The 69,286-nt window shown below is 50.5% G+C and overlaps 6 protein-coding genes across 7 annotated transcripts; 2 read left to right on the top strand and 4 right to left on the bottom strand.

The window, feature by feature from the left end:
- Nucleotides 1-665: 665 nt before the first annotated feature.
- LOC122385995 (DNA-dependent metalloprotease SPRTN-like) lies at nt 666-5,209 on the bottom strand. Of its 2 annotated transcripts, none has more exons than XM_043374757.1 (5): nt 5,122-5,209; nt 3,734-4,094; nt 3,029-3,257; nt 2,400-2,631; nt 666-2,109 (listed from the first exon to the last, which is right to left on the bottom strand). In XM_043374757.1, the coding sequence occupies exons 2-5, from the start codon at nt 4,087-4,089 to the stop codon at nt 761-763; spliced, it is 2,166 nt and encodes a 721-aa protein (XP_043230692.1). In that variant the 5' UTR covers nt 4,090-4,094; nt 5,122-5,209; the 3' UTR covers nt 666-760. The 2 variants fall into 2 exon arrangements, with proteins under 2 accessions (XP_043230692.1, XP_043230690.1); XM_043374755.1 differs by lacking the exon at nt 5,122-5,209 and adding an exon at nt 4,313-4,331.
- Nucleotides 5,210-14,244: 9,035 nt separating this feature from the next.
- Nucleotides 14,245-17,760, top strand: LOC122385984 (39S ribosomal protein L22, mitochondrial-like). The gene is made up of 4 exons (XM_043374746.1): nt 14,245-14,444; nt 15,883-16,085; nt 16,285-16,498; nt 17,222-17,760. The coding sequence occupies exons 1-4, from the start codon at nt 14,402-14,404 to the stop codon at nt 17,440-17,442; spliced, it is 681 nt and encodes a 226-aa protein (XP_043230681.1). The 5' UTR covers nt 14,245-14,401; the 3' UTR covers nt 17,443-17,760.
- Nucleotides 17,694-37,244, bottom strand: LOC122385983 (tyrosine 3-monooxygenase-like). The gene is made up of 10 exons (XM_043374745.1): nt 37,050-37,244; nt 31,483-31,594; nt 29,624-29,772; nt 29,211-29,397; nt 28,820-28,976; nt 28,317-28,513; nt 26,446-26,581; nt 19,510-19,636; nt 19,017-19,246; nt 17,694-18,785 (listed from the first exon to the last, which is right to left on the bottom strand). Exons 1-10 carry the CDS (start codon nt 37,227-37,229, stop codon nt 18,620-18,622), a joined length of 1,641 nt encoding a protein of 546 aa, XP_043230680.1. The 5' UTR covers nt 37,230-37,244; the 3' UTR covers nt 17,694-18,619.
- On the top strand, nt 22,984-25,860 carry LOC122385982 (conserved oligomeric Golgi complex subunit 6-like). The gene is made up of 4 exons (XM_043374744.1): nt 22,984-23,151; nt 23,305-23,799; nt 24,154-24,275; nt 24,568-25,860. The coding sequence occupies exons 1-4, from the start codon at nt 23,008-23,010 to the stop codon at nt 25,730-25,732; spliced, it is 1,926 nt and encodes a 641-aa protein (XP_043230679.1). The 5' UTR covers nt 22,984-23,007; the 3' UTR covers nt 25,733-25,860.
- A 7,210-nt stretch (nt 37,245-44,454) lies between the features above and the next one.
- Nucleotides 44,455-53,616, bottom strand: LOC122385986 (mucin-19-like). Its single transcript, XM_043374749.1, has 7 exons — nt 53,303-53,616; nt 52,477-52,583; nt 51,272-51,463; nt 50,717-50,898; nt 49,259-49,397; nt 46,481-49,013; nt 44,455-46,230 (listed from the first exon to the last, which is right to left on the bottom strand). The coding sequence occupies exons 1-7, from the start codon at nt 53,505-53,507 to the stop codon at nt 45,527-45,529; spliced, it is 4,062 nt and encodes a 1,353-aa protein (XP_043230684.1). The 5' UTR covers nt 53,508-53,616; the 3' UTR covers nt 44,455-45,526.
- Nucleotides 53,617-55,516: 1,900 nt separating this feature from the next.
- On the bottom strand, nt 55,517-67,741 carry LOC122385977 (monocarboxylate transporter 12-like). Its single transcript, XM_043374733.1, has 10 exons — nt 67,608-67,741; nt 65,989-66,249; nt 62,868-63,011; nt 62,264-62,449; nt 59,666-59,882; nt 58,856-59,444; nt 58,230-58,473; nt 57,486-57,725; nt 57,114-57,239; nt 55,517-56,984 (listed from the first exon to the last, which is right to left on the bottom strand). Exons 1-10 carry the CDS (start codon nt 67,720-67,722, stop codon nt 56,815-56,817), a joined length of 2,292 nt encoding a protein of 763 aa, XP_043230668.1. The 5' UTR covers nt 67,723-67,741; the 3' UTR covers nt 55,517-56,814.
- Nucleotides 67,742-69,286: the final 1,545 nt, after the last annotated feature.

Genomic DNA, 69,286 nt, shown 5'->3' with positions numbered 1-69,286 from the left:
GTAAGGAGCAGTACTACTCCAATACCATGCACAAAATCGAGAATTAAGGAAGGGGGAGGGGCATTTGATAGCCTCAGAACCAGACTAGAAGTAGAGAACTGTGTTCACAAGTTTTGTCCTACGGACAGAGCTCGACAGAGTAGACCACTCCGTCCTCGCATCCACCCCTCCTAGCGCCGTTGACAAGAAAACGAGCGGCGGGCCTACGTAAACCACTAGGCAGCGGAAAATATTGATCGATAGTCAGAACGTCAAATGTCACTCCAGCATGGGTAATCAAATCTCGTTCGACGGTAAGAAGCCCTAGCGGTCACACTACAACTAATGAAACTACCTCAACGTTGAACGGCGTCCGAACTCTAACCAGAAGTGGGTGATCAGCTTCCAAGAAAAGTAATTACTGGATAGCCTCTGCTCACCCAGGTTTCATGATGTCCTCATATGCAGGCACTATGGATTTCGTTAATTAAATCCTCACCGATCAATATGGTGATACTGCATCATCCTAATGGCATCGTTTATGTAATTCAGAAGAGACCTTGCACACTTCGAAGCATGCCACTCGTTGTTAACTCTTGAGCATTTCCCACACAGACAATGCTACTTTGGCAGCAAGTCGACTCTTATAAAATGTACTTAAAACGATCGTTTATTGGATACGATAAACGCTTTTAAAATATGTAAACAAATACTGGACTATGCTAAAACGGTCTTAACAGCCTGAGCATAAATATCACTTACATCACAGCTCGACGCGTGTTCATAACTCTTCAAACAGCTCATCGTCACTCTCTTCCACCTTGATAAAATCCATGATGACATTGGACAGGTTAGCCCTCTGGCTGGCATAATCCTCATCATCGCTACTGTCGATCACAATCGGCTCGTCCAGGATTCGATCGTAGACGGTGCTCGCCTCACTCAGAGTGCGGGCCGCCGGCCCTCGCGCTCCGTCCACAGGCACATTCGGCGTGCTGGCCTCACTGAAGGTCCTGGCGGCGCCGGAGCGACCCCCGGCCGGCGCGCTGCTCGTCGATCCGCCCCGCTGGGGTGACGATGCCGTGATCTCTCCGAGATCGTCACCGCTCGTCTCCTGCTCCACCAGGGAAGTTTCCAGCTCATCGGCAGCGTCGGCGAGCAGACGATCATCGTCCCGGTCCTCCGACCAGACGGAGACTTCGAGCGATCGCTCCAGCTCGTCGGCAGCGAGCGACAGCATCTGTTCATCGTCGTCATCGTCGTCGTACCACACGGTCTCTCCCGAGTTCTCGGGCCGGGTTTCACCACCAACAGCCCCCAGCAGCTGTTCGTTCGGATCCGCCAGACACTGGTCTACGTGGTCGTTGATACCCTGCTGGGGCACCTGCTCGTTGCACACAGGACAAGTAACCAGACTCGAGCCGGCACTAAGCCCGCTACAGCTATCCGTTGTGTGAGATGTGGTTGGGGCGGGTTTCTTCCTCTCTGGACTTGAGAAGATGCCGGTCGGGGTTCGAGTCGCGGACGTTGCTGACGAGGTTCTCGAAGCTGATGGCACTGACGGAGGGGTCGGACCGACCGCGGAACCAGCACCGGACGCACTCCGAGGCGGGTCGCGTTTGTACCAGGGAACACCTGGCGTACCACCCAGCCTATTCCCTCGACCATCGAAGGTCGAGTCACCGGGCCGGCCGTCCGCTCGGTCGTCCCCGCCGCCCGCTCCGCCGCGCCGGACCGGCACCGTCACCGTACGGCTTCCTCCGGCCGTCGCCACCGCGCCGCCCCTCTTCTGGAAGCCGTGCACGTTGCCGGCGATGGCGTTGACCCTCTGGTTGCCGTCGTTGTTCACTGTGCCGATGTCGGCTCGCACGCCGGTCGGGTGGCCGGGACGTCTCTGAGGCGGCGGACCGGCGCCCTCGGGCGGCGGCCGTTTGCCGGGCCGCTCTGAGGGCGCTCCGGCGGCGGCGCCCCGCCCCCGACCCCGTCCGGGCCGACCGCGGCCGACCGGGGGCGCTGCTCCGCCCACAGCAGTGGCCCGCCCCGCCGGCCTCCAGGGCGGCTTCTGGGAGACGGGCACGGCCTTACCAGTGACGCCGAAGTTGCGGATGTCTTGCAGCTTTGTTCCAGATGCTGAAACAGATAAAATATGCCCCAATTAAAACGATAAGCACACAACTTCTAAAACAAATCACATCATTGGTGGCATAGGTCATGAAAACCCAGCCAGCACCCTAGCGTTTATTATCCCCAGAAATCACAGGCACTGTAAAGACTGAGGCCTGTGGATACTGTCTAGACCCGGAAACATTTCTGCAAATTTAGACTGGAACTCCCATGCCTTAATTACTGCATAGGTCAATGCAGTGAAACCACTACCCACTCTGACCCCATTTATTATAATCCCCATCCACCTAACTCACCTGTGTCCTTCTTGGTCTTCTTCTTGCCGTACCCTTCCGGTTCCTTGATCTTCTCGAAGAGGCCACCGCAGGAGGCCTGATGGTCGCGCCACCAGAAGTCGTTCTTGCTTGGCGCACGGTTCATGGAGCGTTTGACGTAGCCGAAGTGGGGCGGTCGGGAGCGGCACGGCCCCGTGCAGCGCCACCAGTGCGTCAGCATGTGCTTCACCTCGGCGTGGAACGTATGGTACACCTGGCGGAGGACAGGTGGCGCCAACGGGACCGGCAGACAGGTCAGACAGAGGCGACGGGATCGACGGGATAAACCCTGCAGGAACCGTCGTAAGAATGATTCGGTGTATGAATAGATAAATGAATGAACCAATGAGTTAACTGATGAATGAATAATTCAGTGAATGAATGAATGAATGAATGAATGAATGAATGAATGAATGAATTAACGAACGAACAAATGAATGAATGCAGAAATGAATGAACGAACGAATGAACTGCATTTACGAAGGACTAGCATGAAAATAAAGCAACCGTTATGCAAATGAGATTTAGTACCTACTTGGGTGTCCGCGAAAAAAGAAAACTAAAAGTAAATAAAGTGTCCCATTTCATTATCGCGCCGTCCCGTGCCGTACCGTGATGTTGGTGCCGGCGATCTTGTTGATGCGGTGCATGTGCCGGTGGAATTCTGGACCGTGCTCCTCCCGGTTGTCGTTGTGGTGAGTGACAAACAGCAGTGCGTGAATCATCTCGTGCAGGAGGGTCTCGACCAGGTCACTGCGCGGCCGCAGCATCAGCAGCGGCCGGCTGAGGCGCACCGAACATAGGCCTGAGGCCGGCTGGTAGGAGCACACGCCGGCGCACCTGGACACAGTAGAACACCTCAGACACGGAGCACACGCCGGCGCACCTGGACACAGCGGAACACCTTAGACACGGGGCTCACACCGGAGGAGGGCTGGCGAGTGACGAGCGAGCTTCGGGCTATGGATCGTACATATTGCTGAAAATTTTATTATTTTTAAGTGTCAGACTTCAGAGGCCAACCAGAGCATCCACCTGCTCCTAGATAATTTTACAGATCCACCAGATGATCAAGGGGATAAAATTTAGCAAATGTGACAGAATTTGTCGCGAGATCCCCGTCCTGTCACGTTAGATCGGGAAATTCCGGGAGCACAAATACCTTTAACCGGATATTTTGCTTTATCGTAGCAGCAATTTGAAACCGAAGTGTTTACCGTGACAAATATCCCGACAAAACCTGATGTGGTTATCGAAATTTCGACAATTCCGATTATTTTGACGATATTCGTCACGCCCCAATCAGTTGTTCTCACCGTGTCATCCGGGGACTCCATTTGAGCTCGACGCCACCGAGTTTTCCCCAGAAGAAGTGCTTGTCAAAGTCGCGGAACAGCTGGTAGATGTCTGGAGTCGGGTCGATCAGCTCATAGGCCTCGTCTACCAGGGATGTCCCAGGTGGAGGCAAAGACTGGGGTGAAGAGGCACTTTTACAGTGTCGCTGAGACTCCTGGCTATTTGAGCCTCCTACAGCTCCGCCGACTCCTCCACCAGTCGGAGTTAATTCAACGCCTGGCCGATCAGCTGCATCATATGGGATGTTGGCCAGCAGATTCTCTTCTTCTTGGAGTCGTAGGGCCAGGGCAAAGTCAAGATCCTCGGTGTGGCTCATGCTTCCTGTAAACCAGAAAATATCAGCTTGGCTGAGAAGTGAAAGAATACTTACACCTGCAAGATCAAAAAGTAACTTTATTACCTACTATGTTACTAGCTTTATTACTATTTCAAATTCATCAATGCTGTTTTTCTTGTACCTAGTACCTACCTACCAATCTGGTGATGTAGGTAATCAAGGAAGATCTTCATATACTTTTGTTATTGTATTGCTAGGGTACCTGTGTTATCTTGTGCCAGAGCTTTGTGGAAGCATTCAGTGCTAATTTTACTTTGTTAATGCATTTCCTTGGAGTGATGCCCTTTTTAATGCATTAGCTAGATGACAGTTCAGTGATCAGTCCTCAATGGGCTTATTCAATGGGCTGCCAGTACGACAACCCTTGCTGAAGGTCTGACCAGGTCATAGGTTTATGCGATCTGAGCAGGTTCAAGGCCATGTTGGCTGACTAAATGGGTGATGCCTTGTTCTCTTATCATATGTGATGGCTACTGCGTTGACTCTGTTCCCCTAATTCGTGTTTCTAATATTGTATACAATCTGTTATTGTATGTATCGTGAAACTAGAGAAAAATTTGTGTTTGTCACAGTGCAGGCTCTTGTTCCCAGCTCGGCAGCACCCCTTGTGGTGTCTCCACCAGGCGAGCCCTACATTCGCACGTTCCTTCAGACTTCAGTTCCTCATTACTATACCCATCCTCTATCACTATGCTGTTCTCTGGAAGGCTCCCCCAACAGATGAGTTGAACAGGTGAGTATTCAACGAAATGGTCGTGCTAGACATGCTTGAGCATTTGAATACCAACACAACATGTTGGCTCTGGAGTAAAATTTGTATTTTTCACGAAGTTACCCACCTCTCCTTGCCCTATCATGCCTAGGCATTATGCAGAGATCTAAAAATGACCTCTGATGGGCTGCAGGCATTCAAATTGACTATCCCAATTCTGGTAATCGTAAGCACTACCTTACTGAAAACTTCAAATTCAGCAAGCCAGTGAGAGTGCTAAAAAAATAATTTTGACTTACCTACTGGGACTTCAGTCTCTGGCAAGTAGCAATCAGATCTTCAATAAGACTTTGAATAAGACTTCAACTTACGACCTCCCAGGACCAGGACCATGATGCGAAAGCGGGAACGAATGATAGGAAAACGCAACAAGGGCCCTGTTCGCTCGCTGTTTTTATATCAGCGTGCTGTCGGTTTTCTCCATATAAGGAAGTTATTGCTGGCGCGGCTTGGCCTCTCATTGGTCTAACGAATAGACCACTTGAATTCGACCAATGAGGAGCCAAGAAGCAGCAGCATGGTCGCAGCCTGCTGATAAATAAACGGGGTGCGAACAGAGCTCAGGCTTCGACCGCTTTGCCAACTTTGAGAAAACTCGGGGCAAACTCGGGTTGAACTCGGGGAAACCCAAGGAAACCCCACGGAAAACCAGCGGAAACCCCACGAACCGCGTATATTCGAATGCAGTATGAGTAGAGCATGGGTCCCGAAAAATTCTTCAGAAACTAGAGAAATTCTCACGGGGCAGGACGTCTGTCAAACTAGCAGCGAGCTGCGAGCAGCGAGTCCAGCAGCGAGAAACGGGCCATCCCGATTTAGCTGAAAATTTGCTCACAGAGCTTTCTCAGCACGCTGATTCCGAAAATCATGGTCTCTAGGGTGGGAATCTTTACCGTTCTCGAGATAGAACCCTCTAAAGTTTTCGACACCCATGACCGGGCCATCCCGATTTGGCTGAAAATTGGCTCACAGAGCCTTCTCAGCACGCTGACTCCGAAAATCATGGTCTCAAGAGTGGGAATCTTTACCGTTCTCGAGATAGAACCCTCTATAGTTCTTACCACCCATGACCGGGCCATCCCAATTTGGCTGAAAATTTGCTCACAGAGCCTTCTTAGCACGCTGATTCCGAAAATCATGGTCTCTAGGGTGAGAATCTCTACCGTTCTCGAGATAGAACCCTCTAAAGCTCTTACCACCCATGAACGGGCCATCCCGATTTGCCTAAAAATTGGCTCACAGAGCCTTCTCAGCACGCTGATTCCGAAAATCATGGTCTCTAGGGTGGGAATTTTTACCGTTCTCGAGATAGAACCCTCTAAAGTTTTCGGCACCAAAGACCGGGCCATCCCGATTTGACTGAAAATTGGCTCACAGAGCCTTCTCAGCAAGCTGATTCCGAAAATCATGGTCTCTAGGGTGAGAACTTTACCGTTCTCGAGATAGAACCCTCTAGATTTCTTACCATCCATGACCGGGCCATCCCGATTTGGCTGAAAATTTGCTCACAGATCCTTCTCAGTTCTCAGCACGCTGATTCCGAAAATCATGGTCTCTAGGGTGGGAATCTTAGCCGTTCTCGAGATAGAAACCTCTAAAATTTTCGACACCCATGACCTGGCCATCCCGATTTGGCTGAAAATTGGCTCACAGAGCCTTCTCAGCACGCTGATTCCGAAAATCATGGTCTCTAGGGTGGGAATCTTTACCGTTCTCGAGATAGAACCCTCTAAAATTCTTACCACCCATGACCGGGCCATCCCGATGTGGCTGAAAATTTGCTCACAGAGCCTTCTCAGCACGCTGATTCCGAAAATCATGGTCTCTAGGGTGGGAATCTTCACCGTTCTCGAGAAAGAACGCTCTAAAGTTTTCGACACCAAAGACCGGGCCATCCTGATTTGGCTGAAATATTGCTCACAGAGCCTTCTAAGCACGCTGATTCGAAAATAATAGTCTCTAGGGTGGGAATCTTCCCAGTAAACATGACGACGTCGGCCCGACGTCGGGCCGAGGCTCGGCCCGACGTCGGCCCAACGTCGGTTCAACCTCGGCCCGACATCGGCTGGACGTCGGATATGCCCGCATGTTCCGACGTCCAGCCGAAGTCCAGCCGACGTCGAGCCGACGTCGGGCCGAGATCGTTTGCCGAGGTTGACGAGATCGTTTGTCGTTGGACCGACGGGGCCGACGTCGGCATGTTTATTGGGATAACGCGCCAAAAATATCAACCGGCGGCGGGATTCGAGCCCCCCAGTCGCCGACGTCGGCATGTTTATTGGGACAACACGCCAAAAGCATCAGCTGGCGATGGGATTCGAACCCCGTGTCAATCGAACGCGAGGTTAGTGCGCTAACCACTACACCACGCAGCCAGCTAACGAGATTGGTTTGTTTTGTTGCGTTATGCCCTTTCGGTCTGACAAGACCATTTCAGAGCCGGAAGGATGATAGGATGGAGACATTGGTCTTCTTGGCGAGCACCCTGCAAGGGCGGCGCCACCGTGGGGGCAGTGGGGGCAGACTGCCCCCACTGGCAGGAGGCCGTGGGGGCAAGACTATGTTTTTGCCCCCACAAAATTTGGCTGATGTTGAAATGGAAATAGCGGGCCGGTGCAACATTCATGATAGGCGGTTATAATAGTACGCCTGTTTTTGACGGTCCCCGTATCAAGTGCATCAGCAGAACGTTCGTTCTCGGACCGTCTGTCGCATATCTCCTACTCCCACTCATTCTGCTACTCATTTTCATTCACCAGAAGGCTGCCCTCGAGCTTGACCTCGAGGAGGTTGAGAGGCAGTTTGTCAAAATCGGCCAGAGAAGAGATCACCCTCTTTTGGGAACCCTTAGACTGAGAATGAGCTCAGGGAGGTATGACAAAATGTGATAGGTATGTATATTGTATACCCGGGTTATATGGAAATGTAGGGTAGGTGTTGATCGCCAACCCGCCCGGGCCCCGAGGGTAATCACAACCACCGCAGCCCGGGGAAGCCGCCCCCCTGTCTAAATCCGTAAATAAGGTAGCTACGGAAACAAAAATGGTACCAAACGAAAGGTATCTACGAGAAGATTCTAAAGCACCTCAACTTTTGGACCTCAGGTAAATTTTCATTCAAGGTCAAAAGTCAAGGCCAAAGGCAAAAACCGGCACTTTTGTAGTGGTCTCAAAGGTGTTCCAGAGGACGGCTTGGTGCATAAAACCGGCTAAAGTGGATGTTAAACGAAAGAAGAGTCTGGGGATTCCGATGATGTGCATAACATTCAAATTCAAGGTCACAGTCATGATAAAAAATGACCACAAACTTTGCACTTTTTCTTCTATCTTGTATACTAAATTCCGAGATGTTTTGAAATGTTTTAAAGCTTAGCGGGCCCCTATTTGTGCTTTAGCTTACGATACAAGGCTGCTACAAGATCAAAGTCACAAGAGAGTATCCTTGCTAGAGGCTATTTCACTTATTCAAGTCAGGTATAATAATTAAGGACATGTTTTGCCGTCCTGAGGCTCTAAATGAATGCTGAAAGCAAAATGGATGCCAGAATCGTGATCAGCGGCTCGAAATCATCACTAACGACTTTTCATGTGTCAAAGTCAACCAAAGGTCATTCGAGGTCACATGAGGTCAACATAAAACTTGACCTTTTCCAAACAATATATATGTCATTCGACGTGTCTCGACGAGACGAATGCGAAGGTACCGCGGCCGTAGCTCTAGAACCATTTTTATTGAAGTTATTTGCGAAAAAAAACAAAAGCCCCAGCTCGGGGTCGTTGACCTGACCTCAGGTCACCAAAGTTACTTAAGTATTTTTTCTAAGTCAAATGCTACACAACCGTGCTCGTAATTCATCTTAAAGGGATCCTCCAACCTTAACCCTCGCCCGTATAGGGGGGTCGAACGGACCCCCCCCCCATGGTTTTTCGCGAATAACTCGCGTAAAAAGCGGCCGATCCCGACGAAACTTTCAGCACCCTCGCGTTAATCAATTTTACACATACCCTGAAAATTTCATGACCCTGACCCCAATGACCTTTGACCTGTGACCTACTTTTCGAGACCATGTTTGGCCGGAATCGCGATTCGGCGTATGTCGGCTCGCATTAGCCGCGCGTTTGCAGTCTTTTCGTGGTTTCAAGCGTTCAAACATGTGATATGATGTTGCCCCCATGCATTAGGGTGGGTGTCAAGGTCACCTGAAGGTCAGGTCAGGTCATTGACCTTTGGTGACCTCGGTTCACTTTTTCGAGTTTTACATGTTCCTAGGCCAGTTTTTGGAGCTGAATTGGAATTTAGCAGGCATATGAACATTTACGAAGTAGTTTTGGTGCCTTCGTAACATGTTACGAAGCTGTCAGAGGCGGTTGACACCTACTAGGAATACCCAGCAGGACCCCTACTGGTTGACCTGACCTGACCTGACCCGACCTGGACTAAATGCATAAAGACATCATCTGTGATCAAAACTAACATGATATTCGTGATCAGCGCCCCGAAAAACCCCATAACAGCCACACTTAACGACGTTCTAACAGGTCCCGATTTTCCCGACTTTTGAGCCATTGACCTGACCTGCAAGGTCAACCAATGACCTAGGACCTTAAAATTAGGTATCATCTGCTTCCTCTCGTCACGGGCAGCACGCTCGTTTTTCCGCGAAGCTCTAGCTCGATCAGGGGCGAAACGGCAAGGGGGTCCAACGGACCCCCCCCCCTTATACGCTCGCGGCTGGAAAAACACCAATACGGGCGAGAGTTAACATTAAATTTGAGTTGAGATAGCCAAAGTGGGGTCCCTGGCTCACAACTACCGGTTTCGGCACTCACAACATCGAGAAATGCCTTAAATCGGAAATATTGAGTTTCAAAATTGCAGCATTTTGATCCAGAGGGGCTAATGCATTTGAATACCCCTCTGAATGTGTGACGTCAGCGCAGATCTAACGATTTTTAAATGTTTGACTAAAACGTTTTGTAGCACGCGCTGATATATGCTGCTTTGCGCGCAACGAGTGCCGCACTTTCAGCTGCCAAACTATTGCTTCCAAATAAAGTCGCTAGGAACAGCGGAGATCCCAAAAAGTAAACAAAAGTAAAAGCCTAATATCTTGAAAACCGGTGAATATTTTTCGGTGAAATTTGGTAGATATTCGTTTTCGGTCTTTCTGAACCGAGCGACATCACTTTCATGCCAATTCATAAACTTTTTGGAAGGTGGGAGGGTCCCTTTAATCTCTAACACTCTACTTTTGGCAGCTGGTTGAAGCTCACGTCTGTGACGCCGCAGTTTGCCGTGCAGGAGTCTAGAAATATCGGCCCTGAGAGCTGAAACGTTATCAAGAAGGCTAGGTCCTTTTTTTGCTTCAAAAGATGTCAAATTAATGGGGGATAAGGTAGCTACAGCAAGTGTCGTCTTTCTATCCCTAAGCGTTCATGAGGTATTGCAAATATTCGCCAGGAGGAGGCGAAAAACACGGGCCTCCTTCCGGGCCCGCGAGGGTTAATGGTTAAGCTCAATACGTATGCATGAAACCTGAAACCATAATGATTTTGAATGACAACGTCTAGGGGCAAGGTGCTCATGGATTTTGCAGATCGGGGTATCAGACAATAGTCTGGTCAACTCAAGCTTGCCCCCACTGGCGAAAATTCGTGGCGCCGCCACTGGCACCCTGGGTCCAGTTCATATAGAGTCCCTGGTCCCATTGCTGTTACGTGATACTTATTGGAAAGGGCGACCCCACAATGGACTCATATAGCCACTCTTACACACCTGCACCAACGTTTCCCAAAGTGTCCCTTTGATAAGTGGCACTTTGGCAAAGTGACACTTGCCGACTGGCCTTTCTATATGAACTGGGCCCGGCCCTGGTGAGTTGCCGGGGCTGAGCCTGACCAAAGGATAGGCCGAGCAGCCCCCAAGCACTCACCGCACGGCGCACGCGGCTACGGGCGAGCTCGGCTTACGGGCAATCCCAAATGGGATAAAGTTTCCCGTCCAGTCCGGATCAGGGGGTTGCGGCGTGGTGGAAGATTTCAGTTTCCTGAGAATATTTTGAGTACAGAAGCTCTTTATGAAACATGAAACACGCATTTTATATTATTTTAACGGTCAAAACAGCGGCCGATGTCGGTCCGACATCGCCCCAACGTCGGCCCAACGTCGGCTGGACCTCAGCAATTGATCTCGGTCCGACGTCGGCCCGACGTCGGCTGGACCTCGGCTGGACGTCGGAACATGCGGGCATATCCGACATCCAGCCGACGTCGTGCCGAGGTTGGACCGACGTCGGGCCGACGTCGGCATGCCGATGCCGAGTTGCCGACGTCACCCCGACGTCGGCCGACGTCGGGCCGACGTCGGCATGTTTACTGGGTTTATACCTTCTCGAGATAGAACCCTCTAAAGTTTTCGACACCCATGACCAGGCCATCCTGATTTGGTTGAAAATTTTCTCACAGAGCCTTCTCAGCACGCTGCGGCTGATTCCGAAAATCATGGTCTGTCAAATCGACCGGGCCATCCCAGTCAAATCGGGATGGCCCGGTCATGGGTGGTAAGAGCTTTAGAGGGTTCTATCTCGAGAACGGTAAAGATTCCCACCCTAGAGACCATGATTTTCGGAATCAGCGTGCTGAGAAGGCTCTGTGAGCAAATTTTCAGCCAAATCGGGATGGCCCGGTCATGGGTGGTAAGAACTTTAGAGGGTTCTATCTCGAGAACGGTTAAGATTCCCACCTTAGAGACCATGATTTTCGGAATCAGCGTGCTGAGAAGGCTCTGTGAGCAAATTTTCAGCCAAATCGGGATGGCCCGGTCATGGGAAGTAAGAATTTTAGAGGGTTCTATCTCGAGAACAGTAAAAATTCCCACCCTATAGAGACCATGATTTTCGGAATCAGCATGCTGAGAAGGCTTTGTGAGCCAATTTTCAGCCAAATCGGGATGGCCCGGTCATTGGTGTCGAAAATTTTAGAGGTTTCTATTTTGAGAACGGTTAAGATTCCTACCCTAGAGACCATGATTTTCGGAATCAGCGTGCTGACTGCTGAGAACTGAGAAGGATCTGTGAGCAAATTTTCAGTCAAATCGGGATGACCCGGTCATGGGTGGTAAGAAATTTAGAGGTTCTATCTCGAGAACGGTAAAGATTCTCACCCTAGAGACCATGATTTTCGGAATCAGCTTGCTGAGAAGGCTCTCCCAGTAAACATGACGACGTCGGCCCGACGTCGGGCCGAGGCTCGGCCCGACGTCGGCCCAACGTCGGTTCAACCTCGGCCCGACATCGGCTGGACGTCGGATATGCCCGCATGTTCCGATGTCCAGCCGAAGTCCAGCCGACGTCGAGCCGACGTCGGGCCGAGATCGTTTGCCAAGGTTGACGAGATCGTTTGTCGTTGGACCGACGGGGCCGACGTCGGCATGTTTATTGGGACAACGCGCCAAAAATATCAACCGGCGGCGGGATTCGAGCCCCCCAGTCGCCGACGTCGGCGTGTTTACTGGGACAACACGCCAAAAGCATCAGCCGGCGATGGGATTCGAACCCCGTGTCATTCGAACGCGTGGTTAGTGCGCTAACCACTATACCACGCAGCCAACTAACGGATTTGGTTTGTTTTGTTGGGTTATGCCCTTTCGGTCTGACAAGACCATTTCAGAGCCGGAAGGATCATAGGATGGAGACATTGGTCTTCTTGGCGAGCACCCTGGGTTTAGTTCATATAGAGTCCCTGGTCCCATTGTTGTTACGTGACACTTATTTGAAAGGGCGACCCCACAATGGATTCATATAGCCACTCTTACACACCTGCACCAACGTTTCCCAAAGTGTCCCTTTGATAAGTGGCACTTTGGCAAAGTGACACTTGCCGACTGGCCTTTCTATATGAACTGGGCCCGGCCCTGGTGAGTTGCCGGGGCTGAGCCTGACCAAAGGATAGGCCGAGCAGCCCCCAAGCACTCACCGCACCCGGCTACGGGCGAGCTCGGCTTACGGGCAATCCCAAATGGGATAAAGTTTCCCGTCCAGTCCGGATCAGGGGGTTGCGGCGTGGACGAAGATTTGAGTTTCCTGAGGATATTTTGAATATAGAAGCACTTTATGAAACATGAAACATGTATTTTATATTATTTTAACGGTCAAAACAGCGGCCGATGTCGGTCCGACGTCGGCCCGACGTCAGCCGGACCTCAGCAATTGATCTCGGTCCGACGTCGGCCCGACGTCGGCTGGACCTCGGCTGGACGTCGGAACATGCGGGCATATCCGACATCCAGCCGACGTCGTGCCGAGGTTGGACCGACGTCGGGCCGACGTCGGCATACCGATGCCGAGTTGCCGACGTCACCCCGACGTCGGCCGACGTCGGGCCGACGTCGGCATGTTTACTGGGCTGTGAGCCGATTTTCAGTCACATCGGGATGGCCCAGTCTTTGGTGCCGAAAACTTTAGAGGGTTCTATCTCGAGAACGGTAAAGATTCCCACCTTACAGACCATGATTTTCGGAATCAGCGTGCTGAGAAGGCTCTGTGAGCCAATTTTTAGCCAAATCGGGATGGCCCGGTCATGGGTGGTAAGAGCTTTAGAGGGTTCTATCTCGAGAACGGTAAAGATTCCCACCCTAGAGACCATGATTTTCGGAATCAGCGTGCTAAGAAGGCTCTGTGAGCAAATTTTCAGCCAAATCGGGATGGCTCGGTCATGGGTGGTAAGAACTATAGAGGGTTCTATCTCGAGAACGGTAAAGATTCCCACCCTAGAGACCATGATTTTCGGAGTCAGCGTGCTGAGAAGGCTCTGTGAGCCAATTTTCAGCCAAATCGGGATGGCCCGGTCATGGGTGTCGAAAACTTTAGAGGGTTCTATCTCGAGAACGGTAAAGATTTCACCCTAGAGACCATGATTTTCGGAATCAGCGTGCTGAGAAAGCTCTGTGAGCAAATTTTCAGCTGAATCGAGATGGCCCGTTTCTCGCTGCTGGACTCGCTGCTCGCAGCTCGCTGCTAGTTTGACAGACGTCCTGCCCCGCGAGAATTTCTCTAGTTTCTGAAGAATTTTTCGGGACCCATGCTCTACTCATACTGCATTCGAATATACGCCCACGAACCCCCAACATTTCGAATATCTGGCGCTACTCGAAATTAATTATATGACGTATTACTTTTGAGAGTCAATACTTTGAAAAAAGTTAATTGAAATTCAACAAATTATCCTATTGCATCAAAAATTTAAAAATTTAGACTAGAATAATTACATTTGAAACAGTATTTGCAAGGATTTTGGCTTTTAAAAAAAAGTTACGTCATCAAAGTTTCAATTTTTATCTTAAGACACCATACTTGACGCAAAAGTGACAAACACGGTGTCTCGTCGGGGTTTTCACGCAATTTCATGCATTTTCACGCATTTTCATGCATTTTCACGCATTTTCATGCGTGCAGTGGTTTTGTTTGGTGTGTGTTTGTTGATTTGACTTGCTAGATCTTGTTAAAAGTTGCTGTGATATACAATGCTTTCAGCGAGAATACTTCAAAGGATTTTTGCCACTAATGGTAAGTAGTAGTCACATTGCATGTAACATTTGTCAAATGACTGTGCCATACCAATACCTACCAACCAATCACAATATCAGCATGGCCCATTTATGAAGCCTGTTACATCCAAATTCGGTCGTTTGTAGCATATGTAAACCCTACTTTAGTCTGAAAAATCCTCAGCACCATCCTCAGAGCAGAGCCCTGTTTCACTGCCCGATGCTGCAGCGTGCTGTGCTGTTGTATTGGTGCGGTGTTCGAAACAAATTTGGCTTGTCGCTCCAGTGTTGCGAGCATGGCTGCGGAGTCGATGGATTTTCGGCGACTCCGACTCCGACTGCGGCTTTCAAAAACCAGCTCCGACTCCGACTCCGACTCCGGGCAGAATTGTCGACTCCGACCGACTCCAACTCCCGACTCTGACTCCACAGACCTAGCAGGGCTGCAGAGTCGACAGATTTTCGATGACTCTGACTCCGACTCTGGCTCGGGTTTCTAAAATCGACTCCGACTTTGACTCCGACTCCGGTCACAACTGTCGACTCCGACCGACTCCGACTCCGACTCCGCAGCCCTGGTTGCGAGCATCTGAGTTAATTGACGATTCCATGGAAACCCAATTCACTGCTACCTGCAGTGTGAAGCAGGGCCATGGATGAGAGATTACCTCTATATCTCTTATTCATGTACCTTATATCTCTCATCCATGGCAGGGCCCAGGATGCTCAAATCCTCCACCAAGCCTAAAACTCTGTCCTGGGCCCTGGCAGGATAGGTGGGTACTAGGTATCTACCTTCATGATTCATTTGACATGAGGTACTGTTCTGTCTTTTCAGGTCCAGAGGTGTGCTTGAATGCAGCAGTGTTATATAATACTGAACGAGGCCGGTGTAAATAAATTTTCAAGACCGAGGTCCTTACTGGATTTTTGAACGAGGCCGAAGGCCGAGTTCAAAAATCAGTAAGGACTGAGGTCTTGAAAATTTATCACCGGCCGAGTTTGGTATGTATTTTACTGTATGCCAACGATAAATTTATTTTCTGGACCGAAGCTCTTAGCCGACTTAGGAACGAGACCATCCCAAAATGTTGGCTTAAGTGCATTCTGGTAATACATTTTTGACCGTGGTCAATTTGCTTACACCAGTTATTACCACACCCCTCTGGCTAATGTATTTGAATAGGCCAGGCATACAGTAAAACCATTAGCTAGCTGGCAGGCCTGTCCATAGTGACAGAATCAGGCCTGGTCACACACCAGAATGGCCATATTGACCAATGTTTCTGCCTGAGTTCCATAATCTTTGCAGCTTGGAAATGGTCTCATTAGACCAAGAGATCCTAACCTAACAAACCAACAACAAAACTCTGGTCGTGTGTCACTCCATTGGAGCCATGCCGACCCTGGCGCTGGCACAGGTTCTGTCTCATGTTGATGCCTTGTCTGTCCCACAGCTGCCTGGCCAGGTGGGATCACGGCCGCGGCAGCCACTCTCCTGCCCAGCCGCGGCCCGTCCAGTGTATCCGAGCTCGGCCCGGCCCGGCCGGCCGGTGTGAGGGCCATGTCGTTCCTGCCCCCGACCGGACCGCGCCGATGGCCGCTGTACAACGAGCAGGTGTTTCCGCCGACCGGAGCCGACGAGGCGCCCCGACCAGCCGTGAGTAGTCTGAGTGGGCCCGAACCAGGGTGGGTGGGATAAAAGGTGGTGCAGGGATCTCTAGAGGTGTTGATCGCATGAAGGGGAGCTGTTTCTGGAGGTGGTATCCTGGTGGTGTTGCCCTCAAAAAGGTGATACGTGGCTTACTTGTTGAATGTGTACGATGCTCAACATCCGCTTTTCCCTGTTACTGTTTCAGTTCGTCTGCCACGTCAAAACGAACGTGAAATACAGCACCAAGAAGATGTGGTACATCGCCTCGATGATCCGCGGGATGAGTATCGAGGAGGCGCTGAAGCAGCTGCAGTTTGTCAACAAGAAGGGGGCCCAGATCGTGTCCGAGGCACTGAAGGAGGCACAGGAGATGGCCGTCCGCGACCACAACGTCGAGTTCAAAAATAACCTCTGGGTCGGTGAGTACAATGAAACTGCTGTCGTGAATGTTTTATGTGCCCAGAAAACTCATTTGAGCATACTTGTGCATCCAGCTCCTTCTTCTTTGTCTATCGGTTCGCCCTTTTTCCTGACGAGTTGGAGAGGCTCCGATCCAGTACCGTCCTCGGCCTTACTGGAATATACGCCTGCTCCGACTGGTTGGATGCTTAATACTTTGTCCTATTCCAGCTGTTAAAATCGCTATATTCCGACCAAACGGACAGCGATTTCCTGCCACATTCTTTGTATCCAGTTCCAGTTGGGATTTGACCCTCGCAGGTCGTTCTATTTAGTTCCCTTTCGCTGTTTAGATCGGCCTATCCCGAACAAAGAAAAAGGAAACATATCTATTAATCGGAATAGAAACCCGTATACCCACTTGGAGCCTGGAAGCTTGGCTACATATTTTTTTTTTAATCAATCATCCATTGAGTTTTTTTTTCGGCATATTCACAGAGATTCCGCCATCCTGAGAAGGTGATTATGGTTATCCTTGCTGTTCGGTCGCATCCATAATTGTCCGTCTGCATCTCGTTGCCTGTGGGATGTTTCTACTCCACCCGGTCAGACTCGAGGCACTGGTCGGATCCTTGATTCTGTCGATAAATCAAACAGGTCGCACCTATCTATCTTCGCTAATTACGTTTTTTTTTTCTCTCAACGGATCAGAACTTTGACGGGTGATTCTCTCCTCCGCGCAGCTGAGTCGTTTGCCACCAAGGGTCGCGTGCTGAAGGGTCTGCGACGACACGCGCGGGCCCGTCCGGGTATCGTCCACTACCGGTACACACACTACTTTGTTCGCCTGGAGGAGGGCGCGCCGCCTGAGCAGTACTACGCAGATGCACCGCTGCCACCCGAGGAAATGCTCAAAAGGTGGCTGGAGCAGCGCCGGCAGAGGACCATTACCCACTCGTTGTGAGAAACCGACCCCCGAACTGATTGTGAGAGTGTTGACTTGCCGAGCGGTCGCATATTTTGTGCGAGTGAACATTTTGTGACGTGTGTGATGATGAGGAAGTTCTTCTGTCCGAACAGAGGTGACAGTTTTTTTTTTTAGTTGTCGTAAGTGAAGTGAGTCGATACGCTTTAGTCGTTGTCCGGAATGCAGGATAACACATTTTTGCTTTCCCAATATGTGTTGCGTTGGTGAAATAGCATCTAGAAAGTCAGTTGCCAACTACGAGTATATATTTGCATAGAACACGTAACAGCAATACAGCGAGCGACAAACAACACCTATCATCGTTTGGTCCCGGTTTCACCAGCTGTTCTTGGTCCCTACACACATCAATAGTTACGATAACAGTCGCGGGCGGAGCGCCGCGTGTCGAGTCGCCGCCGAGCCCGCCGGGCTGGCCCCTGTGTGCCGGCGGGCCGGGCGGCGAGCCGGAGTCGCCAGCGCGCGCCGAGGCATGGCACGGGTCGTTGACGAAATTTTCGGTCGGAAGACCGTACTACACGGGCTCGGTAATTTCGTAGATATTCTCAGCAATATGCTGGGGTAATGTTTCTTTGGTAATTGGTTTATTAAGCTTTCCGTAATATTGAGATCAGTTTGATTACTCATAAGCGCGTGTTAGTGGATGAACTTACGTGATGGTCTGTATGATAGATTGATTTCTTTTATATTCAGGTCATTTAGTCGAAAGTTAACGCCCGATCCAAGTTAACCGACGAATAATGCCCACTCGCAGTTTAGGCGAAGAAATGAATTGCTGTATGAACCTTGAAGTTTCAAAGTTCCAAAATGCATTTGAAGCATTCTTACAGATGTCATACTGGCTGCTTCAGCTCCCGCCGGCTATACGCTGACATCAGTTGTGGAGGACAGTGATGTCTCCTTGAGAGCATATTTTGCTATATAATTTCCGTCTTTTGCCGCTGAATTAAACCCTCAGCGTTGTGTTTATGCCTACCATCCCATGGCTTACAAGAAATCGCTCGCTTGCATTTCCATTCCGGGGAGGCGCCCAGCACCTACTCTGCTGAAACAACACTTCTTCCTTCATCATGTCGTTGGTCTCCAGTTGCTCTGTTGGTATCCTCTCACTGGACTAAACTGGTCCTCCTCTCCATCCCTCGCTGTGTCTCGGACCTCAGAACTTCATCTTCTGCACGGCGCTGTTGAGCCGGATGAGCTGTCCCTGCAGGCTGGAGACGATGGAGCCGACCTGGTCCACCGAGGTCACCCGCTCGATGGACTGGGTGTGCGGGTTGTACCACACCTCGTACGGCCGGCTCAGTGAGGTGGCCACCCAGCGTCTGCGGCAAACAGTCGGCGTCTCAGCACGGCACGCGATAGTACACAGCTCGGCACACGGTGGAACAGTGCACATCACGGGCCGATGGAGGTTGTTGGTCGGGCGAGATCTACTCATATTATCACCAGTCGCCGCTAAGTGCCTATGCGCTCACTAATCATTTATGAGGTAAATATTGAACCACTTACCACTGTAGCACAGTACAGAGACGCATCTGACAGTTCGGATTTACCTGAACTTTTCCTGCGCGTCGGTGAGGCTCTCGGCCACGAAGTAGGTGTCCTGGTAGTCCTGGTCCTGGTAGGGCTGGATGCACGTGGTGCTCGGCTCATAGGGCAGCAGCTGCGGCCGGTCGGAGAGCGCGTGCTCCAACTCTCCGTACGAGGAGAGCAGGCCGGCGCCGTACGCGCGCAGCTGGCCGTTCTCACGGCAGAGGCCAAACTCGACCGTGAACCAGTACATCTGTAACGTCGACCATCGTGAAACACCGTCAATTCCATCGTAAACCAGTGCATCTGTCAACACGAAACACCTGTGAACGTGGCCCACCGTGAACCAGTGCATCCGTCAGCACCTGGCCGTGAACCAGTGCTGCATCTGCTAGCACCCCACCGTGAGTCTGTAGATCTGCGGACAGCTACAATGACCTTTATTCGTAACTCCACGGTCCACATTTCACAGTTGCTCACTGTACCCACTGAGTGCATGCAGGGCTCACTGCTTACCGTGGCGAATTTTTCGATTTCCTCGTCAGTAGCCCCGAGCGACGCCAGACCCAGCTCCTGGGAAAACTCGGCAAAGAACGGGTCCGCTAGCAGAGGTGCGTGTCCCAACAGTTCGTGGATACAGTCTCTGAAACGGGAAGAGACGGATTAAATATGCCATTTGAAAATTGAATGCATCTATTCGTAATTCGATTGCCAATAACACGGGCATGATAAGTAACCTGGCTGCTATTGCTATCGTTTGCAGATCGTTCCGCACTGTTCCAAACCACATAATGTTATTTGTTTAGTTAGCAATGATTCATCATGTATGTATCGTGTCAGACATTGTGATATTTATTCACTTTCGATGATAACACAAAAGCAAATATTCTAAATAGCCAGACGTTTCGGCCTCAGGGTGCCTTCGTCAGTGACAATACTGAGATACTAATACATTAATAAATTAATCAATATTTTACACTTTCAAAATACACATGACCTGGACATTTTTCAACCATTCAACCAACGCAGAATGGTTGAAAAATGTCTAGGTCATGTGTATTTTGAAAGTGTAAAATATTGATTAATTTATTAATGTATTAGTATCTCAGTATTATCACTGACGAAGGCACCCTGAGGCCGAAACGTCTGGCTATTTAGAATATTTGCTTTTGTGTTATCATCGAAAGTGAATAAATGATTAATCAATTGGCTACTTCTCATTATGAGAAGATATTGTTGTGAAGAGTAAAGGAAAATGCGAAAGTGAGAAGAGTGAAGGGAGATGGATGCTTTCATCGATATGGTAGCAATGGAAACTTGACGCTCTTGAGACAAAATGTAGCCGTTTTTTTTTTTTTTTTTAGTGGCCTCAACTTTCGTTTTTCGCCTCGCGAGGGGCTATATAGGGCCTTGGCCGTGGCAGTCGTGTTCGGTTGGCATTGAAATTCACTGTTGGTTGGATTGTAACGTGAAAGACAAGGTAAGTGAATGCTGGTAGCCATGGAAACTACTCGACAATTATCGCTAGCAGCCGTGAGCTTGCCATCCTGAACAGCATTTCACTTATTTCTGTTTTTAGGCAAAACATAAGAGCTTGCATAAGAGTGCATAACAATAACAATTTATAGATTGCATGGTAAGTGCATGAGGAGGTGAAGGTATGCTGGATGTTCTTTTGCATTGCATTGAAGGCCAGTTGTTTTCTGGTTTAATATAGGGGAGAGTGGGGCACATTCGTGCAAAAAATGGATAAACCCATATATCTGTTCTTTTGGGGGGCAGTAATCGCCACGCCATGTGTGGATCGCCCATGATCGTAAATACAATACAATACAATACAAATACTTTGGTTAGTGCAATGGCAAAATTGTTGATTGTAGTATGGAAAGGAACTATTGCAGATAGTTTTCCTCTTTAAAAGTTATCCTCTAAAATTATTGCTTCCATTAGAAACAATGACTTTTAATAACTCTGAACATTTGCACGAAACTGCCCCACCTATGGGGCACATTCGTTCAAGAGGTGGGGCACTTTCGTTCACCCTGCAAAGTTCGAGAAATTACCGGGCATTACCAGAAATTTACCAAAGGAAATTGGCAGGGGGTCATTTCACTTGATTCCTTTCGACAAGAATGCATTGCACAACATATGTAGAAAGAATGGGCTGGCCAACAAGAATGTGCCAACTGCCGGCCTCCGTGACCTCGCCAAGTTCACGTGAATTGCTCGTCACGACGTCGCAAGCAGTCGAGACTGAGTCAGGCGAGTGTCATTAGAGAAACCTACTACAGATAAAGTCATAAATCGCAAAAACTAAAAAAAAAATATGCATGAATGTGCCCCCAGGCAGTGCGTACACGAACCTGCCCCACAACGTTATTAGTAATATATTTCAAAATTTCTTTTTGAAAAAATGCCACTTTTTCAACAAACAAGTTTGCAGCAGTTCCATGAATAGAGTGAGCTTCTTCACCCCCAATTTTGAAAAGCTGAACCACATTTCCGAGTCAGGATCACGAAAATGGATAATATGAGAAAAGTTTGGAAAGCTCACGAATATTACAAATTTGCGTTTTTATCAAGCATGACAGCAGGTACAGTGTTGTCTTCTACGGTGAACGAAGGGCGGCAATGATAGACATATTTCCATAATTTACCTTGAGCTCGTGCAGTCACTCGTGTTCCCATAAACTGCTGAAAACGAATGTGCCCCATGCACGAATGTGCCCCATGCACGAATGTGCCCCACTCTCCCCTACCTTACCTACCATTTGTCCTAGTTATCTGTGGATGAGCTGGCTTGCAGCTTCAACCACGACTTTTCAGATTTATAGATACATTTTGGGCCTTGATATTGCATTTTGGATTAGTTGGGAGAAGTTGTCCATTTTTGTAGGCTCTGTGGTGGATGGATCTTTTATAATTTGTTTATTCATGCTGATCCTTTTTATTCATCAAATTGTGATTGATAGTACCTATTAGATGTTCATGTATCAACGAGCCTCAAATAAATAACTGCTTAAAGGGACCCTCCCACCTTCAAAAAGTTAATGAATTGGCATAAAAGTGATGTCCCTTGGTTCAGAAAGAGCGGAAACGAATATCTACCAAATTTCACCGAAAAATATTCACTGGTTTTCAAGATATTAGGCTTTTACTTTTGTTTACTTTTTGGGATCTCCCCTGTTACTAGCGACTTTATTTGGAAGCAATAATTTGGCAGCCTTAAAATGCGGCAGACGTTGCGCGCAAAGCAGCGTATACCACCACGTGTTAACGATGGTTTTAGTCTTAAGATTTAAAAATAGTTAGATCTCCGCTGACGTCACAAATTCTAAGGGGGCATTCCAATGCATTAGCCCCTTAGAATCCGAAAACTGCAAAGTGCAAGTTTGAAATTCCATATCTTCGAATTAAAGCATTTTTCGATGTTGTGAGTGCCCAAACCGGTATTTGCAGGCCATGGCCACCAATTTGGCTATCTCAACTCAAAACTAATGTTAAGGTGGGAGGGTCCCTTTAAGAAGGCATTTGTCTCATTCAGATAAATCTAATAAAGCCTAAGTTATTTTTGTGTTAAAAGCTGCTCCAATAAATCTTCATGCATCAGCCTTCTGTATTTTATACTTTATTTTCTAGTTTCAATGAAGCCATCCTTTCCAATCAAGTTGTGCAATGATAATGATTGGAGTAATATTTTTGCTGTTGTAGGTATGGTTGGGTAGCTGGGAAGGGACTGCATGTGAGAGCCTGATTGGAGTAATATTTTTGCTGCTGTAGGTATGGTGGGGTAGCTGGGAAGGAACTGCTATCAGACCCATGTGAGAGCTGTATAGGGCATTTCTTTTTTTTTAGAACATGGTATAGCAAGTAGCCAAAAATTCTTCGTTTACCCATAGGTATCTATTGCTAGCAACATTAAAAATACAGCTTTAAGTGATTCAATTAAAATTATGTAAGACAAGCAGTGCTGCTGCTGTTGCTGAAATGCTTAAGGTCTTGGTGTGAACACAAATGTCTGAACTTCCTGTGACACTGTTTCAGACCTCAGTCATGGCTCCTGCACAGGGAGATGGTGATCAAAATGAAAAGGCAGTGGCCAATCCACTGTCTAATAAAATACAAAAGATTCTGGGCAAGCAGCTGGAAGATGACAAGGTATGATCAATTTCATTATATATTTTACTTGATTTTGTGCCTATGTTAGGCTAGCTTCCCCCTTGCTGATGTTTTATGCATGGATTAAATAAATATACATTAGCCATAATCCTTTGACTCTCAGCATGTGTCATTGTTTCTTCTCTCTTCCAGGAATTACTGGAGGCACTGAAGGATGTCTCTTCCTTTGTCAAGGAGAACACGCTGCTGTCGCGCCGTAACCTGCGCGGCGCCATCGAGCGTCGCTCTTTGGCCGTCAACTCGGAGTTCCTGGCGTCGTTCGGGCGCGTGCGCGACTCGCTGGCGGCCGTGCACGCCGACGTCTCTGGCATGGCCGCTGACTGCGGACGGCTGGCTGCCCGGCTGGCCGCCACCCGGCGCCAGGCGCGCAGCCTGCTGGACGAGACGGCCCAGCTGCGCGCCGAGGCGACGCGGCTCGGCGGCCAGCGCCGGCTGCTCTCGGCCTTCACGGCTGCTTTCCAGCTGACGCCGGCCGAGCTGGCGGCCCTGCGCGCGCCAGAAGTGACGCCGGCGTTCTTCCCGGCCTTGGAGCGGGCGGCGCGCATCCATGGCGACGTGCAGCTGCTGCTGCAGTCGGGCCACCAGCAGACGGCGCTCGAGGTCATGGAACAGATGTCCATCTACCAGGTGGGCACATAGCGAGTTCGGGCAATGCCTAACATAAAGCAGATATGACTGCCTTTTGGGATACAGCTCACGGGAGATCAGCGAGAAAATCTGCTCAGTAGGCGTTTGTCCCATAGAGCCATCTACTCAGTAATATCAACTACTCATATATCTTTAAAGGGGGGGGAGGGGGCTATACTAAATGAACTAGATTCTTAAGGTGGTAAGTGGTAACACTATTGTTCAATTGCCATTTTACCTAATGCTTGAGTCCTATGTGCTGAGTCTTTTGTGCTGATCCCCTTGTGCTGGCCGTTTATCTCACCATTGCCGACATGTTAGGTACTTATCCGCTCACCTGATCGTGTCTTTCAGGAGGGCGCCTACGAGCGTCTGTACAAGTGGGCGCAGTCCTGCGTCCGCTCCTCCGACGCTGACAGCAACATATGCCTCGCCAAGGCGATAGCCTGCCTCCAAGACAGACCGGTTCTCTTCCAGTGAGTGATCGGGTCTTTATTTGTTGCAAGACACTATATCGTCTATAATCGCTTATATAGTTGCTTGTGCATGCTCTCGGGCTTGGTTGTACATTGTGGAAGGTTTCAATAGTCGTTACCTAACAATGGGTCGTCTCGTGCACACGTTGTTGGTGAACTTGGAAGACGTGACTAGTGTCCTGTTTAGTGTTTGTTTTTACAGACTGACTAGGCGAGAATATGTGGCAATATGGAGGCTTGTGACTGGGGCCCTACCCGTGACTCCTCTGACAGACGAGCTACGTGCTTGCAGGTACGTCATGGACGAATACTGCGCCGTGCGTCGCCAGCTCCTGGTGCGGGCCTTCATCGACGCCCTGACGGCAGGCGGGCGCGGCGGCACCCCACGGCCCATCGAACTACACGCCCACGATCCGCTCCGCTACGTAGGCGACATGCTGGCCTGGCTGCACCAGGCGACACCTTCCGAGCGTGAGGCTCTCCAGTCTCTACTGCGTGACTGTCGTCCGGCCGAGACACCGACACGCATTGACACTGCTTTGGCGTCCGTGTGTGAGGCGGTGTGCCGACCGCTGCGAGCGCGCCTGGAACAGGTGCTGCTGGGGTCTCCCGGCGCCGTGGTGTTGCACAAAGTGAGCGGGCTGATCCAGTTCTACCGCTCCACCATCGGTCAGGTGGTACTCGACGGCCCACTGCCGGCCACGCTCGACGAATTGCAGGCGCTTAGTCAGCGGGCCGCGCTGCAGGCGCTCCAGGCGCAGGCGGCGCGCCTCTGTGAGCGGGTGACACCTCCAGCTGCCGACCTGGCGCCCGCGCCAGCCGTGCTCAGTGCACTGTCGCTACTGCGTGAGGCGCTGGATGGTGGCGGTGTGGTTGAGTCTCGCCGCGCCCAGGTGGAGCAGACAGCCGCCTGTCTGTTGGAACCGCTGATGGCTGCCGTACTGGAGTCGGCGGCAGCTCTGCCGGCGCGAGACTGCGCCGTCTACCTGCTCAACTGCCTGTACCGACTGCACTCGACGCTGTCGCTGTACGAGTACATGGAACCGCGGCTGGAGTCGCTGCAGGCGCAGCTGGACGCCCAGCTGGAGGCGCTGACCTCAGAGCAGGCCAGCAGTGTGGTCCAGTCGCTGGGACTGACACACATCTACGCCGGCCTGCAGTCGCCGCCGCCGGGCCCGCTCAGTCAGCAGCCGGGCCTGGGTGAGGCGGCCGTGGGCCAGTTTCTGCAGCGGCTGGACGTGTTCCTGGCCAGCCCGGACATGCTGACGCTGCCGCAGCTGCGCCTGCTGGCCAGCTCGGCACACAGGCTGACCGTTCAGCGCCGATCGGCGGAGGTGGTCGGCGTCATCTACGAGAAACTCTACACGGCCGTGCACGAGCCGAGCAACGGGTACGCGGAGCCCGATAAGCTGATGCCCCGTACGCCGGACCAGCTCAAGGCGCTGTTGGTTGTGTAAGGGAGACGGCAAGTGCTGAGTGGTATGTGATGGGCAATGGCTACTGACAGTGCGCTGCTAATATCCAGCTGGTTTATGTTCAGATGTGCAGCATTTATTGTTTTACTGCAATATTGCATGTCACATGGGAGGTGAGTTTGGTGGAGTATGATTGACGTGGGTTGGCATTGAAGGTCAATTATTTTTGAGAGGTCATCCTGTGCGTCTGCCGTCTTTGATTTTAATTAAGTTTAAAGCATTGTCACTAAGATATTGTTATTTTGCTGTCGCCTACAATATATTGCTGTTATTCTATATCGCAGTAGTCTATCGTAATATCCGTCACAATGACTAATGAGCCAACATTGACCAATTTCTCCGCAAATCACGAAAAAAAGTGTCGGTGGAAAGCGCAAAGCCCGAATCATCGCAATGAGGCAAAGTCTTGCAACCATTCGCTAATCGTCGGATGCTAGGCGATTTCAACATACTCCGCTATAACAAACGACAAATAACCGGCTATATAGGCACATACCTTTAGGAAGAACATCAGAGCCTGGCTGAACAGACAGACTGCTGATTTTCTTTGCTGATGTCGCTCCTCTGTCGCCCACACCTTCATTTTATTTCACATTGCATACACCAAACACCCACAACCACATGCTGTTCGACTTCTCAGCGAACAGGCGACGCTCCGGTCGCTGCCTCGTCCCTCTCCTCCCACCCCTACTCACGGCTCCGGAGAGTGATGCGGTGAGCTGTGGTGGCGCACATACTGAGTGCACTGGAACACACGGTACGCCAGCGAGGCCAGGAAGTCGCGCGCTGTCAGCAGGCCGGCCACCGGACGCAGGATGAAGCCTGTACGACCTGGGGGTCGACGAGGGATGGCTGCTGGTCGGCTCATGGTCGGGACTGGTGTGAGATAATACGCCTTCGTTCAATCCGCTCTGAACTCTAAGTCACTTTGACACTTCTTGCAGAAGCCCTACTGGATATGCCGCTCTAAGTCTTCAACAACAACAACAACCTACAGGGTGTCCCATAAGTTCGTTCTGACCTTTTATTTGCATGTAAAACATAGTACATTGCGTTTTGATATGTTTATAACCCCTCAATGTGCTCCCCATTTCATAGGCAAACACATGAATACATGCTGCAACATGCCAACCGGCATGTTTGGCAGCATAGCAGGCTGGAAGTTAGCCCAGACTGACTTGGCATGCGCCGTGAGCTCCTCAATGCTGGAACACCGCTTCGCTTCGACGAGCCTCGATTTCAATATTCCCAACACATTTTTATGAAATTTGGATCCGATGAGTTGCCTGGGATGTGATCTTGCCACACACGCCTATTACAGTCTCCTGGCACTGCTTTTATGCTTTGCTTGACCTCTGCACTGATGCACTGTCTTGCATGAAGATGGGCCTACGACCTCCCGGATGCCATTTTCTACTAAAAAAATGTGGTCATACTTGCGGTTCAAGTTAAGCTAGAAAGCTGAAACTCCTCCTAGATCTTCTTGGAGAAGCATTCTGCGTCCCAAGACTGTTTCTGGAGCATCATTCACAACGTGATCAGTGTCTGGACGCATATTACCCCACATTACCGTGACCCTGGCCTTTTGCATAGGAATAAAGCTGGATGACACAAAGGCCTTTTCCGTCGCCCATATGGGACCGTTTTGGGGTTTAGACGGGTGTTTTATCTCGAGCACGGACTAGGTAGTCCAGATGACCACATTGATGTCATCGGTCCTCCAGTTTTTTTAGCCTCAGGCATAACGAAACACATGTTTGGCCATTTTAAGACGTTTTTGACTGTTTTGAGCCCTCCGGTAAGTAGAGCTTAAGTCACCTTGGGTTAGGTACCCCGAAATGATACTCTTAGACAGCTGGTAATACATCCTGAAAAGCCTGTTTACCAACTTTCTAACGCTAAGACCTTTTTGACGGCCATTTTGGCGCCACACAGTTTTGGCCACATGGCTCACTCGTGAAAGCTGACAAAAAAGAGCATAAACTTGCAGCGATTGACTCCCGACAAATCATCGGCGTCACTTGTTTACTGTGCGTCCAGTTAGCGACAGACATTGGCTACATACTGGATGGCCTCAATCACCCGCAACCGTCGTGAATGGCCCAGTGCGGTCTAAATACCGAGACGTTCCCGTATCAGAGACCTCTATGTTGCGGCGTAAGCCGTCTCCAAAGGAAGTGAACTCTCTGGCAAAAAATATTTTGTCTAGACGAATTAGTTACCGTGGAGGACATTCACAGTTGCCATGGCAACCCCAAAAGCTCAGTTACAAAATAAATTAAGCGTGGCTTTAAATAAGAGAGCCTCTAAAAGAAAAATTTAGGTGAGAAGGAACTTATGGGACACCCTGTACTGGATATGCAAGCCATGGAATATCTACCTGCGTGATCACGGACTATTCACAAACTTCGGAAATCGCTCAGTTCTAATGAATGATCGGTTGCCCTCCTTTGCCCTATCCCTTTCCAACTTTGCCCCCTCTCTTACATTATCCAAGTATTCTTCACCTCCTTTACCCTTGTATTATTCCTGATCCTCCCTACCTCTCCATACCCCGACTACTCACGGTGCATGAAGCGGGAGACGTCCTCCAGCTGTGGGATGGAATCGGGCGAGTAGCCGCACTCGCGCTGCAGCAGCTCCATGACGCGGCGGTAGGCGGCGCACGCGCCAGTCGGCACACAGCGCATCAGCTCGGTGAAGACCTGACGCCATGTGTCCACCTCCTGCGGCGTGTACTCGACGCGCGGGATCGGCTCACCTCTGGGGACACGTGGAATTTAAGATCGTTGCAATACTCGGCCACATGGAGCCGGCGTGCAAACTGGTATGGGCCTGGAGCCGTGAGGTCGTATGTCTTGCATGTATCAGCGAAAAATAAGTGCGTAAGGTTGGAAAATGAGCTTTTATGCAGGCTGCTCAGGGGCCGAGTGCTAACTGCTAAAACAGGGCGCTATTTCCCCTGGCCTTTCCCCGACCCTACTCAGTTTCGTTCCCTTTCTTTTCATATCGTTCGAACCACCGAAGAAACGTCGCTTAGCTCTGTTGTTGGCTCTGTTGTGCTCTCACTGTTTGTAGGTGAATGCGATGTTGGCGATGGCGTGGCGTCGGGCGCGGTACTCCTTGTCGGCGAACCCCGGGTGCTCCATGTCCAGGTCTGGCTCGTATTTGGTCATCAGGTGGTTGCACAGGTCCAGCTCGCTTATGTGGCTCGGGTACCACGGCTCTGCCGGCGCAGACATCATCAGATAAACTGGACTGAGTCCGAACGACTTTGGGCGGCCGCCAGTGAATATTTCCGTTCTTTTTATGTGCCATGGCAATCGTCTACGGGACTCTCACTTGCAATGAATGGGTCACCGGTCCGTCTCTACCAAAGTGTCGCTCGGGAAGGAGGTAGCAGATTTGCAATGCCTATCCATTCACTACCCAAGACTGTACTTACGCCCTCAATTCGTACCTTTTACGGCGCTGACGGAGCCCTCTCCGAGTATCTCGAGGCCCGCCACGGCCCCGCTCTGGCGCAGTGAGCGCAGTAGCTGGCGCAGATCGTCTGAGCCCAGTGTCAGTCTCAGGAGCACCTGGTGGGAGGCGTCCGGCCGACGGGACGAGCGCGACTCCACGTGCTGCAGCAGGCCGTGGTGGCTCTGAGAACGCAGAGACCCGTCAGAGGAGTTAGTCCCTTTCTATGACCGTGTTTCATTTCAATGCCTTCTACCTGCGACAGTTCGGGAACGGCTGCAGAAGTCACTAGTTGTGTGAAAAAAAATATAGGAATCTTTTCGAAGCCCGGGAAACTGGCTGCCCCAGTTTCCCGATCGCTTATTTTTTCATTGACATCCATTCCAGTCCTCTGTCCTAATCACGACTCACCTCGATGGTTTTGATGATGCGGCCCAGGCTGTTCATGCCCGACTTCATGGATATAACGAGCGTGACCTGGAGCGGGCCGGTGGTGGCGGCGGTCTCCTCGCTGGGGGTCGAGGCCGCCAATAGCACCTCCTCCTCCGAGAGAGTATCATCTGTAGCGGTCGATAAAGGAGGTTATGTAAGGCGTGTGTGTAGTGGAAGAGAGAGAGAGAGAGAGAGAGAGAGAGAGAGAGAGAGAGAGAGAGAGAGAGAGAGAGAGAGAGAGAGAGAGAGAGAGAGAGAGAGAGAGAGAGAGACGCGAGCGAGCTCGTCAAATGTAAGAAGTGATAGTCGTCAAAATCTCGCTGTTTTTTATTCTGTTTTATTCCTGTATAAACTCCGAGGCATATGCAGCGGCTGTATTCGGATTCAGTCAGTGATCCCCATATGAAATGCGTGCGGAGACGGATGCAGGACCGGACTCAGAAGATTCTTCCGTCGGATGAGGCGGGCCCTATGTACGGATCATTACCTTCACGACCATTCTAAGAAGTGTTCCGTAATGACTACGACCGACCTAATGATCAAGATATTTATGACTTTTCGTCCCATTGGCCACCGACCTTTGTCCTTTCCAGCATGACGCGTTTTTGGAAGCGACAACATTATTGACACGGACCTTCGGGACAGACATGTCGAGTGTGGGAGGATGAGACGTCCACAAAAACATTTCATAAGAATGGCAGTCGCAGATAATGATGCTGACATATTTACACTGAATTCACGTGGAGAGACGTTGATTTTCTAATTTGAAATCTATTTTCAAATGCTCGATGAAATTTACCTAATAGTGTGGGAATTTAATTGTATCATGGATAAGTGGTAGCGTGCTTCTTTCGATACGTCGCAAGTAGTCGTCCAACTCATAGTGGGCCTAGCAATTTTTGCTTCCAGCGGCGCTCTCGCAGCCACTGCTGTAACCTCACGTTCGCCACACACTTCCCTCGGACCAATTGCTAGATGGGCGACTCAAATCATCGCTAATGGTCGCCCTGGGTAGCTCTCTGTGGGCGGCATTCAGCTCGGGTGACCAGCACTGGCCATGGACTGAGGAAGGGTAGGGTGGGTGGCCACCTGTGAACTAATGGCTGTCGGCTGGACGGCCACCTCCGGCCATTGGGGTCGTCTCTGGTCGTCTCGGGTGCGTTTGTATGGTTGTCGATTTCGATGGGTGGCTACCTGAAGACGATGTTCCTTAGTCACCTGATGGACGAATACCCGACATGGGTGTCTTTCCGTGCAGGCCACGGAGGCTCTCCCCCTGTGGCCGCTTCCCTGCGGCGGCAGCCCTCGACAGTCACAGCGCTGTTCCCGATCAATGTCAATTACACATCGGGTGTGAAGAAGTCGACGTCGTGAGCGGGACCATCCAGCCAACTGCGTCACTGGGACGTCCCCCCTCACTGTCGAGGGAGCGGAGTCGCACCCATTGTGGTGCACTCAACTGAAAGAAGGCGGTAAAATGCTGCTTCAAAGTCGTCCGTCTTGACAAAACATTCCCGGAAGGAGCGAAAAAGGAAATGAATGGGCCGCTAGGGGAGGGGTGAGAGAGTGAGTGAGAGGAGAGAAAGAGAGAGAGAGAGAGAGAGAGAGAGAGAGAGAGAGAGAGAGAGAGACATACGCGTTTTTCTCGGTACGCCTTGTCCTCGATTTGTTTTGTTGCCAGCCTTATTTCCGACTTCAGAATGACAGAATGACTATAGTAACAAGGCTCACCTCATTCACACAAGCAGAAAACAACAAACACTCAGCTCTGCGCAGAAACCAGGACACGCCTCGGTTTACGAGGCCAGTCTCTGACCATCTGGCCAGTACGAGCTTACCGTCGAGGCTCTGACGGATGTGGCTGAGCCACTCCTGGCGACTCTCCTTGTTGACGTTGGTCTCAAACTTGGCATCATCGACCAGCGAACGCCGCCGTGCCGGGTACCCGTTCTGAAACGGCGGAAAACGTACGCTTTAAACACGCTCTGGGATAGGTCGCCGGTTGGCTCGTCTGTGACACTTACCGTTAGTTTTACACTGGGCAGTGCAGACTGAAGGGGATTAGAAATGCATGTGTTATGATTAGAACCTTAGTTTAGGCATACGTTCGATCCCCCCCTTACGATCCAGATTCCCCGTCGCAAAACGCGGTGACTGAAGCTTTCAACCATTTGTAGGGGCATCTGGATGGATATCTTGAAGTTCTGACAAAATTGCCGGAGCCTTTCCGTTGTCTGTGCATACAAACCGTTTAAACACTAACATCATGAAGTGAAAAGTTTGCTGTCTACTGGTGTTATAAGGAACTGTGTTACGTCAGTTCAGTTTCGGTCGTTGCATAAGATCATTGATGTGATGAAAAATATGAAAATGGGAGTCTATTTTGCGATTAAAAATTGCGCGGGTAGAAAGGTTTATCACGAAACAGCGAAGCATGTGTTGACGAATTATGCGACGGGAGGATGCTCCGCTGAAATTTGGGAGGCTACATCTTTTACGATTTTATGAAGACGTCATTAACGATTTTCAACTTATATCGAAATCACTCCTACTTTATCTCCATCTTCGAATAATACCATCATCACTCCGTCGTCCGCCTTTTTGCACCTCACTCGAAAGACGGGCATCTTCTTAGTCGGTGGCAACAATAATGGCTCGCAGGCGACGCCTGAAAGGGACGTATTCGGAGGTCGGCGTACGAACCTCTATGGTAATCGCCGGCAATGTGTTACCGTCCGCCGCCTGCCGGTATTATCGGCCATTAGCTCCCTCGGCACGAACTATAAGTCAGGCTCGGTTATGGCGTTTCCCTGTTGGCACCGAAGGACCTTTGTTGGCGTGTGAGTCGCTCTCCGTCAGGCACCGTCAGCAAAATATGTCGCACCACTCCAGCTGGGACGTTTTCACTAAGACTGCATTAGCTGCGACCGTTTCTGGAGTAATTCTGCCATTTCGCACGACATGACCCGGGTGCAAATCATTGGAGGTGTCTACTACCGAACAGCAGCGCTAGAGCTAATGGTCATTACTATAAAAGCATTATTTTCCTTACATTAGTTTCCGTGCATTTTAACAAGCAAGAGATTGTCGAATGATCAACAAAAGGGCATAGTAAAAAAATTACGTGGCTACATGCACTTCAACAGTGTTGCATTTTACACGGGACAGGTCATTTTTCCCGTTTTATTCTACCTGTCTTACCACATAAGACAATGACGGCATTTTTGAGGGTGTAACCCTTGCAACCGATCTTATTCATATATTGTCACCAAATGATCTAGCTCATAAATTGAGTTCATATGCCTATATTTTGATGCCGCGTGTTTATTCGCAATTGTCTGGTTTACAATAGATATCTGGACGTCTCGCTATTTCTTATGTCAATTCTGCCCGAGACAATACGGCACGGCACACTAGCCGGACGTGGCCGCGGTATTAATCTCTGGCGGCGACCAAGTCAACATTGCTGGTAACTGGGTAAACAACTCCAACAGATAGCCGGTCAGAATGCCGTCGGCCCCGGTTCTGCCGCGGGAAATATATCGGCGAGGCAGTCATCTAGCAAAGCATTTACATTGTGTATTCAAGGGAATGAATTGGTGAATGGATGAGCGATATGAGGAGGGGACTCTGTTGCTGAAGACACAAGATCGGACTAGGTAGAGGAGGGCAACCATTGGATTTTGATCATCACTGGCCACTGAACTGGTCAGGTCACTGGATGCCGGATGGACATAGCGGAAGCGGAATTGATGGACATTTCACTGCTGACGGATGACCGGATGCCTAAGATAGTCACTGGCTAGGTCGGTCACTGGTCAGGCACTGGTCATGTCACTAGCAGGGTGAATGGTCAAGTCACTGGGCACTCAAGGCAGGTCAGTTCACTGACCAGCTCACTCGGTCAGGTGAGCTGGCTGACGGGGGCGGGCTCATTCCGAATCCGGTTGACTCGCTGGCCAAGGTCGGTCACTGGTCAGGTCACTGGTCAGTTCTCTGGCCAGGTCACTAGCAGGATGAATGGACAGGTCGCTGCTTTGGTCAGTTCACTGACCAGCTCACTCGGTCAGGTCATTGCTGACGGGTGTGGGCTCCTCCCGGGTGACTCGCTGGCCAAGGTCAGTCACTGGTCAGGTCACTGGTCAGTTCGCTAGCCAGGTCACTGCTGACAGGAGTGGGCTCATCCCGGTTCGGCTGTGCGCTGATGTGACACGGCTGATTATGGCCTGGCCCGACTGTCGTATATCCAATCAGCGTGCTCCCGAGATATCCCAGGATCGATTCCGTCTGCTTTGATCCTGTCTGTCAATACCGAGGTTCATACCACCTGCCGACGCGGAGTTACGCCCGTGAGCACATGCTATGCTCGTATAAGGTGCGCACTGACCAATGTTGCCAGGTGCTAGCTATTATGTGTATGGCGGTATACTATGCTAGTTCCACGCTATGTACTAGTTCGGGATGTATGGTTTCACAATTCGCATGCTCGTACTTCGTCGAAGCGTCTGACGAATTTTAGTTAGAATTGAAACAAAACGCCCGATTTTTATTAACCCGCGAGTTGCTGGGGGGGGGGGGGGCGGCGTTAAACGCCCCGACTTTTTTCGCCGCGCCATAGCATAAAAACGGCGCGCCGTGCGGCGCGCCAAAATTTGGGTACCTATAGGGAATTGATTGAGGTTTATTGTGACAAAGTTTCAAAAAAATCGGTTAGAAAATTTTTGAGATATCGAGGTTTTTGTGACGTCATGATTTCTGAGTTTTCGACCAAAAATGGCATACGTTCAAAAAATCATATAAAATCACAGAATAGACTTAAAGATATGCCGTAAACGCCATTAGACTGCCAATACCATGAACAATCCAATGGCTATCTTCGATTATTGATTATCGTTCCGCTTTTTCCAAAATCTTGAACTATATCTTGGCAATTTCTCGTGACTACTTCACGACCATGATACATGCATTTCTTAAATTGAACTTTTTGAACCAAACACGTGCACATATGATAAAATGAATGTCACCATCGTGTTCTACGCCCAAAATTACCCATAAAACATGTGTCACAGGTTGCGAATGTCAGTTTTGATTTTCGGGGATATGTGCCTACCCGGTTGACCTGACCTTGACCCTGACCTATGCTTGACTGACCCCGCTGACACTCTTGTAGGCCATATATGAAGGATTTGCACCGTTTTGACAGAGTTTATGGCGAGAGGCACCAATTGCAAAGTCCTGAAGTCCATGCTACTGAAAGCCCGATTTCAGGTGTTTGACCTGACCTTGACCCGACCTGTGACCTCAAAATTCAACTTCTAAGTACTCATCTGAAGCGTCTCGTCGCGTTCTTTTGTTTCCCGCCTCGTGCGTTTCGCTGCGCCTATTGGTTCTCGAGTTATCGGCTGGGGGCGTTTAACGCCCCCCCCCCCCAACAACGGCGGGTGGCGAAATACCCCAGCAATTGCCGGGTTTGTATAGTGGTTGTTGTGTCCAACTTTTAACATCTTCTTTCAGAGTTGGTGCCGAGAATTAATTTAGGCCAGGTAACTAGCGCTAATACCTAATCCCTATATGTCAGTCTCACCAAAATGGTTAATATTTACTTCATGAGCAACATCTGACAGCGTTCGAAAGCTTCAAGCGATTGGTACTGTGGCAAAACTCAAATGACAAGCTGAGCAAGATGAGCAAAACTAAAAAAGTAGGTTTCCCGGATTTTCGTTTTTTGATTCCTAACTCCTAGGACCTAGAACTAATGTCTGTTAAAATTACGACCTCTCGATTCGGGCATTATCAGAAAATAGAAGGAGAAAAACTGTCTTTTTGTACGCAGACAATTATAAACACTGTTGAATTGAACTGCTAATGAAGGCATTGGAAAATTGTACTTACGCAGACTCAACACTTAACTTTTGAGGCCATGTGACGTCCGGTAGGGTCAAGCATATTTTTTTTTTTTATCGGCAAGAACTTCTAACACAGACATCCTTATTGCTAAGGCATGTAACAATTAAGATGTTCCGATCTCAACAAAAGGTGCGATTCGCTCGCCTGATATGTAACAAGACGTTTCGCATTAGGAAATGTCTTGAGCTAGAGGTAAGATTTCAAAACTGATTTTATCTTAGTTCCAAGGAACATCATTCGGTCTATATAAGATGCCATAATCATTTTATCATTTACTGATATATGAGACGATAAACGATTCTTCCACAAATCATTCGGGTAAATTTGACGATTAGTGACCTGTCACAATCTTAGCTTTGATCTGACCCGCAACCAAGTGGAGTAGGTTCCCATCATTTTCTTTTAATCTTTCGACCACCGTGTTCTGCTAGTTGGCTTGGTTAGGTAGGCGAGAAATCTTCAGTCCCCCGGCGTGTAACGAAGAGTGTTTGAATATCATCCGTGTTTTTTTCCGCAGATATTTCCGCGTCGACGTTTTTGGTATGCTGACCTGTCCGTGTAAATTATTAAATATTTTCTGCACATGTAAAAAGTTTAGACGCAGGTCGCTCAGGGTCAGGTCATCAGGTCACGTCAAATAACCTTATTCAGAAAAGTTATATTGCTCATCATAGCTACACGTACAGAACGATCGCCTTGAAACTTTCAGCGATTGATAAGAGAAGCAGTGTGTATAAAATCACTCGGAAATTTGATATCGGTGACTCAAGGTCAGCTCAACTTTGCGACCTCTCCATTATAAGTCAATGGGAGAGAATTGAAAAGGTCCTCTTTGGACGAACGTCATACTTAACAATCAAATATTGGATAAAGGTAAATATAAAGCATTGAATCGAATGTTTGCGCTCGTGACCCCTCTTTATGCCCCTGAGGTCATCTCAGGTCACAAAAGGTATTCAACAGTTTCTCTCCGATAACTTTTGCTAGACGCATGTTAGAGCGATGCAAATGCCTTAGATGTGTTCAGCTTGACGATTTCAGCACGACCTTTTTCCCGTTAGGTCATTACCTTGACCTAAGGTCAAATTTTCTAGTTGACCTTTTAAGGTCAAATCATAGTTCATTCGACTCGTCTCGACGAGAGGAAGATAATGCCGGTAAGAAAAATATCGTGCAAGTTCTGAGTCAAAAGTTATCGCAGAAAGTCCGTTTCAGCTAAAAACATAAGAGTATTTTGGCAGACCTAACCATAATTGATTGCCCTTTACATGCTAAACCGTTGACTTAGGTCAAATCTGAGATGATCACTAAAAAAGAACGTTTAAAGAAGGGGGTGTTAAAACAGCAGGGCGTGGAAATCCAGGAGCCCCAGCGGGGCGCGGGTTAAAATCAAATAAGTGATTAATTTCAATGTTTGTTCTAGTGATTTTCTCCGAGCTTCGTGAAAATTTCCATTTTCTAGTATGGAACATCACAATTTTTATCAGTATGTGCTCACCTCGATGCTGTAGCTCTTTTTGATGGCGAACCTCTCTCGATTGGCGTCGGCCACGGTGGGTGTGCCGGCGGCGCTGGACCTGGCCTCCGAGCCCACCGGTGCCGCCGGCTGTGACCCGCCCATGACCGCCGCGGCACCGCCCGCCACCCACCTCAGCACCCCCAGCCGCCCAAAGTCCATCGCGCACGGACGTTATATAGCGACCGAGAGTCGGCGGACGGTCGCGGGCGTGCCGCGCGCGCGCGCCCTGACCACTCCTCCGAGCTGAGGGGGCGGCTCACGCACCGGCTCCGACACCGCCCCGGAGAGCCGGCCGATCGCGGGAGTCGCCGTCCAGAGGCTAAGGCGAGAGGAGCGATAAACGTCCCGAAGAGTAACGCACGCTCACTTCATTTGATGATTCACTAATGATTTTCCGAAACAATGTTTGAACACTCCCGTTTTTGTATAGGTAGTTCAGACCCTCACCGCGGTGTGATCGTCCAGGTGCGACCACAGCGTATCCACGAGTGACCACAGGCGACTCATATGTCTATTATATCTGGGATCGGGAGAGACCTGTCGACCTGAAGGCGCGTCACACGGGTGGGGAGCGCCATCGACCCCTGAGGTGCGCCGTGTCCGTATCGAACATGCCCGGCATGTCGGAGATGATCGGAGCGGATCGGTCGCCGCTGTCAGACCAGCCCATGGCTGTATCGGGTCGAACTGGTGCACAGGCACTGATTCTGGGCGGTTTCCTGGACTTCTGCACTTACTCTGCCCCTCACCCCGTGAATAACAGATGTTGATACCGAAGACAAACGACTTGGAAATCGTTTGGCTTGCGGGTTATTGTACGAAGTTCAATTTCATTTTCTTTCCTTTAACCAATTTATCCTTTTCACCTGAATTTTGTATATGGCCGGATTTTTTGAAGATTGGGCCGTACTAGAAAACTGGACTGTAAATGCTGTGTGAATCTTGCACACTTTATCATGATACAGAGTCTGCGTTATCAGGATTCAGCGAGTCGTTGACAAGGCAATTCGCCACATGTCAAAACCATCCACCATCCCACATGCAGCTGATGCCCAGCATGATAAGTGCCCTGGATGACCGGAAAAGCCAGTACGTGACCGTTTACAAATAGAGTTCGGGCGCGTTTACTTCGGAGGTGGCTCCTCTCAGCGTTCGTGTCCGAGCACCCTACATCTTTTTGCGTTAGCTTTTGACCATTGGACAAAACATTTGTGCACATTCGCCTTATAGATGGCGCTACAAATGGGCGGTTGGTCACAAGAATCACCATTGTGCAAAACTATTCGGCGGGCTTCCTCTACAACTCGACATTGAGCGAATGGTTCAACATTGTTGAACGACCTACTAGGCTTGGATTTCAGTGTCATAACTCCATTTGACTTACAAAACATATTTATGTCGAACATTGAGCGTATAGTCAATGAACGCATGATGAGGCGGGACCAAGGCGGGACCACCTAGATGTAATGACTTAGATGCCTGACTTAATGGGTAAAACGTAGCTGTGCTATGTCTGCATGTTCGTGTGTTGTGTTGGTGTGTATTGTTATGTGTTGAATATGTACCGTGAAATATCGGTGCGAAATAAATGGATTATTATTATTATTATTATTATTGTGCAAAATAAATCGTCCATGGTCGAAACTATTCGTTAATGCCGAGCTAGCTCGCTCAATGCCGAAGTCTGGCGAAGTGTCAAGCTGTTTTGCAGATCGCTCACTTCGGTGTTCAATCGGTTTTGCTGAATGGCTAAAATGGAACACATCACGCCGGATTAGTTGTGCCCAATGCCGATGGTCGAAATGGCTCCTGAAAGAGGTATGGCGATTGATTGAATTTAAATGAAAAAGGTGTACTTACCTGATAAGCCAATTTGTGCAGTGTGCACTTAACTAAGTACCTATTTATATTTTTACTTTGACGTGAATCGGCGAATTTGATTTTTCCACTACTTAGCCATTGGTTAGCCATTGGTTATACATGCATCCGAGGGTGGGTAAGAAATGAGAATATTGATTAGTGCATATTCAACGCTCAGATTAATTTCTTTTTATCCGGGGTACAGTGCCGGCTTTTTTCATCTATCTAATAAACCTCGCTCCGTATCCAATCGCTACCGCCGCTGTGCCGGTCGTGACTCTGCGTGCCCGACCCACTAATGTGCCCACTGCCCAGCTCTGAAGAGAAAATCCATACGATGGATGGAGCAGCACACACCAGACCGTATTTGGCGGCACATAAAACTGAGCTACGCACCGTCTACAATAAACATGTGTTGCAGAAGGATAAAAATAAAAATGCCAGCAGCGCCTCAAAGAAATGGATCAATGCTCTGATGCTCGATTTGCTTTAACATCCTGCAAGAAAATACCTAAATATTCGCATTGATATGACAGACAGTTAATGCATTTTAGTTCTAGTTGGCCTGCCATGTTGTTAGGATCTTCCTTGGATGTTGCGACCTACCTTTGTTGGATGTTACGCATTATGTATATGCACGTTAACTTGAGTCTTTGCATCCGGGAGTAGGACCAATAACAGTTATAGCGCGTGTCGTCCAATTTCAATGAATCTTTATGCTGGCTGTTTTCCTTCGCTGGTTTTCCAAAGGCCCTAAAAATACAGTTTCCTCATATTATCTACGGTTCGTGGTCTTGTTCTCATTGCTCTCCGCTACCTATGTAAAGCTAGAATATAGGTTCATAACATTATCCGATTGTTTCACTCGATTAAAGTTGCATCCTAAAGGCAAGGTGACATGGACCCGAAGTGTCGCCTTATTTGCTTGTCTGAAACTGCCTCGGGAAAGCAGTGCTGTTCGGTGCGCCACCGCCAGCCTCGCCGATCATTGCCCGGTGCTCGATATAGCAGTGGTTCTATAGTTCACCAGATCAGCATCTGAAGACCTGAATATCTGGTTCGGTCTCATGTTTAGTGCGCAGTGCGCTCACAGTATTTCAGAATCGTGTGGAGTTTTAGTATTAAATGTAACGCATTGTGTGTTCTTTATGTTGAATAGTTTCTTTCTGTGAAAAGTTACGGTCTTGTGTGTCATCAGTGGCTCTAACGGAGATATAGTTTTGTCAAGAGTGAAGATGTGTCGTGAAAACCTAATTTTACTGTATTTGATCTATCGGTCAACGAGTGATGAAGTTGCTTAGGTATGCTATGTAATGGTTTCATCAGACAGCTAGCCTCTGAGAGCACATCCAATGGGTGTATGTGAGGTAGCGCTACGCGACAGCGGACGCGCCTCTTTGGGTCGCACGCTCTGCTTCCTGAACCTGCTGATTGCCGTGCTGGCCGAGACCGTGTTGGTGTTTCTGCTCATGTCGACTCCGCGCTGGCGCCGCGACCAGGACCTGTACGGCTCGCAGGCAGTCGACTCGTGGTACCGTCTCCTGCTGGCCACATCGCTGACCGCCGGCCTGCTGCACCTGGTGGGCGCCAAGGTGTGCCACGACTGCGGCTACTGGTGGAGCCGGGCCCGCTTCCAGTCGTCGCTGTTGCGCTGGGTGCTGGCCGTGCTGGTGTCCACCGGTCTGACCGCCGCCGCTGCCGGCGTGACCTTCACGGCGCCGGCCCGGCTCGCCGCCGGACTGGAAGGCCGCCTGACCGCGGCCATGGAGGGCTACCGCGACAACCCGAGCCAGAAGGCCTTCTTTGACCGGCTGCAGCAGCGCGGCCGCTGCTGCGGCGTCTGGGGACACCAGGACTGGACGACCACGTCCTGGCTGAGACGGGAGGACATTCCGGGTCGAGGACCGTCCTACGAGCTAAACGCCGCCTACGACAACATGCTGCAGGAGGACGGCAGCCTGCTGGTGAAGTGGGCGCCCTGGAGCTGCTGTGACCCCGAGTACGGCGACCTCTGCAACTCGGTGTACGAGCTGCTCCCCCACCCGGCCTCCAACTGCGCCAGTCTGAGACAGAAGAACAGTATGCTGCAGGCCGACTTGCCATCAGACGAGCAGTTGGAAGCGATTCGACCATACATCCCTCCACCTCCTCCAACAACCACAGCGCCTGGCGAACAGGTAGGAGCTCCGTCAGAAGAGTCGCATGGTGGTGGTAAACAATCTAAAGGTAAAGGAAAACGAAAACCAGCAGGTAAATCGAAGAAAACTTCAAAACCGAAGCCTGCTTCAAAACACAAAAAAGCGCCTGGTCCCAAAAAGAAGAAGCCGGGAGCGACGCGTAAACGTAAGAAGAAACCAAAACCTACTAAGAAAAAGAAGCCAAAAGCCAAGTCCAAATCAAACAAAGCTAGGACTTCCAGGAAGAAGGTGACAAGGCGACCGCACGTGAAAACCACTCGAAAGACCCCACCCACCAAACCACCCTGGAAACCACCTCCCGACTTCCCTCCTCAGATCTTTGGTTTTGGCCCACCAAAGCCAAAACCAACGAGGAGACCAGGACAGGCCACCACAGAGTTTCGCTTGAAAAGACCTACTTTCATGTCTGGAGGAATGGGCTTTGGACCGCCTCCCTTTACCAAGAGCTGGGGACCGCCTTCTGCGGGAAGTGGAGCCAAAGCTCCCCCGCCGTTTAACGGCTTTGGTCCCCCGCCCCGAAATAATGGACGCAGATGGAAAAGACATCCAGTTCCAACAGATACAGAGATTAAAATTGTAACGCCGAGCATGGATATGCAAGTTAATGGACACTTATCTACAAATTTGAATAGAAACCCAGCTGTTGTCCTGAGAACCGAGGTTACCAGAAACGATCCTACAACTGAGTCAGTTTTTAGAGCAAATCACTTCAACCAAGACCGAAATAGGACCGCACAATACTTGGATGCGAAAAAAGAAACAAACAAAAGCGTCGAAGCGAGAAGAATGAGGAAAAACTTACCTATTTGGAGCAGCAGTGGAAAGATATCGCAACTTCTTTCTGGAATTAACCCATCAGCTACCGAGTATCAAGTGCCAAAAGAGCGGTTTTCTCAGGACTTTGCCAATGAGCTCAGTTCTGTTCAGAGTAGCTATCCCGGAACTCTCACCACTAAGTCAATAAGTGGTATTAATGGAACAGAAAGAACGAAAGTTGACAGAAATGAGCCTCATTATATTTCAAGACACGAACAAGATGTCTATGGGTATAAACAGGCCAATATGTCCAGAAAATCACTTGAAAAGAATAATGGAGAGGCGGTAAACCGAGAGAAGAAACATGGCAAGCATAAACAAGGGTACCGTCATGGCGGCGGTTTTGGTTCAGATGAAGAATATATCGCTAGCTTGCAAGCAAAAGCTACAGAGATGATCAAGCTTGGTGCAGGTCCAGCTGACAGCAGACGCAGACCACATGAGCACTTGGTGGATGATAAGGACTTGCTGTCTATTCAGTACCGCTTGCTCCTTGAAATCGCCGACATTCTGCACTTTCACGACTTGAAGTCAAAGGCTTACGTGAAGGTTGAAGGAAGGCAAGATAGTTTGAACCGACAAATAAGGGTAAATTTAAAAACGAAGACTGCAACTGTTGCCACGCTGCAACCGGTTTCTATTCCCCTTGAACTTCACATGAAAGAAGAGGAAAAACACACAGACATACCGTTCGCACAAAATCAAGACGCAGATGGCCGAGCAAAGTTTAGAAGCTACCAATTTCAAACTGTTCAACATGCATCTAGCATCGAATCAAAGGACGCTTCCGGGACCACAAGAAGTTCTTTCGCACAAACACTGGATTCCCGAAGAGTTATGCCGAAGGTCAAGCTATCAAACATGACTATTGCAACAGGATTGGATACTGCTGTCACCCCTTTAAATGGTGAATTGCTGCCGACACCAGAGCCCATCATATTCCTTTCCAAAGACATCACCACTGTCGCCCCTGAGGCCAGTCTCCGTTCGAGCGGTATATTCAAGTCGTCGCGCCAGCGCCGGCGGGCGTATTGGATCGTCGACAAGAAGCCGGACCCTCGCGCCCCTGTGCCTCCAGACCCGCGCTACAGCCTTCCGGATGGACCCAACAAGGACTTTCTCTTCACTGCGATACACGAATTTATGACCGAGTACCGCAACAAGTATCATGACTGTGACGCCCTTCTGGAAAAGGGAAAGAAGATTCTCGCGAAGATCGAGGAAGTCCCTGGTCTGCCAGAGGCTATGCAGGCCCGGGTGCGAGACAGCAGTGGCTACTGGACTCTCTACTATGTGGTCAACGGCATTACAACCACACTGGATCCGACGCCTTACGCCAAAGATATTATGAGGCTCATCGATCGATGGAGGGGTCAGGATTTCGAGAACACGTCTCCAAAAGAGGTTGCCGAGAGCGTGATCCGCTACTTCAAGCCGTGCATAGAGACCATTCGGCCTCCGCTGCGACCATCGCGGGACTGTCCGCCACCGTGGGAACCCGAGCCAGGCTGGTACCTGGCCAACTTTGACGACGATGAGTACACGACGGAAATACTCCGACCGACCTACAACGAAATGGAGGTGCTTCTCAACATGGAACGAACCGGAACCAAAGCTGTTGTCTTCACCGATTTTAAGAAGCAGCGTTTGAAGCGTGAGATTGCCAAAGTCAAAGAGGAGTTTGAGATAATGAGGGAATATGGCGTAGACGACCCGTGGAAAATGCGCTATGATATACTCTACTGTCGCCTGAAGCAGGATCCATCCGACGCGTTCTTCGAGTCGGGCTGTCTGGCGGCGGCCGGTGCGCGGACGGCGGCTGTGTTCGGTCCTCTGCCGTTCCTGCTGCTGGCCGTGGCCACGCTCCAGCTGCTGGTGGCGGTACTGGCCCGCTACCTGCAGTCGGCCAACGAGTCGGCGGCTCGTCACGGAGACCTGCGGCTGACTGCCTACGGCTGTCTGCTCGGCCAGGCCACCGTGCTGCCCCCTGAGGCCACCGACGACAGTGTGGCCGCCATCTACACTGAGGAGGACGAGCTGGCTGAGGGAGGCATCAAGCTCACCAGACCGGAGGAGAGGATAAAGGCTCAGCGGCCAGCGCCGGCGGCATCCCGGCGCGACAGACGCGATAGAAGGAAACCCAAGAGAAGGAAGAAGAAGAAGAGGCGAAAGGCTAAGCGGAAGGGAAAAAAGAAGCGTAAGAGGAGAAAACGACGATAAGATGTATGTTTTCATGTATCTGTGTGCGTTCCTCGTTGCAAAATGATATATTATAGTTTGTTCCTCACTCCCTTATTTCCTTTCTAACTGAAGCTAGTCAAGAGAAAGGGCCGCTTTTTTAGCAGTGCTTCAATAAATCTCATATTTTATGTATCTCGACAATGTCGGGAATGCTATCAAATAGCAGCAGCCTTTGCGACTTGACAACACTGGCACCCCACTGTTTTCAATAGTGAGGTAACGGTGATGCTTTATTTTGTGCAACCAGCTCTTTTCCATAAACACAGTGATAAGGTGAAACATAAAATATGTACTTCGAAGATTCAAACGACATTGACTGACGGTAGGGAGCGGTACAAACATCAGATTAATATTCAGAATGCGACATTATGGCTTGTTCTTTGCGCAACGGAGCACGCTTGGCAGTCCGCAGTATTGTTAGCACTGAGTATTGTGTCAGTCCTACGCTGATGCACCAGGTGCAATCTTAGCCCAAAGTCGTGCTTTTGGGCTCTGCCAGCACTGTATAATGCTGGTCTGGCATAGGTAACCGAACAGGTCTGATGCGCAGTAGTTGCCAACTAAACAGTGATTACGGATCAATTCTGAAAGGCGAGTCGGGCATAACAATGATGCCCGTCGTGGCGTCCCCATGGAAAGCGTCCTTCGCTCAAGAATGCGTCATCTCGAAATCGAATGAAGTGTTTGAAAGTGTGCCAGATACTGAGGTACGACTGTTGCTAAGATTGCACCTAGTAAAGATGGTCAATTCACACGCAGCCATCGGTCTTGTTGTCAAACCACACCACACGATCCGAGTATCACAGCGTGCTCGTAGTTTGTTGTCACTTGGTGGCACAGAATAAGTGAAAATGGCTATCCTCCGATGGTGTATCTTCTACATCTGCTGATCTTAAACATGAGAAAAGGAAGAGAGACGATGTTCTAGTTATGTCTACCTTAGTCGAAATAGCGTTGCTTTGGAATTGAGGTATTCGTAAAGGAATACACAGATAAACGAGCTGTGTTTATGTCGTTATGAATCACCCACAAGAGACGGGAGACGAGGCTGATTAAAATCTTTGCACGCTCACTCACACAAATACAGAGACCTTCACTCAAACGCGAGCATCGATGGAATAAGACCAGACGGTGAGCGTTCCACAGGATCGATTAAGTACATGTACACACACGTACACACATGACATGCAGAGGCGCGAGGATCACAGAGAGATGGCTCCACACCGCCGACGGTGGCGCCGCCGCGGGGGTAGCGGGAGTGATGGGTGTGAGCTGGGCGCGCTCTTAGCGCCCCCACGTGCCGGCCGTCGGCGCCGGCCCGATGGTCCACAGCGTCTCCAGCTAGATGGTCCACACCTGCACCTTCTCGGCCACCACGCACCAGTTGGCGTGGTCGTAGTAGGAGGAGATGATGTGCAGGTTGTCCACGTACTTCTCGATGAGCCGGTCGAGCTCCTTCTCCCTGAAGACGTGGTAGTAGCGATGGTGACCGAGCTCACCACCGCGGTCTGACGGGAGAGAGTCCTCTGACGAGCCCTGCCGACTCACTGGAACCTCCTCGCCTTCGGGATTCTCTCCCGCAGCCGCTGCTGCCGCCGCAGCAGCCTCCGCCCGGTCGAAGATTTGCTTCGCGGTGATGGGAGGCGAGGCGGCAGCAGCGCCCGACTCGCACTGCGTCTGAGCCAATTTCAGGGCTGACTCGAGCGGCCCGGCCGACCTGTAGCCGTCTGAGGTCGAGAGACTGGACGTTGAACTGACGCTGGAGGCCAGTGAGGTGGCAGCACTGTCCGACTCGGCGGCACGGCGACGGGCCGAGCCGCCGACACGCGCCGACTCCGGTTCAGCCTCCTCCAGCACCTGTTCCAGCGGCGGTGCGTCCAGACGAGCCAGAGTTACCTTTCGACGACCCCTCGGACTGCTCAGGCGGACTGGTGGCTCTGGCGAGCTGCTCAGGCTGTCGTCAGTTTCGCACGGCGCCGAGAGGTGACTCCCAGGTATGGACGTTCCTCCGGTTTCAGAGAGACCACCTGATGCAGATGGTTCCGCTGAGGAGAGAAGAAATCACGAGTTAGACGGTCGTCTAAAGTAGTCTCGAGTGACTATCTTTTTCTACTGACACCGTTCAGTCTACACTCGACATGATGCTGTAAAGCTACTCCTGCTTAGTTTCTTACTTAATTGAAGACTAAATTAGTTCGAGGAAATATAATTGCAGGTGTGCATAACATTACCAGTTATGTGTAACTGTGTATGCGTCTGTCCAAGTTCCACGAGAAAGGCTATCTCCCGACTGACCTGATGATCTGTGTACGGTGCGTTCCCGCTCCTGCTGTTCGATCTGGCGGTCCAGCTCCTGGATCTCCTGCGCTGACGGCCAGTCGGAGGCCAGGCTGATGACGCTGCACGCGCTGCTCGGACTGCTGGCGCTGCTGCTGCTGGTGCTGCTCGCGCACGAGCTCTCCGAGTCCAGATCGTCCGTCTCCGGGTTGAACACCTCGAACGTCAGGTAGTGAGGCGCGACCCGCCGAACGCCCTGCACGTTACGGAAGCCCTGCACGCCAGCGCGCCGGATGATCTCGATGTTTTCACCCATGATGAGGGAGGAGACTTGGCTGCTGACTCCAGACGGCCTCAGCCCGCCGGTGGTGGTGCCACTGGTGCCGCTGGTGCTCCCAGTGGTGCCACCACTGCTACCACTGCTACCACTGCTGTAGGGTGCGCTGGTCCCTCCGCTTCCACCGCTGCTGCCACCAACTGCGCCACTGCCACTGTCGCTGCTGCTGGCCTCCGAGAGGAACTTGAAGCTGGAAGAATCCGCACGTGGCTGCATGGGTGATGGTGAGGGCGGTTGCACAGAGCCAGCCATGAGCGCAGAGACACGATCCCGTACCGCTGGACCAGAGGGCGGTCGTTGGAGGGCGCCTGCGCCACTACTCATTACCACGTCTGGTAGGGAACGCGGCGCCACTGGGGGTTCGCCAGACATCGCAGGATGCTTGCTGGTGCTGCTGCTGGCATGAGATGGAGGTGCGTTGTGCGTTGAAGGCTCTGGTGGTGTTGGCGCTGCTGCAGGTGTAAGGACGGTTCCCCCACTTATCCGATCTGATGAAGGCAAAGAGGTGGCTCGAGAAGGAGGCGCTTTAGTGAAGGTTTTGGTGGCGTCTGACGAAGAAGGTACGGTGACTGAGCTCGCGGAGCCCGCGGAGCCTGCTGCTCCTGCTGGGGGTTCCATCAGATGAAAGCGCCCATGAAGGTTGCTTTGTAGTATCTGAGCACCCAGATTTGGGGGACCTTTAAAACCACCCCCCCGACCGGGAGCAGCCGTCAGTCGGGTGGGCGATACGGGCTGAACGGTTGTTAGTGGCGACTTGGGCGACAGCTTTCCATTGGAACCGTCTGACGACTCGCTGGAAGCAGATCTACTACGCTCTTTTGTCTCTGTCTCTGTTGCCTCCACCTTGGGAACAAAGATGACTGAGACGCAGCTATCCTCGGAGTCTAGACTCGTGTCACTCTGGAAGCTATTCTCCTTGGAGCTATCCGAGCTTTCCTCCCGGGACGTCTTTCGCTCGCGGGGACAGTACCGGTACAGACCGCGTCGGTCCGGCCGGTTACACCCTGGACCTGACATCAGGCACCCCTTGGTGACCGGCTCCGGCTGCGCCCTCTCCGGCAAGCTGCAACTGCGAGGGCCGGGACAACGCGCACCAACCGACGGTTGTGGGGCAGCAGCGGGCGCCGGCGGTGGTCGCTCAGGCACCGTCTCGGCTGCGCTGCTCTGTTCCGGCTCGGCTGCGTCGGTACGCATGGCGGAACTGTCCGTCAACTGGCGCACCATTCTCACGAGACCGTTCTTCAGTGAACAGGGCTGTGGTTCGCTCTCTGTGAGCTTCTCCAAGCTCTCACCTAGCTTGCCAAGGCTATCTCGCAGAGCCTTGAGCCGACTGTAGTTGGCGAAAATGCCTGCCTTCGGAGCCTCTTGAGCGCTCGCTTGCTTACCATAGATGACGTTCTCATTGAGGCTCTGTTGTTTGATGATCTTGGAGCGAATCTGCTGCCTCTCGCCGGCCCAGTCACGTCGCATCAGGTTCTCGTTTAGAGAGGTCTGCTTCAGGATACCGCGCACAGGTCTGGCTGTTGGCGGCAGCTCTTCACTGCACACGCGAGGCACGGCTGGCTCGTCACCGAGGCGCCGCTGCCGTACCAGAGAAGGCTTGGATGTGGCCTGTGTGGTTTCTGCTCCAGGCTCTGCCGCCTCGTCGCCGGCCTCAGCCCCTTCCACACCGTCACGAACGTCATTCTCGGGCACCGTGGTGAGCGAGGCCTTCATCGGCTCACATGCGCGAACCCGTGAATCCAGCACACTGTCACTTTTCGATTTCTTACCAATAACATCGACGGTGAGTTTTTCACGAGGCAGTGTAAGCGACTGTGTGGAAAACGTTACCGTCTTTCCACCGCCCTTCTTCACGGTGACTTGTTCTCCGGGATCTTCAAACATAAAACTACGCGGCCGGTCCCCCTCACTGTCAGCCTTACGTCCTAGAATGGAAGCCGAGAGAAGGCTCCACATGTCCCCGACACTGCGCGACTTGAACGCGGTGAGCTGCGGTCCTCCACCGGTGCTGGACGACTGCTCGCACCCGAACGTGTTGCGACGTCGAGGTGCCTCCTCCAGACCGGAGACGTCGTCGTCCAGCCGGATCTCGATCAGCTGGCCGTCGGTGGCGCCGTCACCCGCCTTGGTCGGCTTGGTCTCCGAGTAGCTGGGCCAAGGCGAGAAGATCCACGGCCGCGAGCCGTCCACCTCGCCGCGCCGGGCCAGCTTCTGTGGAACATCACCACCAACATCAATGTTAATGAGATGGTGGTGATAGATCTTAAGGCAGATATAGCTTTTGCAGAAATGTATCAGGAATGATGATGGGAGCTCTGATGCTCTAGGAGGCTTATCAAAAGCTTACTAAACATGTGCAGAACTAAGGGAACACAGTTTTCGTTTAAGTGGCAACACGTCTTGCGGAAAGTTCTGGCATTGGGACGGTGTAGCCAGGTGGTCGCCGCGTCACTCACCTGGAGCGCTCGACGCACGAAGCTGTAGCACGACTCGCTCGGGGACGACAGCCCGGACGAGCTCTGGGACGAACTAAGCATGGTCGGGTCGATAGAGGGGATCCGGTGGGAACGACGACCCGCACGACGCACGTGCAGCCTGCGACAGACGAGGTCAGTTGACGTCAGGTGGGGTTATCTGGCTAAGGTCGTTTTCATTCGGGCTTGTTTGGACGGTAACGGAAAAACTCAAATGGGTGGATATTCACCCCTCGTCCGTGCGCAATTTGAAACAGCTCCTAGGACCTAGGTATTCCTCGCATGTTGTCAACTCTTCCACACTTTTCTTACGAGCTTAAAGGGACAGTATCACCATTTTGATGAAATTTGACATTGCATAGGCCCCACCTTTCTGGTCCGGGAACTGAAGACCGATCCTCGAAGCTCCACACCGTTATCCCGCTATCGCCGCTCAAAGTACGAAAGGTGTACTACACTTTGAATCGTGCTTCACTATCTTCACTGTTTAAATGTTTGCGCCGTTTTGAATTGACCGCCAGTAATAAAACTTTTACCCTGGTCATTTCGTCAAATTTTATAAAGCCAAAACGTTTTTCGCACTTATTCATCACCGTTAAATTCATTAAATAGTCGTAGGCAATTTCCGCTGTTTCCTTCGGATTCTAGCGGCTCAACAAAGGAATTCCTCGAGCTTGAATCACAATCTCCCTCCAATGTATGACGTTTATCACGTGATTGTCACGTGATATTTTCTCCCATTGTCAATTGTCACGTCCAATTGTCACTCCCTCCAATTGTCACGTGATATTTTTATAGGCAATACCTAAGGCTACCTCTCCCTAAGGACAACTCAATCAGAAGAACGACCGCGTAAGCGTAGCGTCAATAATGTATTATCTGCGCCAGTTCTGTAGTAATTTTGCATGCTTCCAAAATGGCGGCCATGCTTGTATAGTGGTGGTTCGCTCATGAAAATGAATCATGAAAATGAAATGTGGTTGCAATATTTTTCACCGAGCTCGGTCCTCAAACTATGTTTTTCTGATTCAGGAAAATAAGAAATGCTAGTAAAAAAAAAATCAGCTCCAAACATTAATTTTTTTTTCGATGATACTGTCCCTTTAAATTCGAGGGCGAAAGTTTAAATCATTTCGTTGGTTTTCTAAGTTCAGTATTGCAGTCCACCAAGTGTCGTATAAAGTGTTTAACGAGTTAACCATCATCGAACGATCGACCGCCATCCGAGAGACACCGACTCCATCTTATGCCTCCGACGGATTGGATAAGAGAATTATGCTCTGTCCCCTTAAAAATGTCTTCACTTCAACATACCGTGGCATCGAGACAGCTCGGACCCTCGGGACAACAGCATTGGATTGGGATCGGCCGGTTTTCAGATTGACAAACCGTTGCGTATACCCTCGTCGCCGTTGTATCTCCTGGCGTCTTTCCACTAACCTGGACCTCGGTGACCTGGACGAGTCGCTGTCGCTCGTGTGCGTGAACGCGCTGTAGTTGAGTGGCTCGTCGTCCGAGGTGGTCGAGATCACCTCCGGCTCGGCCAGTGAGGTGCGCTCCTCGCTGGCGCTAGCCCCCGCCGGCTCGGCGCTCCACGGCACAAGAACGTCCTGGCTCTCGAACTGGAAACAGGAAACGCCACTCAGTGGGGAAGTCCTGGAAGGTCATCTGCTCAGAGCCCTATTTCCAGCGGACCATCGGCTCCTATACTATCAATCCCCTTTGACATAATGAAATGATTCTATGATTTTTTAAAATGCAAACTTAATAGAAAAGCCCGGACTCCAAACATTCAGTTATTTGCCATTAGCGCCAACCTAAGCCCAAAGCTTTGATGTGTATCGTAGGCCTGCCAGAGATGCATTGTTTTACCCCAGGAACTCCTCCGTTACTCTGACGTTCACATCCCTTTATTCCTCTCGGAGAGCACTAAAGAGGCCTGTGAATGTCTTATGGATAAGACGTACACCATGTGTTTCCACCTGCCACGATTACCTTTCTGGCCCGCTGCTCCATGGCCCAGACTGTGACGATGAGCCGGCCGCCGATGCGCAGCACCCTGGTCAGCTCTCGCAGGGCTCGCACCCGCCTCTCGGTGGTGGCCAGGTGGTGGATGACGGCCACAGAGACGGCCGCGTCCACCGACTCGTCGCGGAACGGCAGGCTGAGCGCGTCACACACCACCACCTGGGGGTTCAGTGTTACAGCGTCACATAACACCAGTGGGTAGGCGTCATACACCATCACCCGGGGGAAGGTGCGTCACACGGCGTCACACACCACCACCTGGGAAAGCATCACATCCTCAGTGTCACACACTGATGTACCGTCACATAACGTAACACAGTGTCACTTACCGTAACGATACGTCGCAAAGCCTTGCGTGCAAAATGACCGTCGCTCATCGTCACGTTGTAACGCTAGTGAACTGTGTGTAATAGTCAGTGGGGAGTGCGTTGTGGTTGGTGGGAGCGGTAAGTGGTTGGTAGGACGTAAGAGACAGTTGGTAGAGGATGTGTTACGGTCGTCTGGGATTGTGTGCTGTGTTAGTACATGCTGCGGTCGTTTGGATTTGCAACCGTCATCAGGGAGTGTGTAGCAGTCAGCGTCGGTGAAGAGTTATCAGAGGTTTGTAAGTAGTATAGCGGCCAGTGGAAGTGTGTAGCAGTCAGCATCGGTGAAGATTTGAAGAATTAGCAGTGATCGGTGAGGAGTATAGCGGTCGACAGAGAGCGCATAACCGTTGTTATGGAGTGTGTAGCAGTCGGTGTCGGCGAAGAGTTATCAGTGGTTTGTAAGCAGTGTAGCGGTCGGTAGGGAATGCCTAGCAGTCGGTGTCGGTGAACAGTTATCAGCGCTCGGTGAGGAGCAGAAGCAGACCGCGTCGGGAGCACGCTACACCCCGCTGGATCAATGCTCAACTCAGTCACGCACCAGTGCGGCCCACCCGACCGCTACGAAGCACCGCACGGGTTCTGTTTTCACTGCTTAGCATCCATACAAGAGTAGCGACAAAACAGAGCTCAGCATGCAGCATAGAAATGACCTTATAATGGGGGAACTGCGTTGAGTATTTTACCCAAGAGTCTGTCCTTGCAAAGGTCGACTATTTGGTTTTCCCAATTGGCAGCCGAAGTATGGCCCTGTCTACCAGTGGGTATGTAGATAAAATTGCGGCGTCTCTGTAGCTGTCATCTCACCTGCTGTCGGGTCTGCCGGGCGGCGGTCACCAGAAGACCCTTGCACCGGTCTCCGCCCACAAAGTAGGCGTCCGCATTCAGACTCAGGTACTTGCCATCGCCACAGCCTGCAATGCAAGTCAAAACCAGATTGACAGCCGATCGCAGATCTATTCAGTAGACGCTTTCAATGAGGGTGCCTATGTATATTTACCGTGGCCGCTGATTGATTTATCACATACTAAGGTCCAGTAAGATTACTTACTGGGATTTATCCCATTTGTGGAAGGATCTAGATCGATGGCCGCGGCAACGGACGTGCCTCCGTGGCCAAATTGGAATATTGAGCGTCATGGGCACAGACTATTGGGTTCGACCAACCTCGTGATGACTCTAGGGGCCATCTGGGTCAACGTTTTCAATTTTTCCCCCCTAATTAATATAATCCAACCAGGGCGTGCAATAATTTATACGGGACAATAACAACGACGGGGCAATGACGAAAATCAGGCAATAAGCAGAAGGCAAAACGAGGGAGTTGGGTCAGCGATGCAATGTTGCAGGACACATTTTGAGAAAGAAAGAGCGCGCGAGTGAGAGAGAGAGAGAGAGAGAGAGAGAGAGAGAGAGAGAGAGAGAGAGACAGAGACAGAGACAGAGACAGAGACAGAGAGAGAGACAGAGACAGAAACAGAGAGAGAGACAGAGACAGAGACAGAGACAGAGACAGAGACAGAGACAGAGGGAAGGGGAAGAAAGGCAGACAGTCAGACATACCTACTGGCAGACAGACAGGCAGACAGACTGACAGACAGACAGACAAACAGTGGCAGACAGAGTGACTTACCGACGTCACAGACCAGTGATCCGGGCTCCAGGTCGGCGAGGAACTGTCGGACCCGTGGCCAGGGCCGATGCCGCAGGTCGGTCAGCTGCTGAGCCATCTGACAGTACACGTCGTGCACATAGGTGCGCTCCAGCGCTACCGAGCGCGCCTCCCGCTCTCCGCCCTCCTCTGCGGGCATGGCGCCGCCGGCGGCCGCGCTGATCATGGTTTCGCGCTGTTCGTTCAGTGTCCGGACGCAGGACCATTGGCGAGGACACGGGCGGACATGCTGCGACTCTGTGTCCGTTGTCCGGTTACTGGAGTCAGCTCTTCGATGGCAGCTGGCCGGCTTATCTAGATAGATGACCCTAAGAGGAGAAACGCCGATGTGAAATTGCGACCATGATCGGAACAGCGTTAATTAAAAATCAATAACAAAGATCGGATGCTGGGGTCATTGACCTGACTCATCATCCTGTGGAAAATATGGAAATATTGGTTACAAAAATGAGTGCAACCCGACGGAATATAGTTTTTAGGAGGTCGGTTGCCCCGAGGAAATCGTCAAAAATCCAGGCTGGATTAAAAAGGTTTAAGGACTTCATAGAAACTCATGGCATTTTCGAAGTGCTATGACATTTTGAGAGCGAGAAATTATCTTATCTCAGTGTACTCAAATCACCAGTGTATTTTTTTGTGAGTGAACATAAAGTGGACGTTAAAGGCCTTTGTTGTAGCACAGTCGCATAAGAAAGCCGTGTGGGCGCAGGCACAACTTTGTTCTTTGTTGATACCTCATGGTTTTCCCTATCTACAAAGTTATTCGTCATACGCATGACGTACAAGATAAGTGACAATGACTATTCCCAATAGAATTTACGATATGTCAGACCTGTCGAGTATCAATGAAGGCAAATAACAAAAGTAAGCGATGCATGTGCATTGTGCAATGACGATTTATACATGACAATGAGCCCACAAAGCGATATTTTCGCAATTGAAACATGGAATACCCCGACAAGTTGTGATATATCCAGTGGTATTGCGTTCCCTGTTTTGGTTACTTACCGTTCGTGCGGCCGGTGTCGCTGCACAGAGGCGTGCGTCGTCCGCGCAGTAGCGGACGTACAGCCGCCGCCGCCGTCACCGATCGAACGTCGCTGACGTCACGGTACTGGAGCGCGCGCGGCCGGCGCCCCCCCCCCCTCCTCCGTCGGCGGCGACGGTCGACGGCGAGCTGACCGAGCCATTCACAAACCGGGCGCCATCCGAGCGTTCAGCCGAGTATGTACTTACGTGCTGTGGCTGTCACACCCACTCCTCCGCTCTGACCGTTAACCGCCCACCTGCGGCTGTCGGTACTGCTGGCAGGTGGCCAGGGCTTTGGGCCACCACTGCCTTGGGTCATGGGGAACATCGTCGGGCTAAAAAGAGCCAAAACCTGGCAGGCAGGTGTGTAAGAGGTACACAAACGCTGGATCTTGACTGGACATGGGACCTGGTTCGTGCTAGCTTGATAGCATCATGCATGTCTTGCATGATGATTCGGCGAGGTACGCAAAAGCAGACGGACAGGAGTCAAAACTGTTGACGGCAGAGCTACAAGTGCGCAAAAAATGGATGACGCTAAATTTCGCCATTTTTAGTCATACATCATATAGGGGAGAAGACTTCTTCCCTTTCCCTCGCGCGCCAAAACACCAAAATTGTGCCATTGGGTGCTGTTTTGTGTTGTGTTGTCAGTTGTGTAGGGTAAAGTAGGTACTTGTGACCCTTTACGCACCATGCAACATTCCATGTTAGGTGCAGCAACGCAAGAAATCAGAGAAATAGGTGCAGAAATCAGAGCACAGCCAGCCATCGATAGCAGGGCTTCTATAATTGGCCAAGCACCGACTCTACCGAAAGGTCTCGCGATCACTACGCATCAAGTGCTTTGAATTATTTCCCAAGACGTTACCTATTGACGTGAGAGTCAATAGCCAAGCGTTTATCCTGGGCCGCGGCGGCGGACCAAGCATATCAAGTGAGATGGGGGCGTTATCATTGCAGCTTGGATCCTAGACTTCCCAGTGACAAGCTGTAAGTAAACGGTGTTCGGAAGGTCATTGACGTTCATTCCGACAAATTTCCATTTATCTTCGATCAGGTCGAATGTGCGAAGGCCACTCGAGTCCATCAAATTTAGAACTTTCCGTTGTAGTACATCAATTTCTTTCCTGTTATCTTCAACACTTTTATTTCAAAGTTTCTGTTCACTGTATTTCCACCATGATGAGGGTGTTTTGTTTTCTTTTGCGCAATATTTATGATAAATGTGCGCTAGATTAGCCCAGCGCCGCGTTGCTGGCTACTGAGCTCATCACTTGAACCCAGGCAAAGCTCACTCGCTGGATTCGGCCGAAGGGCCGAATGACATTACGCAAGTACGTACATATAGGAGACAGTGTACGTACACTGTCAACAGTCCATATCAAAGGACAACGCGAACACTAAACCCCGAACATGACGTGACAACTTGACATTCGCGCACAGAACAACACTGTTTCTGTACCTAACGGCAGCAAAATTCCTCAATGTCCTATCTCCCATCTTCAAAAAATCCACAGCTCTAACATCGAGCTTCACATAATCATCATTTGGAGTACATACAGGTTTCCTAACGCAGCGATTGCACTGCACCACTTTACCACTTAACACTTTACCGTCGCAACATCAAACACTGGAGTCAGTAGGGCCGGCATAACCTCCCATGCACACAGAAGAACGGAAGTTAGCCCGGGCTGGAACTCCTCTGATTAACCACAATGGAGTTTCGGCCCATACACCTACCCACGGGCCATTACAATGGGGCTGTGGCCAGAACATCGTTCCGTCAAATGCATATGCGCCATAACACTGGAGTTGAGGTTGGAACACCTCCTCACACGCATACGCCTTACCACTGGGATAAGAACGAGTGGAACACTACACTCGTCTACACAATATACAAATTACGCTTCCCGTAACGTGCACAGTTGGAGTTTCGGTTGGAGTACCACGCCGCGCACTCGCGCTCTAACGGTAAACCATGTGTTTGCCCAAAGTCACAAGCACTGTAACATTAAACACTGGAGTTCACCGTGGGGCTAAAACACTTTCCTGTCCACTTGTGCCATGGCGATAAGCACCGGAGATGTCCATTGTCCATAGTCATACGCGTCGTAATGATAAGCACTTGAGTTCGCACCAGACCACTGTATTGTGCAAACGCACTGTAAGGTTCAACGCTGGAGTAGGGGCCGAAACACTGCCCGGGAGACCGACCCGTTTGCGCGTGCCTGGCAGCTAGCTGGTCGGAAATATCCGCACATCACACTGGAGTCCTTGAGGTCCTCACTCGCGTTCATTCGTTCGCTCTCACTCGCTGTATCTGCACACGCTCTTTGACTCTCATCAGCTGTCTGTAGCGCAGCAGGTCATTCTTTTGTGTCCAACACTGGCCAACCCACCCAGTTCAGTATATAGGCGAGAGACGCCACTTTCAGCTCCATCTAGACGTGTCCACTGGGCATGACCGGGTCGCGCACACCCTGTCCCGAGTTCTGCTCCTCCCAGCGTTTGATGCGGTGCAGCGGAAGACTGATGACGCCGGCAGCCAGGAAGAAGGAGCCGGCGATGTAGAACGTCGCGTCGTAACTCTGTGTGGAGTCGTACAGAGTTCCTGGAAAAGGAAAAGAAGTAACATGTGGCTAACTGCAACCCATCCGAGTTCATCCGATAACGAGTACTTGATAATAAAGAGCAATTAAATCAAATGTAGCAATTGATGCTTCAAAAATAGTCAGTTTACCTGCTATGGGGCCGCCGACAGTTGCTGCGATTCCTTGGAACAGTAGCATCAGGCCGAACGCATTGTTCAGGCGATGAAGCCCCAGCATCTCCACCACCAGAATCGAGCGCAGCGACGCAAAACACGCTGAAAATAGAAACATGCAGTGCTGACGTGGAGTAACCCGACATTAAGTAATTACATGAATAACAATGGTTTCCAATTTTCATATCAAGTTTTCTCATGTCACGGCTATTTAAAGTCTGTGATGCACATGTTATTGACGTTGCGTTTCGATGGAACCCCTAAAAGTGGCACGAATATTCCTACACAGATGCTATCCCTCACAAAACGTCAAAACCATTGGGTCAAGGTAAAAGAAAAGGTGCTTACCGATGGCCATGCCGAAGACGACAGCATACGCCATGAGCATTTCGTACGTCTGGAAGGAGGGTGACGCGATGCTGGCCACGCCGGCCGTGATGATGGCGGCGTTGTTGACGAAGAGGGCGTCGACCCGCGGGTGGTCGCTGATCCATCCGCAGCCCACCCGGCCCACCGTGTTCATTATGCCGATCAGAGAGATGATGAACGTGGCAGACGCCTCGTCAATGCCCAGCAGAATGGCGCGGTCTGCAACACACGGGTAAACATGCGTAAAGTAATAACTAATTGCCGCATCTTTTCATCAAACTGATTGCACACGCGCACATATTGAATTAATAGGTAGAGGCAGCAACAGTTACTCTGCAATGCTATTGTCATCTAACGCCATCGGTGTGAAAGCACATGTCTCGATCAATCAGGAACTGGATCAACCACAGACTGCCAGTAGATCCAGGGGCTTCATGGATCTAGAGATAGGTCGCCAGAGAATCGACATCCATTTGATCAGAAGCTAGAGGGATCAAAGGTTGGGGAAATCAAGTGCTACAAATAAACGGTTGAGATAGGGCAACTGGACATCATTGAGGCAGGCTTGTGCCTTTTGTACGGCATGAGACTGCTACTCAAGCCTTACTCAGCACCCACACACGACGGGCTCTGTGGTGTCGCTCCGGTACCAGTTTATCGAACTGTATCACTACCAAGATGGCGCTGCCGCCGACTGAAACCTGTCGTCCCAGCGCTACTCACCGACCAGATACATGAACGGCACGAACAGCCCCATCAGTGCCAAGAAGCCAGACAGCGACAGCACCATGAAGGTTGGGCTCCGCAGCAGCGAGAAGTCCAGCATGGTGGCCAGCACGTCCGTGAAGGGCCGCGAGCAGCAGAAGCAGTAGGCGGCGGCGCGGCGCTCGGCCTCGGTTTCCTCCTGTTCCGTGGGCCACGCTGGTGGCAGGTGCGTCACGGACGCGTGGTATTTGTCCGCGCTCTCCTGAGGACGTCAGAGTGAGGTATGAGTGATTCCAATATCGGAAGCTAGACGATGAACAATGAACATGCTACTGCATGTGTGCTGAATGATAGGTCGGTCCTTTTCCCGACTTTTTAAGTTGTATGTAGGGACGTCATTTTATCATGACTTGATTTGTACAGAAACTCTGGTTCGATGTTAGGTATTCTATTTCAAGACTGACAACCCTGGTCCCTGTGGGTCTGCTTTTACTAACTGGCAAAAGCGCTTCATATTCCAACTACAAGGCTGAATGTTAGCAGTAAAAAAGTTGGCAGCAGCACGCCAGTCATAAAGAACCCAGCCATGAAGAGCATAAGCTATAAAACAACACATAGAGGAACCCTAAAATGCCCGAACTCACGACGCTGGCGAACTCCTTGAGTTTGAGCACGCTGCCGCTGTAGAAGATGTCCTCCCTGTACAGGGGTCGGGCGGCGTCCTGCACGGAGAAGCGCCGCCTCGTCTCCGGCAGGCGCAGCTGCTGCGAGCCTCCGGGGTGCCCCGCGGTCGGCACCTTCAGCTGTCCGGAGCCGGCCGCCGAGCCGGGCGACAGCTCGTTCCGGTTATCATCGGTGTGCGGCGCGGCGTCCTGACCCGCGGCCGGCTCCGGCTCGTCAGGCGGCGGCACCACCTCTAGCAGAGGCCGGCCGGTGTCTGCCGGTGCCGCCTGACGCTCCTCGGCCTCGGCATAGCCGCTGTCGGAGGAGCGCGGGCTGAGTTTGGCCGGGGCCGGGCCGGCGCCGGGGGCTGGGCTGCCGCCCGGTCGCGGGGTCGGCGGCTGGCTGCTACGCCGGTCCATCAGGATACGTGCGTAGTTGATGGACGGCAACGACTTGCGGTGCTGCCCGTCGGCAGGGTGACGGCGCTGCTCGCTGCCCCGCCGCGGCATGTGGTGCTCACTGCGTACCCCGGTGAGGGCGCTCGGACGACCGTCCACCGCCGACGGACGCCTGGAGACGGAGGAAGGAGTGAACAGTGAACAAGAATCAATGGATGACACGAGATGATAGCACGTAAACACGACTGCTCATGATCCGGTCAAAGGAAATCTGGTGAACTGAAGCAAATAGTTGGATATTCCAGACGGTAGTGATGATTCAATGGGCGCGCTGCTTCTTTCCTGCAACACAAGCAACGTCACATCTGAATTAGAAAACACCACATTGATTACCTGAAGTTGCTGGCTGACGTGTTCCTGGACATGGCGGCCTCGATGGAGTACATGGAGCCGAACGGCGTCACGTCCTCCATCAGCTTATCGCGCGCCCGCTTGATGCGGATCATGAGCGGCGTGCCGGGAACGGAGGACGCGTCCACGGTCTGAGTGGTCTTGACCGGCTGCAGGGGCCGGAACAGCGCGCCGAACAGCGCGCACGTCACCACGATACCTGTCGGGATAGAAGGGTCAGGTCACCACACCACGATACCTGTTAGATGGAGGGAGCAGGTCACCACGATATCTTCCGCATACAGGCAACGGGTCATGGCAATGCGAGCAGGTCCGCAGTAGGCTAATAGCCAACAGGTCAGCAGCACGGAGTCCCGCGAGGGATTCTTTAAATGGCTTCGTTAATTATGGTAGAAGAGCCTCCCCTGGATCGGACGTCCTTTTCTCGTACTATTAATTTCCATTATTTGATTCGGCGGCATCCTCCTCGGTTAGTGGATTCGCCTATAGACGAATGGAAGTTTTTTTTCGAAGTCTTTGGAGGAAGAGGATTTCTCTCTGGCTATAAGAGGTAATGCCAGCGGTACGTCTAGGCTGGTTTTGTTGCACGGCATTTGAAGCCAAAACATCTCTGACGTATTTGCAAGATGTATTCTCTCGACTGACCCCAATATTTCTGCTGTAATATGTGACTGCTCCCGTTCTCGCGGGAGACCAGTGATACGTCGCATCTGTGACATCAGGTGTTCCTGAGCACGGCCCATAAACATCGTGACGCAAATCACAGAGTTGGTTCATGTGGGGCATGCCGTCCAGTTAAACAACCCATCTCTGGATCGAGCTTGAGATGTTGCATTTCCCGACATACTTACATTATAAAATGATAGTTGATGAGTGACATCGTGAAAAATATCTAATGGATAAGCATTTCAAAAGGTGGAGTAGTGATTTATTTGAATTCAATTTTTTGCTATCAAGAGTTGCATACAGATAATGCAAACGATTGCGAGAGCACGAACATAACAATGGTAGATCTACGAGAGCTAACAAAGGATGAATCACCCCAGGCTCTGACAGCGCCCGTTACAACTGGAGCTGATTTACTGGAGGTGGTTGACCGTGTGACTGTTCTACAAATCACTGGTGACACGATCCACAAACATCTCGCCGAGTCGGACCATGCACCTAGTCAGCTCGCTCTCCCATGTGCACGCGACATACCGGGGGTCGAGTTCACCGGTCGAGTACGCCGCGGCGCGGAACGGAGCGACGCGTCTTTGTCCGAGAGGTGCAGCTGGTCTGTTTGTTGAACAGCCGCCGGCGGTCGGTCCGCCGCCGCGGCTGGCACCAGACCTTGAACTCTGACACAGTTTGGTCGACGGCGTGCGGTCGGGCCGGCGGCTGGCGCCTCACTCAGCCATCGGGACACGCCATGCAGTACACCGTCTGAGGAGCGGTACTGAGCCGTCTGCGCCGCGTCACCAGCGACCAGTGCGACATAACCCGACTGACAGCAACAGCCAGGCCACTGCAGAGCCGGAATTCTACTGTAAATATTTCACCTCGCCGCTACTGGGAATGTGCGAATGACCGATTTACAGCTCGACGTTCTTTCTGTATATGTAGTTGTGGTATTCAATGCATAAATGCTAAAAATGGCGTTTTCTTTGCATGCAAAACTTGGGTATGAAGATGTCTTTTGGCAGCTAACCTTGTTAGTTTAGTCGATGGTCTCTACAAAATCTGGTAAACAGCATGATAACCTTTAGATAGTTTGGGAATATAATTACCTAACATCAATCCACAGCGGTCAGTGTATTTTTCTCAAGTCGTAATCAGTTTGTTCAGGAATCCTGACAGCGTCGCTTATTTATGATTGAACTTCACCTGAGGGTAGTCATTTTTCATTTCAGATCATTGCTAATGTTAAGAGATTGCAGCAAGCTGTATATTGTCAGTGCTACTCGTGTTACCAATATTAAAGTGCCGTGCGCTTCTATCTAGACTTGATAACATCTTTATCTGCGCGGGCGGTATCAAAGAACACTTGTCATCGAACATCTTAACGAGAACTTCAGCATAAGATAAGCGTGACTACGTGCAAAAACAGTTTGCCTTTCTGTTGTTTACGACATCTTGAGTTGAACCATTGTTGCCCTTTCATGATTATCAGCCATCTTATCCTCGGGGTTTTACCGGGTACATTGCTCTAGTATCTGCAACTTCAGTTAGGAAGTCATTGGTCACGTTTAAATGACCATTGTTTGTCACATCTACAGAATTTGCTAGTGTCTTTCACTGCACAACACCCCTCCACGGTCCACCGCTTACTTGGTAGAGTGAGTTTCAGCCCGGAATAGAGGAGGGTTAAAGAGGATGGAAATGGATTGATTAAATAGATAAGAACAGAGGGTCAGGAGGGGGCAAGGATGCCGATAACAACTGCAGTCCAGGCGCCCTAGCCCCTCCCTCAAGGGTAAAGATAATAAATTTTAGAAGCATCGTGTGATCGCATCGACACGTATCGTTAACAACCTTCCCGTGCCGTTACCTACCTGCCCATATTATCCCCCCCCTCCCCCTGGCCCGTACCGTACCCACCTGCCTGAACCATGACGGCGCCCCTCCAGCCGCGCCACTTGACCAGCGAGCTGACCAGCGGCGCCATGATGAAGGTGCCTATTCCCGAACCGCACACAGCGATACCGGTGGCCAGAGCCCGCCGCTTGTCGAAGTAAAACCCGGCAGCGATCACAGCTGGCAGATAGATCATGCCGAAACCGATACCTGTGATGATAGGGAAAGCATTTTAGAGAAATCAGATCATGCTGAACCCGTGTATGTGGTGTTACAGAATAACAGGTAAATACCGTACATATGATGCAGATTGCAGGGTAGTTTCATGTGTAGGTACGCATGTAGCTAAAATCGGCGACACTAGACCGGACACGTAGGTAGGTATAACCGTTTCATGTGGGTAAAACTTAACATTGGTGCTCTTACGAATACCGACCGTGGAAGAAGCGATAGATTAGTGTCACGTACTAATTATAGTCAGTGGATTGGTTGTTTGCGTCTTATCTGCGTCTGCGTCCTCTTCAAAAATTAATAATTTTGAGCACCTCGATCTGAAGAAGAGCGTGGCATGCACGTGTGTTATCTTGTAAATAAGTCGAGGCAATGCCGTTTTTCTGCGCTTACTCACCTCCAACAAGGCCATAGGTTATGACCAGGAAATCCACTGACGTGGCGTACGCTGAGATGAAAAACCCCAGACTGGAGATGACTGCTCCCATAATGGTGACGACTCGGAAGCCAAACTTATTTGCCAGGGCACTTACAAAGGGCCCTGAAACACAAACATAAAACCGTCAGAAATACCATCATATAGGTACAGCCCACCGCTAAAGTAATGTGCGGTTTTACCAATCTCAACGGATGACTTTGACTGGCGATTTTTTTAATGCGGAGTGATCGAAAAGAAAACGTCAATAAATGAAGTTGCAGCTGTAAAGGTGGCGATACTTGTAAGCTACATTCAAAGTTTCATTGTAGTCTGGCTAATCGTTCCTAAGCTTCAGAAGCAGAACATACCCATGACAAACCGCACATTACTTCTGCTGTGGACTGTACTGTGTAGTACCCACTCACATTGAGATTTCGGTGAGATAATGACATTTTTTAAGTTGTTGGAGAATGACATTCAATGACTATTTCATCACCTCATCAAGTCAACCACGTGTTCAGGAACAGCCGGTAGTGCCGCCAGATGCCAGACATTTGACGTAAATCAATTCTGTTATATTTGGATTATCGAAACTCGATAGATTTGCCATGTAGTACGAGTCTGTTTATTACATAAGCACAATGTCTCCGATGCCACAGCCCCGCAGTAACGACCTCGTCATGCAGCGCTGCCACCCTGAAGCCGGTGTCACGCCTTCACCGAGTGATAGCCAACTGACGTCACTGCTCTGGGCCGGTGACCAAGGAAGAATTGTGTGGTGGACGCTTGAATATTATGTCTGAACTGCCTATAAAGAGCGCAAACATACCAAAAGAAAGACCATACGCAGCCCAAAGAATAATAAACAAGAGAGCTGCAGGATGTGTGTACTGTGTACGCAGTGTTCACGCCACGCATTCGTGCGCGTGTGCGTGTGTTTAGTTCATACGTTTATAATTTACACCAGAAGAATAAAATGCGTCTCCTCGATGTTGCTCAGTTGTGAGCCAATGTACCGAAGAAGTTTAAAAGCAAAAAAAAGTGCTGCAGCATTGTGCCTCGTGCTCGGTTGGCACAGATCATCAGCTGCCGAAATGGTCACCCCAGTCAAAACGGTCAACACGGAGCGACATGCTGTTACGAGAAGTGAGAACAGCCCTCACCAGTTGCCTGCATTGGGTAATCGTAAGCCCGGAACAGGGAAGTGTAATCAAGGATGAGGATGTGTTGGTCCCGATGATAAGGACGAATGATGCTGGGGGCCTTTGTGTGTGCTTGCACTTCAGTTCTTGTTAGGAAATGACTACTTAGTGCTCGTTCGATGCATTTAACCCGCGTGAACTTGGTTCAGATACGATTTCTGCCGTGCCTTTTCATTGTAATTGATTACACACACGACCAGCTGCAGGTATGGATATCGCAGCTGGAGTTGCGCCTCCCCTCCAGCTGGCACTGGTACGGTAAAGCACTGATGCATACCGCCGCGTCCAACTGCTGCGGGTAGCGACCGGCAGCGGGGAAGGGGGAGGAGGGGAGTGGTTGGCAGGTCGCCACCGCGGACCCGGAGCAGGGTACGGGTTCAGTGAGACGCCCCAGAGCCTGTTCACTTCACTGCGGTGTATGTACACAGTGCACTGCCCTCACAGCGCCTATTGTGCGACATCCATCAGCCCCAGTGTATCTGTTTGTGCACGGCCGGCGCGGTCGTCTGGTGGCGGGCTGTGCCCGGCACGACGCGTATGACTGAGTCTGGCAGACGACGGACTCTGTAAATCCGGCGCAGTCCCAGCCAGAGCCGGCGTCTCGTTCCACGCAGCGAACCGGCGACGCGTGCTTGTCGCGTATTGCGCCGGAGACCTACATTTCAATTTGTGCCAGCTGGAATTCAGCGAAGCGTAGTGGCTGTTTCAAATAAAAGTTTCGCCCAGGCATCATCGAGGCGGCGGAAACGGTCGCGCTCGCGACATCAACCCACGCGCTGTGCGACTGTGCGTCTGCTTCAGAATGAATTCTCGGCTGATGTGCACATCAAACTGAATAGTGTGTGGGATTGACACACAGTTTGAAAACACTGCAAGCGACTAAAAGAGAGCATGTTTACTTAATGACATAACATGGAAAGAATACTTTCAGTCGCATTTGTTAGAAATTTTCTTTAAAAAAATAGCTGTTTATTTCTTCGGTTCATAATCCGATTCGCTAAAAGGTACGCTTTTCAAATGGGCACTGATATGCCATAATGGACGGTATCAATTTCTCACGCCCCAGTCACCTTGAAACATGATACCATTGGATTGGAATGACACCAGCTATCCATACCCAAGACGGCCTTGCGCTGTAACAAAGCAGTGCAATCATCGGCCACTAGCGCGGCGTTGCGTAGTTGAAATCAAAACCGGTTCTGTTCACCTGACGATACTGCGCCGGCGGTCGGTAGGTATTGCGGTACAGTCTACCCGCCAGGCCAGCAGCATTGCGCGGCGGCCGGCGCTGGAATGGTAACCCGAGACGTGACACGGGGGCTGAGTGCCGTTCACGTGCCGCTGCGTCATTGATCCCCGGTGAAACACAGGGCACGTGCAGCACTTCCCACGTGGTTTTCGCTGACTAAGCGGACAGCTTTCCGAGAAGTGCTTCAATACAGCGCGAACTTCTTGAAATTTGAAGCGACTGGACTGGCATTTCATATGTCTGAACGGCTTCAAATGCAATTTCAATGAATAGGAGATGTGTTAAGTGCCAATGAAATTAACATGGTATGCGCCCCTGTCATGCTTTCATACAAGATGAATCATGAAGATGACGCAATAAGTGCTTTACACTTTAAACGGTGTCCATACTGTCTGTATGGTTTGGTTATTACATAGTACCTAATGAGTGATGTAATCTTAGGCAGACAGGCGGACAGCTAGTACCTACTTGATGGTGAAATGATAATCAAGTGTCTTATCATGCCTATCTATCAAGTCCGCGCCATAAGTCAAGGCCAAGGAAATGCAGCCTGGAGATATGTCGATGCCCTTTTTTGATAATGATTGTAAGAAAATGCCACTATGGTACGAAGTGTCGCTGTAGGTAAAATTGTAATTGAATAACTCACCTGCAATGAGGTAGAAGCCGGAGAGGATGGAGCCTATCCAGGCCGTCTTTGATTTGCTCTCTCCAAACTCGTCGACGAGCGGCAGCAGGAGGACGCCGAAGCTGAAGATGAAGCCGTCCACGATGGCGTTGCACATGAAGCTGGCTGCGACGATGACCCATCCCCATCCGCCGTCGGGCGGCACGACGTGCGGCACTTGGAGCACCACGTCCTCGTTCTGGTCGGCCTCCGGGTCTGCAGACTCGCCACCGGCCGCCGACTCTGGGAGGCGCAGAGACGGAGCGGCGCTTAGAGCATGGCTTTAATGACGACAGGTGAATTGGTGAACATTTATGAATTAACATTTATGAAAAGGTGAACATTACGGTGAATTTATGGCCGCTGCATTTCGATGGCTGCAAGTAACACATTTCATTTGGTTAAACCAGCCACTGGCCGCACTGGAAGACTTGAAAGATGCTATGACTGTTTTTCCTCCGAAAATGTTCCTCCGAATTGGCTGCACATAGAAACTATATAGCGTACATCTTTTTTAGTTTTTTTTTTTCTCGTATGCATGCTTATTGAGGTGAAGAGTGTTTGAAGGCATTGATTGATATATGCTTGAAAAGTCGACGCCAACACTGAACTGCAAACCTGAGCATATAATGAACAGCTTTATCGTGAATGGTTTAAAGATACGCATTGGAAGGTACTGGATATCCTTATTAAGGCAGCAAGCAATTGCATATAAATTGTACCTTGATTGATGACATTTTCCATTGTTAACCGGTACAAAGCCAAATATCAATATTCTTCCTGATATTATACCTACTTCTACTTTGATTTCCTTGGAATCAAAGAGTTTTAAAGACGTAGGACCACTATGCACGTGTCTTCCATCCGCTACGGCGTCACCAAATCGACCAAAGCTCTAAAATTATTCAGCTGGTCGCCATGAAAATTGCACACTTTTTCCACGAACACCGAACGTGATGTCATGCGCTCTGTGTTCTCCAGTGTCGCCACACCGTCATTAATATGTTCCATGAGCCATACACAGTCCGCCGGCCGGCCGCTCGCTGTGCAAACAGCCGAAGCGCCGCGGCGCGGCCGCCAGGCCCGTCTGCCATGACCAGAGTCCGACGGCCCGGGGCCCACCGACTTCCGAGTCAATGCCTTCTGGGAAATGGCCGGCGAGTCTGCCAGCTCGACCGGTCAGCACAGCGCCGCCGCCGCGGACTCTGGCACAAACCGAGCGTGTTTGTGGGTATCCTTAGCGGACACCAGCACAAACTGAGAGACGAGGGGGTTTGTGGGCACTGAGTCGGCTCAGCCAGTTAGGAGGGGTGACATCAGCCATTCTGGCAGAGTACCAGATACCCTGAAAGTTTACAAGCCTCTGTGTGACATCAGCCGTACCATTTGCACGTACCGGACTGGTAAATACACAACCGTTGACCAAGGCGGTGGCGTTAGCCGTGATCATGACTGGCACATGGAAAATTTCGTTCATACATCTGATATGAAGTCAAAACATTTGTGAAGGAGATAGAGTCGCTACCCTCGTCTTGTCGGTGGTCAGTTCCGGACAATGAGTTTCAGCGCTCATCATGCGGCTTCGTCTTGCCTTAGCTTACCTCGTCTGATCTGTGGTACTCTCAGAAACTGCGTGTCCTCGCCCTGTATTGATCGCCTCTGATCACCTATGTGAAACTGAGGACGTCTGTCCTCCTCGTCTGTCCGGGGAGCCATGTGAACTCCTCCGGAATGGGACCTGAAAAGGGAAAATGAGTCGTCAAATAAAACATAGACATGGTTCGCGTCAAAGCTGGGTGTCAAGGTAAACGGTGATTCAGGTGGATCGCAAAACAATGGCATAATTGCAGTCGTTCAAAATATGTGAGAAAAAAGACGAGAGCTGACAAACAGACCAAGGTATGTAAGGTGCTCTGAAAACGCTAAATAAGGCAAAAAGCTGTCCGGCGTAGCTTTCAGCGCACCTGACAGTATCTGCTGCTGTTTCTCCCGCTGTTAGGGCAGAGTTCTGCGGCACACGTCATCTGGGATGGTGCCGTTTCCGCTTAGGACACCAGACCAGGCCACATCAGTGCCGCTACGTCACTCACCTTTGTAGACCACCGTGTCCTCTCAGTGGAAAACCAGCTCGGGGCACCGGGGGCACACCAGTAGCGTCACTATACGCCGGAGCCATACCACCGGCTAGGGTGACTCCACAGCCCGCTATATTCCCCTCCGACAGGCCACAGTGTGACAGGAGCTGGACACACCAGACGCAGGGCCACCACGTGCGGTGTCCTGTGGCGGTCGTCCGCCATCTACCTGCCTATCTGACTGACCTGCGTCACATCAAGTGGTCGCCGCAGATAGACAGCCGAAAAACAGGCACATATCGAGCCGGGCCCATCGACCGCCTCCTCTCTCTCTCTCTCTCTCTCTCTCTCTCTCTCTCTCTCTCTCTCTCTCTCTCTCTCTCTCTCTCTCTCTCTCTCTCTCGCTCTCTCTCTCTTCCTCTCTTCCTCTCTTCATCTCTTCATCTCTTCATCTCTTCCTCTCTCACTCTCTTTCTCTCTTCCTCTCACTCTGATTCTCTCCTCTCTCTTTCTCTCTCTCCCTCTCTCTGTACCTCTCTCTCTCCCTCCCTCCCTCTCTCTCTCTCTCTCTCTCTCTCTCTCTCTCTCTATCTCTTTCTCCATCACTCCCTTTCTTTCCCTTTCTTTTTTGTTTGACTTTCCCTTTTCGTACGAAAGTATTAGGTATTGTTCAGTTATTTATTTGCATTCATTGCTAGTATTCACTAATTAATCGCTACAGTTTGTTGTCTATCTAGACTGCATTTAATTTTCACCTAAAGAAGCTGGTTATAAAACAATGACATGAAATTCTCAATGTTCGTTCTGAACATATATAGTCCAATATTGACGTAAAATGCACCGGAACTTTAAAACGTTCTTTATCGTTCCCCTTATCGGCTCAAATAGCTCGCCTAAAGAAAATAATCGACGTACTTATTAACTGAGTAACGACTGAATGCAAAAAGGCCAAAGCATGTGTGACCGTATGGTGCTCATTGCCCGAGTCGAGTGTCCTACCTTGACTGATCTAACCGTCTTGGCCCTTTTTACTAGAAATGATGTAATCCGCTTCTGAGCGAAACTTGCGTCAATTTCGGTGTGCGCAAACGTCATTTATGGCAACACGGAGATCCTTTGTGACCTTTGCCGTTCTTTGTCGTTACAGCTTGTATTCCATAAGCTTTCGGGTTTGGAGAAGAGCATCATTTGATTTCCTCGAAATG

Source organism: Amphibalanus amphitrite, unplaced genomic scaffold (genome assembly GCF_019059575.1).
Source record: "Amphibalanus amphitrite isolate SeventyFive unplaced genomic scaffold, NRLGWU_Aamphi_draft 000236F_arrow, whole genome shotgun sequence".
Taxonomy (NCBI): Eukaryota; Metazoa; Arthropoda; class Thecostraca; order Balanomorpha; family Balanidae; genus Amphibalanus; species Amphibalanus amphitrite.
This window is presented reverse-complemented; position numbering and strand designations above follow the sequence as displayed.

Coding starts and splice junctions, on each gene's coding strand:
- LOC122385995 (XM_043374757.1), bottom strand. CDS start 4,089: ATGAGCCACACCGAGGATCTTGACTTTGCCCTGGCCCTACGACTCCAA. Junction 2,632..3,028: donor TCGCCGGCACCAACATCACG/GTACGGCACGGG, acceptor GTCCTCCGCCAG/GTGTACCATACGTTCCACGC. Junction 2,110..2,399: donor GAAGACCAAGAAGGACACAG/GTGAGTTAGGTG, acceptor TATCTGTTTCAG/CATCTGGAACAAAGCTGCAA.
- LOC122385984 (XM_043374746.1), top strand. CDS start 14,402: ATGCTTTCAGCGAGAATACTTCAAAGGATTTTTGCCACTAATG. Junction 16,086..16,284: donor ACGAGGCGCCCCGACCAGCC/GTGAGTAGTCTG, acceptor TTACTGTTTCAG/TTCGTCTGCCACGTCAAAAC. Junction 16,499..17,221: donor CAAAAATAACCTCTGGGTCG/GTGAGTACAATG, acceptor TCCTCCGCGCAG/CTGAGTCGTTTGCCACCAAG.
- LOC122385982 (XM_043374744.1), top strand. CDS start 23,008: ATGTCTGAACTTCCTGTGACACTGTTTCAGACCTCAGTCATGGCTCCT. Junction 23,152..23,304: donor AGCAGCTGGAAGATGACAAG/GTATGATCAATT, acceptor TCTCTCTTCCAG/GAATTACTGGAGGCACTGAA. Junction 24,276..24,567: donor GACAGACCGGTTCTCTTCCA/GTGAGTGATCGG, acceptor ACGTGCTTGCAG/GTACGTCATGGACGAATACT.
- LOC122385983 (XM_043374745.1), bottom strand. CDS start 37,229: ATGGACTTTGGGCGGCTGGGGGTGCTGAGGTGGGTGGCGGGCGGTGCC. Junction 28,977..29,210: donor CTCCGTCAGCGCCGTAAAAG/GTACGAATTGAG, acceptor CTGCGCCGGCAG/AGCCGTGGTACCCGAGCCAC. Junction 19,637..26,445: donor CCGCATCACTCTCCGGAGCC/GTGAGTAGGGGT, acceptor TTCCCGTTTCAG/AGACTGTATCCACGAACTGT.
- LOC122385986 (XM_043374749.1), bottom strand. CDS start 53,507: ATGATCAGCGCGGCCGCCGGCGGCGCCATGCCCGCAGAGGAGGGCGGA. Junction 49,398..50,716: donor TCCAGGTCACCGAGGTCCAG/GTTAGTGGAAAG, acceptor CGTCTGTCGCAG/GCTGCACGTGCGTCGTGCGG. Junction 49,014..49,258: donor TCGTGCGTCGAGCGCTCCAG/GTGAGTGACGCG, acceptor GATGTTCCACAG/AAGCTGGCCCGGCGCGGCGA.
- LOC122385977 (XM_043374733.1), bottom strand. CDS start 67,722: ATGGCTCCCCGGACAGACGAGGAGGACAGACGTCCTCAGTTTCACATA. Junction 58,474..58,855: donor TCAAGGAGTTCGCCAGCGTC/GTGAGTTCGGGC, acceptor TGACGTCCTCAG/GAGAGCGCGGACAAATACCA. Junction 56,985..57,113: donor TGTCGGCGGCCCCATAGCAG/GTAAACTGACTA, acceptor TTCCTTTTCCAG/GAACTCTGTACGACTCCACA.